The sequence below is a fragment of the Haliotis cracherodii genome, unplaced genomic scaffold, assembly GCF_022045235.1.
Source record: "Haliotis cracherodii isolate W230 unplaced genomic scaffold, xgHalCrac1.p SCAF_11, whole genome shotgun sequence".
Lineage (NCBI taxonomy): Eukaryota > Metazoa > Mollusca > Gastropoda > Lepetellida > Haliotidae > Haliotis > Haliotis cracherodii.
In genome coordinates this window covers 11,991,033-12,055,478 of record NW_027266266.1, presented here as the reverse complement: position 1 = coordinate 12,055,478, position 64,446 = coordinate 11,991,033, and the positions used below count along the sequence as shown (strand labels likewise).

The 64,446-nt window shown below is 41.2% G+C and overlaps 3 protein-coding genes across 3 annotated transcripts; 1 reads left to right on the top strand and 2 right to left on the bottom strand.

The window, feature by feature from the left end:
* Positions 1–6,724: 6,724 nt before the first annotated feature.
* On the bottom strand, positions 6,725–13,012 carry LOC139454841 (protein FAM186A-like). The gene is made up of 2 exons (XM_071236461.1): positions 12,935–13,012; positions 6,725–8,095 (listed from the first exon to the last, which is right to left on the bottom strand). The coding sequence occupies exons 1-2, from the start codon at positions 13,010–13,012 to the stop codon at positions 6,725–6,727; spliced, it is 1,449 nt and encodes a 482-aa protein (XP_071092562.1).
* A 1,670-nt stretch (positions 13,013–14,682) lies between these two features.
* Positions 14,683–32,393, bottom strand: LOC139454839 (protein crumbs-like). The gene is made up of 14 exons (XM_071236460.1): positions 32,361–32,393; positions 32,050–32,083; positions 31,763–31,848; positions 31,190–31,261; positions 30,383–30,524; positions 29,446–29,623; positions 25,234–25,348; positions 24,767–24,941; positions 22,192–22,336; positions 21,621–21,978; positions 19,413–19,944; positions 17,543–17,683; positions 15,547–15,701; positions 14,683–15,058 (listed from the first exon to the last, which is right to left on the bottom strand). The coding sequence occupies exons 1-14, from the start codon at positions 32,391–32,393 to the stop codon at positions 14,873–14,875; spliced, it is 2,352 nt and encodes a 783-aa protein (XP_071092561.1). The 3' UTR covers positions 14,683–14,872.
* Positions 32,394–38,281: 5,888 nt separating this feature from the next.
* On the top strand, positions 38,282–40,282 carry LOC139454838 (iron-regulated protein FrpC-like). The gene has a single exon (XM_071236459.1). The coding sequence runs from the start codon at positions 38,282–38,284 to the stop codon at positions 40,280–40,282; it is 2,001 nt and encodes a 666-aa protein (XP_071092560.1).
* The last annotated feature ends 24,164 nt before the right edge of the window (positions 40,283–64,446 follow it).

The window sequence follows — 64,446 nt, the reverse complement described above, 5'->3', positions numbered from 1 at the left end:
CGCATTATGACAATTTCACTTTTAAGCCTGACAGAACATTTACTTGACCCACTACAGAGCCAGGAGAGGAGTCGAGGATGCTACTCTTACACTGTTAAACAATATATACAAAACGTCTTGAAACATCCAATTCATTTTGTACGAATCTTGTTTCATTACTTCTCCTCTGTAACAAATGTTATATTTGGGATAACACCTTCTCGGTAAAGTATAGATTCTGGTACTTTTGGGGGTTGAGTCCCAACCGGGATTCGAACCCACACTGCCAGAGTGAGGCACCTAATCTCCAAAAAGTCAGCGATCTAACCCACACAGCCACCGAAGCTTCCACAAAATGAAAGTCCGACAACTGGTATTCCAGATCACATACTTTGTGTACCCCTCTGACCAGTGTAAATTGGCACGGCTCCCGTAGCCGAGTGCTTATGCTCATACATGTATTATCGTACATGTCTGTAAATTAATCAATTATTAAATGGATTAAATCTTTTCTTGTAAACAGATCACTGTTTGTGACTGTAAATGGTATAAAATCATCTTTACACCTACGGGTCCCCTCAAGGCTGTGTGCTCTCTCCTGGTTTAAAAAAAAATGAAACACAAATGACTGTATCAGTAATTTTAACAATTGGTTAACCGTAACGAGGGGTGTTCTTAAAAGATTTCCCCTGACCCACTTCCGATGGACCTAGTGGAATGAAACTTGGCATAGGTATTAGTCTTTCTCCACATAGGAACCACCAAGAGTTACACAACTCTCCCATCGATTTATGCAACTATGGAGACCTCGCTTGTAAAAGCCCTCTTTTTGCGTCTCAAACCAGGACTTGACTTCAGAAATCAGTGTTTCATCATCTGTGAAACGTTTTCCCTTCAAAAATGACTTCATGGTTGGAAAGAGGTGGAAGTCAGATGGTGCAAGGTCAGGAGAGTAAGGAGGATGTCGAAGGATTTCATAGCCACTGGACCGCGCTTCTGTCTGAGCAACATGAGAGTTGTGTACTGGAGCATTGTCTTGCAGGAGACGGACACCCTTGGTCAGCATGCCACGCCTCTTAAGATTGATAGCATCCCGCACTTTACGCAGCAGTGAAGCATAATAAGCTCCTGTAATTGTGGTACCCTTTGCCAAGAAATCCATCATCACTACTCCGTGCTGGTCCCAAAGCACCGTGAGCATGACCTTGCCTGCAGAGGGTTGGACACGTGCCTTCTTTGGGGGTGGTGACTCCACATGCTTCCATTGCATCGACTGAACTTTGGTCTCAGGATCATAGTGATGGACCCATGTTTCATCCTGTGTGATAAGTCTGTCAAAAAGGTTTGCCTGGATTTTTTGGCACATGTCCAAAAGATACTTTGAGCAATCGACTCGTTCCTGCTTTTGGAAAGGTGTGAGCAACCTGGAAATCAATTGTGCAACACCTTATGTATGTTCAAATTGTCATGGATGATTTTTTCCACAGACCCTACACTGATCTTGACATCTTGTGCTAACTGGCGAACAGTTATACGTCGGTCTGCCACAATGGCGGTCTCCACATGATGGATAGTGTCCTCATCAATGGCTGAATGGGGGCGACCAGGAATGGCAACTGTTTCCACAGATGTCCGACCACACTTGAACTGGCGATGCCAGTGTTTAACAACGTCATATGATCGGGCATCTTCCCCATAAGTTGCTTTCATTTCATCGAAAGTTTCTTTTGGTGTGCGACCTTTCAAATATAAAAACCTAATCACTGCTCGGTATTCTACTGGCTCCATTGTCACACCCTACTCGATCATAACACCTGTAAAAGTGGTTAGATTAATAGTTCGGTGCTGCAAATTCAGACATAACCCATAAATACATGTATCATTACACATGTGAAATTTCAACCAAATATGATAACCCTAAGTGGTTTAGGGGAAATCTTTAATGAACACCCCTCGTATGTTTGCAGATGGCGCAGCGCTGGCCGGATTCACAAAGCAGTCTTGAATTGATTATCACTCCCAAATTTCAAAGTTTTCCCCAAGATGGAGATCTATTTTCTAACATTAAATGTTAACAATACAGAGGAAATGGTTATAGATTTCTGAGAAACGAAGACCGACATTCTGCTGTTGTTATTGGTAAAGAAAACATTGACTTGGTTGAACAATAAAAGTATATTTGCACCATTATTGATTTGAAACTCACGTGGAATGCCGGGGACACGAGTGGCCCAGTCGTCTAAGGCGCCGCGATTCGCTGTGCAGAGTTGCGTCCCTTGGGCACGTCGGAAATCTATGATTGTGGGTTCGAATCCCGGTTCGCCCCAATTATGTTTCTAGGTTTGTCCGCACCATACCCGTGCTCGTGGGTTTCACCGAGGTGGTAAAAGTCTGAGACCTGCATCACTTTGGGCTTTCCTCCAACATTAAACTGACACGCCGCAATATAACTGGAAAACTGTTAAAAGCGGTGTTAAACCCAACTCACTCACTCACCCACTTGTAATGCTAACACGGAGTATGTTAATAAAAAGGTCCAAAAGCGATTGTATTTCATAATGCATCTTTGGAACATTAAACTTGATAATACAATAGTCTCTCTGTTTTATAGAACATTTATTAATGCATTTTAGTTTTTAATGTCAACTGCTGTTATGGGAGCCGGTTTGTTCAAAACAAATCATAAATGCGTAAAAAATATCAATACAGCAAACAAAATCTCAGGCACCCTTTTTTAACACATCGTCGAAATATATGAGCAGCTAATTGTCAATCCCAATTGCGTTGATCGATGCTCATGATATCAATCACTGGATTGTCTGGTCCAGACTCGATTATTTACACAGACCACCGTGATATAGCCGTAATATTACTGAGTGCGGCGTTAAACAAAACCAAAAAAAACAAAAAGATGTTTGTACTGTGATTATAGCAGTCTTATGTACGTATTTTGTATATTTGTATAACATTGGAACCACATCACGTTCCGGGGTCACGGTGGCCCAGTCGTCTAAGGAGTCGCAATTCACTGTGCAGAAGTGCGCCCCTAACCAGAAAAATAGGATTGTGGGTTCTAATCCCGGTTCGCCCTGTAAATTTTTAGTGGTTTGTAAGCACTATATCCTTTCTTGTGGGTTTTCCAAACTGGTCAACCCCAAAGACCTGCATCACTTCTGGCTCACCTCCCACATCAAGTTGACACACCGTGCTATAGCTGCGGTACTGTTTACAGAGGCGTTGAACCAAATTCACTTACTTCGTGTGTCCCATACCAAATAGGAAATATTCCATTTAAAACGTCAACGTCTGACGAAAGAGAACCCATTGGGTGTAAACGGAAAAAAAGTGATGAAAAAAGTGATGTTTTTTGTTGTCACGGTAGCTACCAGTGGGGCAGGATACGCGAACACCTGGTGTCATTACTATTTGATTCATAAACACAAGCTGATGATATAGTCGCAATCGTACAATCGACTCCTCTTCATGCAAAGATTTCTATTGGATATGGAAAGGGCTTTGTGGCTTTATTTACTGAAAATTAGTGATGGATGAGTGAGTATGGATTTACGCCGCTTTTAGCAATATTCCAGCAATATCACGGCGGGGGACACAAGAAATGGGCGTCACACATTGTACCCATGATAGGAATCGAAGCCCGGTTTTCGGCGTGACGAGCGAACGTTTTTGTTAGCTAGAAGGGTAACCCTGGCCGCTCTACCGATAGCACCTGCCACTCATAGACTAACATATAGTCTCTGAAATGAACATATCATACAGAAAAAAACAGTTGTTCAGTTATCTTAATAAAAATCTAATAAAAAGGGAGCCCAGCGATTCTCTTCATTTTCAGATGCTGCAGTAATCTAGACTTGCCAAACATTATAGACTTGCATGGTCTGTAGTTGATATAAATGTATCAGGGTCTGTAAGACAGACCACTGCCACTCAAACAATTTTCATTAAAAAGTACAGTAAACTACGGTTATAACGAACACTCTTATAACAAACTGACGGATATAACGAATTTATTTTTTGGTCCCGGCCATTGCTGAATATATGCTGTGTATATGCTTATAACGAACTACGGTTATAACGAACTAAAATTAGCAGTCCCTTTGAGTTCGATTAAACCGTAGTTTACTGTAACATGTTCGTTAGTCATCCAACGCCGCACCCAGCGCTGCTCACACCAAATCGCAGCGACATGTAAACAATTGAACGTGGACCAGACAATTCAGTGATCAGTGGTAGTGAGTGAGTGCGTGAGTTTGGTTTTACGCCGCTTTTAGCAATATTCCAGCAATATCATGGCGGGGGACACCAGAAATGGGCTTCACACATTGTACCCATGTCGGGAATCGAACCCGGGTCTTCGGCGTTACGAGCGAACGCTTTAACCACTAGGCTACCCGACCGCCCCGATCAGTGGTAGGTTCAAGTATTACACATGATTCAAAATCCACGATAGAATTTCGGTTTTCTCATGTTGACGCTGGGTTTCTCTGTGTGAATGTGTGGGCGTTGTTCCAAGGATCTACGTTGGCGTATTTCATCAGGAAGTTTGCTGCAATCCTCGGCCACATAACAGGACCTCTGATTAAATACATCTTAGTGTGCCCTGATCACAGAATGGCCACTGACGGAACGGAATCAATGCCGAAAGTGCAGCTAGGGAGCGACTCACTGAGGCAGCATGTTGACTTTGTAACAAGGACGCGTTTAATGATGATTGTATTGGTGAAACACACATCATCTCAACTTTCAGCGAGTCCCAAGCGCTGATAAATATAAGATTCTAATAAATAGGGTAGTTAAGTTATCCTGAATACCTCTTTGCAAGGTTTTCAAGCTTTCAATTCTGTTATTGGTACTACTCTGAAATCAGGGACCGTGTTTCAAACTCTAATGACTGTTGAAGGAAATACGTTGTGATTTTTGTTACAATGTCCTCCACACCGTGAAATGTAGTGTTATTATAGCAGAAACTCTAAACTTTGATTGGAATGAAAGTGTCTTTTGTGCTCTTCAGGTTCAACCAGGCCTGATGGAATCAACTGAAAAAGAAAATTAATGCTTTTCGACCTTATTTCCATATAAGCATCTTTGGTGGCCCACATAGCCAGTTAAAATAGTTTCAGTAACTAAACTTCAAAAAGTAATTATGACTCCAGAGGGTGGCACTGTTAATCCTGCACTAAAGGTTTGACAAATTTATTGTTAGCTGTATCCATAGACAGTGGTAGATACGACACAGCGCCTACCACCTGTATGTCAACATGCTGAGGGTACTTTATATTTATGACCGCCTCCGTGGTCTAGTGGTAGAGAGTCCGCCCCCAGAGCGGGAGGTCTAGGATTCGATCCCGGGCCGCGTCATACCAAAAGACGTTAAAAGATGGTACTTATTCATACCCTGTCTGGCGCTCGGCATTAAGGGGCTAAAACAAAGACTGGTCGGCTCGGAGTCAGTATACTGTGTCTGTTTGGGGTATTCATGTGAAACTGCGGCATGGTATCTCAGTGAGTTAGCAGTATAAATCGGCATCAGTCCGGACTAGTACAAGCAGCCACACACACACACACACACACACACACACACACACACACACACGTGCATACACGTCGCTATATATGTACAATAATCTTGGACTCGACTTTAAACCCAATTTTACCTCACCTCACTTTGTATTTACTCATGGCGGCGCTGGCAACTGTTGCCATACTGCTGAGTGTAGTTAAGGATCATGATGATGAAAATTGAGATGCCGATTTTACTATTGCTGATGAAGAGGACCATGGGAATTCCAATGGCGATAATATGATTAGAAAAACAAATCGACTTCCCGAAACTCAAGTGACATTAAACTCTTTTATCGAACACGACGAGAAGAGTTCGGAAAGAAAACCACTTCCGACTCATTTCAACGACAGAAGGGATACTCTGGGTGCCTTAAAACTGTGATAATTAACGAACTCACGTCACAATAGCGCTCTCAATGATGAAAATATAAAACATCAGATTCCGTTTAGGTCTCATTAGCTGATGAAATTGGATCAAGTGACAAAAAGGAAGGAGTTTTAAAGTGACATGAAATGAAGAGACCAATATGTGATCATTCTTCTGACCGGAATAAAATTTGGGAATAATCAAGTTTCAAAAGAATAGATATTTTTCCCAGTCTTCAAGACAAAAATGCGAAACCATATGTGCCGAACACCAAACTGACTCTTGAAAGAATGTTATTACACCACTAGCCCAGAGCTAAATTAATATAGTTGGTCCAACAGGAAATTACTACGCTGGCAAAAATGATTCCTAATTTTTCTCTCGCTGGTTGCCATAAATGCGGTGCAGATTGCTTGTATGAAGAAACTACTCGCGACACTCGCGGAGATTACTTTGAGGGATTAAAACATGTTTAGATTGAAATCGATAGTTTTCATTTTCCCCATCTTAGCTTGTAAACCTTTCCTTGAATGACACGAAGGAGGAATAGATTGACTCAAAAATTTGATCACTGTCAAATACTATGGAAAGATGCCAAATCTTTTATGCAATAGGCATTATGTATGTGTAATGTAACTATTTTCATACGTCATTGATTGAAGGCTTTCGCATTTGTTTGGCAACGGAGCTGCACAATGGTTGTTGGAGGCACCAACACTATTGTAGTGCTTGGGATGATCGGTTGTATACTACAGTAGGGAGGTACAGGGAATCAGATGGTGTCACCAAAGGAGGGAGTTACTGGGAATCAGATGGTGTCACCACAGTAGGGAGGTACAGGGAATCAGATGGTGTCACCACAGTAGGGAGGTACAGGGAATCAGATGGTGTCACCACAGTAGGGAGGTACTGGGAATCAGGTGGTGTCACCACAGTAGGGAGATACTGGGAATCAGATGGTGTCACCACAGTAGGGAGGTACTGGGAATCAGATGGTGTCACCACAGTAGGGAGGTACTGGGAATCAGGTGGTGTCACCACAGTAGGGAGGTACTGGGAATCAGATGGTGTCACCACAGAAGGGAGGTAATGGGAATCAGGTGGTGTCACCACAGAAGGGAGGTAATGGGAATCAGGTGGTGTCACCACAGTAGGGAGGTACTGGGAATCAGATGGTGTCACCACAGAAGGGAGGTAATGGGAATCAGGTGGTGTCACCACAGTAGGGAGGTACTGGGAATCAGGTGGTGTCACCACAGTAGGGAGGTACTGGGAATCAGATGTTGTCACCACAGTAGGGAGGTACTGGGAATCTGACGGTGTCACCACAGTAGGGAGGTACTGGGAATCAGGTGGTGTCACCACAGTAGGGAGGTACTGGGAATCAGGTGGTGTCACCACAGTAGGGAGATACTGGGGATCAGATGGTGTCACCACAGTGGGGAGGTACTGGGGATCAGATGGTGTCACCACAGTAGGGAGGTACTGGGAATCAGATGGTGTCACCACTGTAGGGAGGTAATGGGAATCAGATGGTGTCACCACAGAAGGGAGGTACTGGGAATCAGATGGTGTCACCACAGTAGGGAGGTACAGGGAATCAGATGGTGTCACCACAGTAGGGAGGTACTGGGAATCAGGTGGTGTCACCACAGTAGGGAGGTACTGGGAATCAGATGTTGTCACCACAGTAGGGAGGTACACGGAATCAGATGGTGTCACCACAGTAGGGAGGTAATGGGAATCAGATGGTGTCACCACAGAAGGGAGGTACTGGGAATCAGATGTTGTCACCACAGTAGGGAGGTACAGGGAATCAGATGGTGTCACCACAGTAGGGAGGTACTGGGAATCAGGTGGTGTCACCACAGTAGGGAGGTACTGGGAATCAGGTGGTGTCACCACAGTAGGGAGATACTGGGGATCAGATGGTGTCACCACAGTGGGGAGGTACTGGGGATCAGGTGGTGTCACCACAGTAGGGAGGTACTGGGAATCAGGTGGTGTCACTACAGTAGGGAGGTACTGGGAATCAGGTGGTGTCACCACAGTAGGGAGGTACACGGAATCAGGTGGTGTCACCACAGTAGGGAGGTACTGGGAATCAGGTGGTGTCACCACAGTAGGGAGGTAATGGGAATCAGATGGTGTCACCACAGTGGGGAGGCACTGGGAATCAGATGGTGGTGAGGAGAATGAGCAACGATGCCCGCCGTTCAGCCGCAGTTCTTCCCATACTCCCAACGAACTCCCTATCCCCTAACTATGCTCTTTCTATTTCTTTTCTTTTACTCTTGTTAACACTGAACGCTGCGATATTCCAGCTATATGACGTCGGACTGTCTTGACCACACAATCCAGTGATTGATATCATGAGCAGAGATCGACGCAGTTGGTATACGATACCATGCATCAACCTAGCCAGCGAGCCTGACCACCCGATCCCGACAGTCGAATCTAACGATAAGCATGGATCGCTGAAGACCTATTCTAACCCGGATCTTCTCCGCAATCTACCACTAATCTACCACTACAATTACAGTTCTAGAAAGTGTCCTTTAGCCGTTTTTTCACGAAGTAGGCTGTCCAAATATTGGTCTTAAATTATATTCTTTGTCTTTAATTGAATGCTGGAAGATTGGTTCACACTCTCACTCTTTCTTTATTGATTTAGCCCACGTTTGCGAAGTCTTCGCCGTTGTTGTGAACTTAAGGGTCACTGTACAGTTCAAGTCCCAGTCAAGGGTCAATACACCTCAATAATGTAAATCTTTATCACAAGGCCAATTTTAGAGTGGTGGATGTAATGAATATTTTACTGGTCTGCTGGGAGGCGACGTCTAACAAAATGGAGCTCTTGGCTATCTATAATCACGGACAAATTTTGTTGCTTTGTGAAATACAAGGTACCCTCCAACACGGAATTGTTCAATAGTATACTACCCAGGAATTGTATACTCTCCAGGACGCTGTTTGAGTTTCCCGACGGAGATTCTGGGGATGATACTGGGTAGAATAGGTCCTCAGCTACCCATGCTAACCGTGAAAGGCGACTACGTTTGTCGTAAAAGGCGACTAACAGGATCGGGTGGTCAGACTCGCTGATATGGTTGATGCATGTCATCGATCCCAATTGTGTGGATCGATGCTCATGATGTCGATAACTGGATTGTCTGGTCCACACTCGATTATTTATCCATATAGCTGGAATATTGCTTAGTGCGGCGCTATACAACAAACAAACAAACAACCATTTTCATTAACAGGGAATACCAAGTCTCTTTTATTCCTGCAACAATTTTGGTTCAGATGTAGCCTGTAAGTATAGGGTGTATTGTTCGTAACACGCCCAAGCTGTTAAGTGTGTACTATACAACTAACGTAGCTAGGTTTAGAATGTTTCAGCCACCCTTGGTAAGTCACATCTTACGACAAACTAAGGAGTGTTTGGGGACAATCATATTCTGGGACCCGTATTGATCTACTGACGTCAGTGGCGACTGTATTAGTGTTGGGTGTTATATCACAGAGTGCCAGCTTGATATGGAAGAAAGCCCGAAGTGATGTACAATGTAGGAAGGAAACCCATGAAAACGAGTATGGTGCTGACAAACCCAGAACCATTAAATGGACGAATCTTGGATTCAAACCCACGCGTTCTGGCACGCCTACGGAACATAACTCTGCACAGGAAATTGTGGCGCTTCAGACGACTAGGCCGCTCGTGCCCAACGATGACTAAGTTATAGTGATTGTCATGAATAAGATGGTAGTTAGAGGGACTCTTTGCAGCATTGATATTGCTTATAAAAGCATGCTGAGCGACATTTACACAGTCATGTGAAATTGAATTACTTCCTGTTAAACTATGTCGCCAAGACGTTGACGTAAGGAGGTGAGGCTCAATCGACGCTGTGAGTACCTGATTGGTAGCAGATGTTTGACGTTTGGCTGAAATATGCGCAGTCGATCGGTATCAATGAAAATGATTCAAACATCAATGCGAATAGAATTGAGGTTCTTTAAGCTTATGTTTGAAAGGTGAAAAGGTGACTCAATGCCACGTCTAATCGAAAACAGTCTCATTTTAGTATTCGCAAGTTATGATTAAAAATCGAACTCCTTCATTGGAGTCTATTCGGAGTGCCAAAATTGATATTTCAGAGGAAAATTTTTCTTGGCGTTCCCGGGACCAGTAAGGACTCAGACACGGTTCATTGACACGGAATCCCCCCCCCCCAACCCCCCCAAAACCCCCCAAAAAACAAACCAAAAATAACAAAAAAAAAAAAAAAAAAAAAAACAACAACAAAAAAAAAACGAGAAAAAAGAACTACTCATGAATTTAAACCGTATTTATGCATTAAAGTTAATGACTGTTAAAAAAGTACAAATTTATATTAATGTTCAGTCTCGGTTAAAAAGTTTCGAGAAGCTAATGTTTAATTAATGCATTTTAAGTTGAAATGTTTACAAATGTACATATTCATAATAATCCATCAATGTTCCATCAGAGAATCCCTCGAATTATGATGGATGTGTTATGTTTTATTGGGTAGGAGTCCATATACTAATGTTCGATCTTCTAAAGCAAGCCCCTTATCTGTAAACACATCCGAATCCTGAGTAGATTCATTGCAACTGTAAACACAGTCAATAACTCTTTAATAGTTTTGATCTTCTTAAGCGTTATCTGTAAACAAGAACAACATCGTAAGTAGACTCACTAGCTATAACGGTAATCGAAGTCAACAACTCCGAATAACTCGTTTATATCATAAAGTGAGTGAGTGAGTTGGGTTTAACGCCGCGTTTAACAGTATTCCAGTTATATCGCGGCGTGTCAGCTTAATGTGGGGGGAAAGCCCGAAGTGATGCAGGTCTCAGACGTTTACCACTTCGGTGAAACCCACGAGCACGGGTATGGTGCTCACAAACCTAGAAACATAATGGGACCGAACCGGGATTCGAACCTACAATCATAGGTTTCTGGTGTGCCCAAGGGATGCAACTCTGCACAGTGAATCGCGGCGCCTTAGACGACTGGACCACCCGTGCCCCCTCATAAAGCGTATTTTCTTCTATTACGGTATGCATCGCTTATATAATAAAACGGTACGCATTCGCGACTCTCACGATTTGGCACTCCCGGTACGAACAGCAGAATCTCTCAATTTATGAGTTCGGCACTCCCGTGACTATCTGAAGTGTTGGTGTGCAAACTGTGAGATACATGAACATTCATACGTGTTAGGTGAATCAAGCAGCGATGTTGCATAATGGTCAGATTATGGAAGTATAGGCATAACTCTCAAAGACAGATGTATCGAATAATAAATAATATTGGTATTTTACCCACTAATCTGTTCAACTATCCCAGACAGAGCTTCCAGTCTAGAAACTCAACACGCCTGTAATTGAACGATTTTGTTGTCGGTAAGGTCTGGACGGTACGTCTCGTGGGACGAGAGACAAGTTACTCTGATGAATTAATGAATCATTGTCTCATGCCATATCAAATTGGAAACCGGATCCCTCAATAGTGTTTATATTGACGATTAAAATCGTACAATGTTTGAGTTAGACGCACACGATTTAAATATCTATGAATATAACATGCAACTGGCAGCCTGATTCGGCGTTTACATTGTCCATGCTCTTCTTCGGTATAACGTTGTCAACTGCAACGTGTCTGGACAATCTCACATTTATCGATATATTCTTCAGTGAGTGAGTGAGTTTGGTTTAACGCCGCTTTGGACAGAGTTCCAGTTTTATCATGGCGTGTCAGCTAAATGTGGGAGGAAAGCCCGACGTGATGCATGTGTCAGAAGTTTACCACTGATGAAACCCACGAGTACAGGTATTGTGCTGACAAACCCAGAAACATAATCGGGCCAACTCCGAAAGCCGTCGTATTCGATATTTCGTCTCAGCCAATCTTGGCCAAATAATGATATATGTCGGGAAGTGTGGTTCACAGGGTACTAAGTATAGAATGTCAACGCCCGAAAGTAATCAGTCTCCGTTGTCTGCCGAAAAAGATTCCACTGAGCGTGAAAGGTGAGGTGAGGTGAAATGGGGTTTAGCGTCGCGTCCAGGATTATTGCCCCTATATAGCGACGTGCATGAACGTGTGTGTGTTATGTCGATTTATAGTGCTAGCTCACTGAGATATTATGACGCAGTTTAACATGAATACCCCACTGAGACACAGTATACTGGCTCCAAGCCGACCAGTCCTTGTTTTATCCCCTAAATGGCGATCGCCAGACAGGGTAAGAACAAGTACAATCTTTTAACGTCTTTTGGTATGACGCGGCTTGGGATCGAACTTGTCAATCTATCATGACAGAAAATCTAGCATCGGCCAATCATACAATTTTCATGAAAAAAGTAAGTGTTTGTGTGTTGCTGGACACCGAACAGTAATACTCATACCATACAACGGCCGCCGGTAAACAGATTCTTGACCAGACAATCTAATTACTTCTTTGGTTTAACCCCCAAATCGATATGTTACCTTGGAATTACTTCCGTTGCTTTCAATGAAAGTAAAACGCACATTGGCGAAATATTTCAATAACGCTATAAAATAGTTGCATTAAGTTTAAATTAGTTAAATTCTGTGTCATGATACTTGAAAGAAATACATTTATGTATTTGCGAAATAAAAACATGAGTTTTAATTAAAGGAACATACAATGTATATACTCTGGCCCATGGGCCCACTCTTCGCCCACGGGCCACACTTCGCCCATGGGCGACAGAGTATAAATATTGAGTTTTTGATCATTTTTTTTCATTTTTTCTTCCTTGGTATGTTCCCATGAAAACAGCGTGTTTATTTTCGTAAATACCTTTGACCGAGACTGGGCTAAGACCGTAGAGTTTCTGGACTATTGGATTTCCAAAATTAAAACGGGACGTGTTCTTACGAAACAGTGGCAGACGACTCAAAGACAAGTTAACAAAAAAATTAAGAAGACGTGCATATTGGCGCATGACCTTGAACTCTCCTGCCCAGAGTTCCTTGCGGTCAACGTAGTACCTCTGCCACAGGTCAGCGAGACTGACACAGTCCATTCAGGACATTAAAATATAGCTCTGAAAAGCATCCATTCTGATTTTGGAAGTCGAAAAGTGAAAAGAGAAAAGTCGGGTCACGTGATATGCAATTAGTTTGTGGCATCGGTGGATCGGGAAGTGCGCTCCTGTATCTGATGTGACCATATTGACGAACATTGGATGACTTGTATCAGACTAGGCGCTTGTGTCAGATCTCTTTACAAGATAATAAGGGTTCGCTTGGCAGTAGAGCTCAGACATAACCAATTAATACTTGATGGAGAAAACATTTACTGGCTACTATGCTTGTCGTAAAGGGCTACTATTCTTGTCGTAAAAGGCTACTTTGCTTGTCGTAAAAGGCTACTATGCTTGCCGTAAAATGCTACTATGCTTGTCGTAAAGGGCTACTATGCTTGTCGTAAAAGGCTACTATGCTTGCCATAAAAGGCTACTATGCTTGTCGTAAAAGGCTACTATGCTTGCCATAAAAGGCTACTATGCTTGCCGTAAAATGCTACTATGCTTGTCGTAAAGGGCTACTATGCTTGCCGTAAAAGGCTACTATGCTTGTCGTAAAAGGCTACTATGCTTGCCATAAAAGGCTACTATGCTTGTCGTAAAAGGTTACTATGCTTGTCGTAAAAGGCTACTATGCTTGTCGTAAAAGGCTACTATGCTTGCCGTAAAAGGCTACTATTCTTGTCGTAAAAGGCTACTATGCTTGCCGTAAAAAGGCTACTATGCTTGTCGTTAAAGGCTACTATGCTTGTCGTAAAAGGCTACTATGCTTGTCGTAAAAGGCTACTATGCTCTTCGTAAAAGGCTACTATGCTTGCCGTAAAAGGCTACTATGCTTGTCGTAAAAGGCTACTATGCTTGTCGTAAAAGGCTACTATGCTTGTCGTAAAAGGCTACTATGCTTGTCGTTAGGCTACTATGCTTGTCGTAAAAGGCTACTATGCTTGTTAGGCTACTATGCTTTTCGTAAAAGGCTACAATGCTTGTCGTAAAAGGCTACTATGCTTGCCGTAAAAGGCTATTATGCTTGTCGTAAAAGGCTACTATTCTTGTCGTAAAAGGCTACATTGCTAACCTTAAAATGCTACTATGCTTGTCGTAAAAGGCTACTATGCTTGCCGTAAAAGGCTACTATGCTTGTCGTAAAAAGCTACCATGCTTGTCGTAAAAGGTTACCATGCTTGTCGTAAAAGGCTACTATGCTTGTCGTAAAAGGCTTCTATGCTTGCCGTAAAAGGCTATTATGCTTGTCGTAAAAGGCTACTATGCTTGTCGTAAAAGGCTACATTGCTAGCCTTAAAAGGCTACTATGCTCTTCGTAAAAGGCTACTATGCTTGCCGTAAAAGGCTACTATGCTTGTCGTAAAAGGCTACTATGATTGCCGTAAAAGGCGACTATGCTTGTCGCAAGAGATTAACGGAATCGGGGATCAGGCTCGCTAACTTGGTTGATGCATGTCATGGTATCCAAATTGCGTGGGTCGATGCTTATGATATCAATCACTGGATCTTCTGGTTAAGACTCGATTATATACAGACCGCCGTCATATAGCTGGAATATTGCTGGAATAGTGCGGCGTTGAACAAAAAACACAAACAAACAATGATAAATATCTCTTGATTTAGCTAACCAGGATCCATGGACTGAGCCCGAAGACGCCCTAGCTTTGATGCTTTTATTCAACATGATGCACAATAAACGTATTCAATGCTCCCAATATGACGCAATCATTGTACATCCAAGTACAATTTAACCTTGATTTGCAAACATAAAGTTACTGGTGCAAAAGGGATATTACAGGAATTTCGACATAACAGGCTATTTCGAGTTCGCCATAACAAGATTTCACTTGAGTTTCAAGGGCAAGAGCCTTGAAGGAGGAAAACGTCGTCAATAGCCATGTCGCTGTAGTAGCCGTTCCCGACGGTGCCCTTGATCTCAATGAGCGCGTTCGTGTTTTGCAGCAGGTTGATACTAACAGGGAACCACTGACCAGACTGGCTTCCTTTTTTCGTGAATAAAGTGGTCCTCTGACCGTTGTACTGAAGAAAAAGTGATATGAAGTATACAGTCTATATATCATTAAGGCTAGACAAGGCTTTCTTTTCGGTTTACGGATTTTAAAAGAAAAAAATAAATATTTAACTTTTAAATATTTAGTTTGATTTCCTCAGAATATTGAGTAGGAAGGATATAAAAATCGAGGTGGGAGTTTTAAAGATAAATGATTGTAGTTTTAATTGTAGTATTTTAATTAATGCATTTTGATTGATAGCGACAGAAAATTTCACTTGAATAGAACATATCAAACAATATCCTTAACTGTTTTAGTGTCCTAAGGAGCCTAGTGGTTAAAGCTTTCACTCGTCACGCCGAAGACCCGGGTTCATTTCCCGACATGGGTACAATGTGTGAAGCTCATTTCTGGTGTCACCTGTCGTGATATTGCTGGAATATTGCTAAAAGCGGCGTAGAACCATACTCACTCACTCACTCACTCTCTCCTAAGGAGCATTAAGTAACATCGAACCTCTTCATAAACCTCTAAGGAGCCCATCGTTCTCCCCTCCATATGTGCGTAGAACTGTAGACACATTTTGCTGGTGACGTCGAAACGTGGGGAGAGGAGAGAAGCAGTATCTCCTTGGGACCTTGGACTCGAAGCTTCAGTGTACATGTAGTATCCTGATAACAGATTGTTGTCAGTTTAAAAATTGACTTCAATTATATGTTTTGCATGAAAATATAAACATGAAAAGGGTAACAACAGGTTAGCATAATTTACTTTGCGTAAATCAATTATTTAGTGTTTACTTTTAAAACTCCATAAACACAAAAAAACATATTGAAATTTCTTCTAAAAAATAAATACGTCAACAATAATAACTTCACAGACTGCTTATTTAATTTAACCATCTATACACAAAAACCTGTAGAAAACAAGAAAACAGCGTAATACATTTTACCCGCCATGGGGCACATTAGAATTGTGTTTGTTCATATAGTAGTGGATACACATGGATAAACGGAGGGAAACTCCAGCACAAATAATTACGGCTTTACTTTTAAACTTTGTAAACTTTGGATGCTTCTGTAAATTGACCTAATTGGAGGGAGCAAAAACATTTTAAACCCCACTTCGAGGAAGTACGCTGGTTCGGGTGCAACATGTATATTGTGTTCTTTTAACAATAATTCAGTTTATATCTAGTACATGTTCGTTTGTCAAGTGCTATACATGTCAATCACGTACATGTAATTATGGTCACGGATCTCAGACAATCCGGGGCGGTCCTAGTGGTCAAAGCGTTCGCTCGTCACGCAGAAGACCCGGGTTCGATTCCCGACATGGGTACAATGTGTGAAGCCCATTTCTGGTGTTCCCCGCCGTGATATTGCTGGAATATTGCTAAAAGCGGCGTAAAACCAAAGTCACTCACTCACTCACTCACTCACTCACTCACACTCAGACAACCCTGCGCAGATCATTTCGTAGAAAATCCAAAATAGCATGACAGTTTAAGCACTCTTTTAATATGGGTATAAAGTTTCATGAAATCTATATGGAGATATATATGATCCAGAAATGAACACTACACCCCATCTGTTTTTTTAAAGTTATGCTCTGATAATGAAAGCAAACTGTATTTGGGTTAAGTCCAATTTGAAACAGCAAAAGGCACCAGTTCAGCATGTGTTAGATACCTGTGCAAAGTTTCATGATAAAATATTTTCGGTTTACGAGCTATTCTCTTTGAGTCGAAGAAAATTTGTTTTAGAAATACCCAAACACAAAAGGTATACAATTACCGAGTTATGATCCGGAATCGAAACTCAACGGACGGAGAGCACTCATTCCGATAACACGCCCCTCTATAACAGTGAGCAATACAAAAGTCCCTCCCATTCTATTGTCAGCGGATCAGAAAGTAGTATTTGTGGCCTATGTGTACTGTTTGCATTCTCTGTCCAATCCCAAGCGATTCAAACCCCATACAGCGAAACGTCGTTGCGTTATGTGTATTAACATTAAGTTAGGATTCACAGAGCATAAACGTAGTCTGGTGATGGCGACAAACAACGCTTCGAATCTTAATATCCAGTTGTTTTCAGATTGTGGTCATTGATAAACATGAAGGTGAGTTGAATTCGTTGTGTGATTATTCCCCGGGCAATATGGTGTGAAGTACCCTCAGTGTGAACAACTTATGATGTTGTCATACCTACTGTGGCCGAAAAAGGCCATATCAATACTGATGTTTGTCTTGAAAGTTTAAAACAGCTTGTTGATATTTCAAGGTAATATTTTGAAATGTCAAAGTATTAAAATAATCGTATAAATGTTGGTTTTGTTGTTGTCAATAAAGGTGGAAACAAAGTATTAAAATGACACGTTGAAAATTAGTTCAAGATACCATGTTTGAAATTCAAGGTATTTCAATTGCAATATATTATTTTGAAAATTCACGATATAATCCGTGTTGAAATAACAACATTATTTGGCCTTAATGGGCTTCCACACTCACCTGATCCCGATGTGTGATCACCCGATGGCCCGGTGCCACTTGAACCCGTCGCTCCTTGAAACCTGGTCCAATCAAAGACATCATTTCTTGACTGGACCCAACCACAGAGACCAGCATCAAAGTTACACGTTACTCCGTTATCTTGAAGATAGAAACATGAGTGAGTGAGTTGGGTTTAACGCCGCTTTTAGCAGTATTACAGTTATATCGCGGCGTGTCAGCTTAATGTGGGAGGAAAGCCCGAAGTGATGCAGGTCTCAGACGTTTACCACTTCGGTGAAACCCACGAGCACGAGTATTGTGGTGACAAACCTAGAAACATAAATGGGGCGAACCGGGAATCGAACCCATAACCTCATAATTTCCTCGGGTGGCCAAGGGACGCAACTCTGCACAGCGAATCGCGGCGCCTAAGACGACCCCCCTCCCCCCCCCCCCCCCCCCCCCCCCCGATAGAAACATGACAGCATTTGGACGGATACATTATGCAAGACCTCAAAGAATTCGAGTAAGTAATAGTTAGTCAAGATTTAGTTTGATTAGGTTATTTTATAGCTTAACGCCGCCCAAGGAATATTATAACTACATGACGGCGGCCTGTAAATTGTCGAGTCTGGACCTGACAATCGTTTGATTGATAGTTGACCAACGATCCACGCCGTCCGGGAACGATGACATGTATTCCATCAAACTTTAAGTCACCAAGTCAGACCACCCGATACATTTGGTCGCCTCATACAACTAGCATAGTTTGCTCGGGAAAAATCTATTCCGGCCATCCTACGGGGTGGTGTGTCATACTATTTACAGAGTATTGTTTTTGCACATGAAATTTGGATTTGACCAAAAACCTATAAACGTTATCCAAACAGTACCGTCTGAAAACAGTCGAATAGGAATTCCTAGTTTGTTTCATATTTATCCACCATCAAAGTTCGATGATATACTTTCTTTTGTCCGGCTACTTACTTCGCTTGATATCTCACTGGGCCAACAATTGAAGTGTTTGATAGTGTGCTGACATATATCTTTGTTTTGTTGTGACATATTTATTATCTTCCCAATGGGAAATAATTTTACAGCTAACAATGACGACGCAATTCGCTTTGGACAGTTGTGTCCCTTTTCGTGCCAGGATCCTAATAAGCTGGGTTAGAATTCAAGATTCGCCTTTGTCAATATCCCTTGTTTGTCTCTGTTGTTGCCAGGAGCCTCGACAAAAGTTATAACCACTGGCATAAGAAAGTAGTGATAACGTTTGAATGTTTTGGGTCAAATCCAATTTCCAAGTGTTTACTTTTCAAAGGGGTTTAACTCGCAATATTGAGGAATAAGGAAATGTATTCGCACAAGCATAGACGTTGTATTTGGCATTTGGATATTTCTTGGCGTGTTTTCGAAATATTGCAAATAAAAGCGGCAAAACCATTTCCACACTCATAAGACTTTTCTGGTCAAAGCAAAAGCCATTGTACGACCCCGTCTATATTATGAACATGTCTGTTTTCATGAATATTGAGGGGCAGTTGGGTAGCCTAGTGGATAAAGCCTTTCCTCGTCACACCGAAGACCCGGGTTCGACATTGGCGTGAAGCCCATTTATGTTGTTCCTCGCCGTGATATTTGCTAGAATAGTGCTAAAAACGGCGAAACACCTCACTCACTCACTCACTCACTCACTCACTCACTCACTCACTCACTCACTCACTCACTCACTCACTCAATCAAATTTATTAACACTGGCATAAGAAAGTAGTGATAACGTTTGAAATGTTTTTGGTCAAATCCAATTTCCAAGTGTTTTCTTTTCAAAGGAGTTTAACTCGCTTCCTCAACCAATCGCTCGCTCGCTCATTATTGTTTTACCTACCATCAAAACATAATCCGTTGTGTGTCCCCGTGCAGACACACTGGAAGCTTGTATTTCCTCGAGGGTGACACTTGCCAATACCGTCACACGTCCCTGGCAGACAGGCTGGGCAATCCATCTTGATGCCATGGAACTCCGCCACACCAAAATTATCCGGTATGATAACATCAGTGTTGAATATGACATCTTCGACACATCCGTCAAAATCGCGTTTGGACACAGTGCCCTGACGCCATGGCGTCACAGGAACCTGACCAATGAAATGCTCTCTAAGTGAACTGGCGGAAGTAGGACCGGTAGAGGATAAGATGCAATCGTCAGTCGTGTTACAGAGAGGGTCCATGAGGGATAGGGTGGTGTTGCCATCGTACACCAGACTGAGGCTGTGCCATTGCGAGTCATCAAGCGGAAGTGACGTCAGAGCTTCCTGGGTGTCATTGTAGCCGAAGGTATCGCCCGACACAAGATACAGTGAGCCATTGACGATCTCAACGCTGACGAATTCGTTTCCAACCCGATTATAGAGCAAAACCTGAAATGACAAATCAACACTTACCAACTGTCATTTGTATATGTCTGTGCTTTGTGTGTGTGTGTGTGTGTGTGTTTGTTTGTGTGTGTGTATGTGTATGTGTGCTTTGTGTGTGCTTTATGTGTGTGCTTTATGTGTGTGTGTGTGTGTGTGTGTGTGTGTGTGTGTGTGTCTCTGTGTGTGTGTGTGTGTTTGTGTGTATACATATGCATGTATTGTATGTGTTTACATATAGTATTGGATTATATGTACCATCACATATTTCTAATTATCGTACTTGAGGATATGATATGTTGGTCAGTATAATTATAATTTGTTAATCAGACATGTGACTGGTCCTAACAAAGTGGACGTGTGTATTGTAGCTGAACGCACACAAATACGCGATATTGAGGAATAAGGAAATGTATTCGCAAAAGCATTAACGTTGTATTTGGCGGTTGGGTAGCCTAGTGGATAAAGCCTTTCCTCGTCACACCGAACACCCGGGTTCGACATGGGCGTGAAGCCCATTTCTGTTGTTCCCCGCCGTGATATTGCTAGAATATTGCTAAAACCGGCGTAAAGCCTTACCAACTCAGTCACTCACTCAGTCACTCACTCACTCACTCACGAACTCGCTCGCGAACTCGCTCGCGAACTCACTCATGAATATTGAATGGATTGAATTGAATGAATAATCATGGTTTCGTGAATCAGTATCAATAGGTTATCGGGTTTCCACGAGAAGGTGGGTGTATCCTGGGTGCACCCATCACAAACAAAAGTCAACAAACACGAGAACACAAATTATGGCTCATGTCAAAATAGGAAATTGCATCGGGCATGACGGTTGAAAAGTTGAAGTCACCCCTCTAGTCATACAGTCTTGTGCATGGTCTGGTTGTCACCCTGAATCATTAAGCACAGATATAAATATTTAAACAGATGAGGCGATTTCACTGGTTATCTCTGTTATGTCTAGCACAGTCGGGTACATCAATGGATCGGAATTGGCTATTTGATCAATATTGAACGATATCATCTCATTGATTAAACTGAAACTTAGGTTTAACGTTTTGGCCAAATTCCCGTATTGGTTATTTTGCCACTCAAAGCAGAAATTCCGATTCATATGCATAAGGAAACAGATCAGAGTGAGTGAGTTGGGTTTAACGCCGCTTTTAACATTATTCCGGTTATATCGAGGCGTGTCAGCTTAATGTGGGAGAAAAGCCCGAAGTGATGCAGGTCTCAGACGTTTACCACTTCGGTGAAACCCACGAGCACGGGTATGGTGCTGACAAACCTAGAAACATATACGGGGCGAACCGGGATTCGAACCCACAATCATAGGTTTCTGGCGTGCCCAAGGGACGCAACTCTGCACAGCGAATCGCGGCGCCTTAGACGACTGGGCCACCCGTGCTCCCGAAACAGATCAGAAAGGAAGGGGTGCAATTGGTGCCAATGGTGATGCCAACTTGTGAAATAATTGTGTTTTGGTAGTTTCTCTGGATTATTGTACCTTCAAGTTGGGAGAAGATTTCAACATCGAAATAACAGGGAATGTAGCGCAGAGTGATGCTGGAAACCAACTCGGTTGTTATTGTCATTTGAAACCGCCGATTCGATGAAATACAGTATCACGTATCTGATAGCTTTCGGTTGCTTCTAAATTGCCAGCACCAACTTACCCCATTAGACTGTCCTGTCCTGAATCTCATCGTGAGGTTGAAGCCAGAAGAGTAGGTCTTCCTGATGAAACTCAAGGGCGACACCGTCATGATTGTGGTCGTGTCACAAACCGTACCAATGAAGCCATGTGCACAGGAACAGGTGTACCCATGGATATTTTTAGCCTCATTCAGAAGAACGGGAACACATGTAGCCTTGTTTTGACAGGCATGAACATTCTCACAACCTCGCAAAAGTACAGAACAATTTTTGCCCCCATGAGTTATTAGCCCCTCTTTGAAGGCTAGACACTCGCAGTGGTAGTCGTCGCCATCTTGAATACATGTGCCGCCATTCTGGCACGGATGATTCAAACACCTGGTAAAGAGAAATATCAACGAATTAGCAGTGTATCAAACGAATTCTTTCCTAATCAGTCAATTATTCTCTTGCGTTGATGTTACATATTTATCTGATAACTTTGACGGCGAATATTTCTGACCTAGTTTTAAAGACGTGTTTCAGAGAACTCCTGTTGTACATTCGGACTGGTTACCTTTTCGCCTTGTCTCTATCATTGTAAATGCTTACTGGTTGGTGAGCTGGTGTTCACAGAGTACACCAGAGTAGCCACTACCGGTACAGTCGCAAGTGTAGGAGTTGATGCCATCCATGCAGGTGCCGTGCTTACATGGCTTCACCCAGCAGTCGTCGTAGTTCGTCTCGCAACGATCACCTGTAACATGTTCCAGTGAGTTAGGACGCGTCTAACAAGGGTGTATTGTCCATGTGTCTATGTGGAGAGTCTCAAAACGATCACCTGTAAAATGTTCCAGTGAGTTAGGACGTGTCTAACAAGAGTGTATTGTCCATGTGTCTATGTGGAGAGTCTCACAACGATCACCTGTAACATGTTCAAATGAGTTAGGACGCGTCTAACATGGGTCTATGTGGAGTGTCTCACAACGATCACCTGTAACATGTTCCAGTGAGTTAGGACGCGCCTAACAAGGGTGTATTGTCCATGTGTCTATTTGGAGATTCCCACAACGTTCACCTGTAACATGTTCCAGTGAGTTAGGACGCGCCTAACAAGGGTGTATTGTCCATGTGTCTATTTGGAGATTCCCACAACGTTCACCTGTAACATGTTCCAATGAGTTAGGACGCGTCTAAAATGGGTGTATTGTCCATGTGTCTATGTGGAGAGTCTCACAACGATCACCTGTAACATGTTCCAATGAGTTAGGACGCGTCTAAAATGGGTGTATTGTCCATGTGTCTATGTGGAGAGTCTCACAACGATCACCTGTAACATGTTCTAGTGAGTCAGGACGCATCTAACAAGAGTGTATTGTCCATGTGTCTATGTGGAGATTCCCACAACGTTCACCTGTAACATGTTCCAGTGAGTTATGAAGCGTCTAAAAAGGGTGTATTGTCCATGTGTCTATGTGGAAAGTCTCAAAACGATCACCTGTAACATGTTCCAGTGAGTTATGAAGCGTCTAACATGGGTGTATTGTCCATGTGTCTATGTGGATTCTCACAATGATCACCTGTAACATGTTCCAGTGAGTTAGGACGCGTCTAAAAAGGGTGTATTGTCCATGTGTCTATGTGGAGAGTCTCACAATGATCACCTGTAACATGTTCCAGTGAGTTAGGACGCGTCTAACAAGAGTGTATTGTCCATGTGTCTATGTGGAGAGTCTCACAACGATCACCTGTAACATGTTCCAATGAGTTAGGACGCGTCTAACATGGGTCTATGTGGAGTGTCTCACAACGATCACCTGTAACATGTTCCAGTGAGTTAGGACGCGTCTAACAAGGGTGTATTGTCCATGTGTCTATGTGGAGAGTCTCACAACGATCACCTGTAACATGTTCCAATGAGTTAGGACGCGTCTAACATGGGTCTACTGTGTCTATGTGGAGAGTCTCACAACGATCACCTGTAACATGTTCCAATGAGTTAGGACGCGTCTAACAAGTGTGTATTGCCCATGTGTCTATGTGGAGTGTCTCACAATGATCACCTGTAACATGTTCCAGTGAGTTAGGACGCGTCTAACAATGGTGTATTGTCCTTGTGTCTATGTGGAGTGTCTCACAACGATCACCTGTAACATGTTCCAGTGAGTTATGAAGCGTCTAACATGGTGTATTGTCCTTGTGTCTATGTGGAGAGTCTCACAACGATCACCTGTAACATGTTCTAGTGAGTCAGGAAGCATCTAACAAGGGTGTATTGTCCATGCGTCTATGTGGAGATTCCCACAACGTTCACCTGTAACATGTTCCAGTGAGTTAGGACACGTCTAACATGGGTGTATTGTCCATGTGTCTATGTGGAGAGTCTCACAATGATCACCTGTAAAATGATTCTATGATTTAGGACGCGTCTAACAAGAGTGTATTGTCCATGTGTCTATGTGGAGAGTCTCACAATGATCACCCGTAACATGTTCCAGTGAGACAGGACGCGTCTAACAAGGGTGTATTGTCCATGTGTCTATGTGGAGAGTCTCACAACGATCACCTGTAACATGTTCCAGTGAGTTAGGACGCGTCTAACATGGGTGTATTGTCCATTGGTCTATGTGGAGTGTCTCACAATGATCACCTGTAACATGTTCCCATGAGTTAGGACGCGTCTAACAAAAGTGTATTGTCCATGTGTCTATGTGGAGAGTCTCACAATGATCACCTGTAAAACGATTTTATGATTTAGGACGCGTCTAACAAAAGTGTATTGTCCATGTGTCTATGTGGAGAGTCTCACAACGATCACCTGTAACATGTTCCAGTGAGTTAGGACGCGTCTAACAAGTGTGTATTCTTCATGTGTCTATGTGGATAGTCTCTGGTAAGTTTATGGTTGCTGATGACCTGTATGCCGCTTTGAATAGAAATTTAGTTGTGCCGCCGCGTGTCCTTTTTAGGGAGGAAAGACCTTTCATCATTTTGTTGGTGCCCCCGGATTTGGTACTGACAAACCAAGAATGATAATGATAATAGGTTTCTGACACTGTCTTCTGCACTACGAATTGCACTTCTTGGGGACCGACCATTTGCTATTCTGGGTTAGGATGCTGTCATTTTATCGAAACCGGCGTGCTTGACCGGTTAGTGTTAAATATAGTAAGAAATGTGTACGTACCCGCTATACCCTCAACGCATTGACAGTGAAAACCCGGGCTTGTTTGACCTGGATTTGACCCAGCATGTGTGTCGACGCACGTGCCTCCATTGAGACACGGGTTGGATACGCATGCGCTGAGTTCTACTTCACAGTTATTTCCGGCGAAGCCAGCAACACACTTACAAGTCCAATTCTGTAGTTGGAAAGAAAATTTGTAAATGCAATAACGACAGAAATACTGACTCATTTCCTTGTTACAGAGATCTGATCAAAGATGGAATCTGATTAAAATTGTGTAATAAAGCAAGCAGTGACTTTAACAGTACAATGCCCTCACGTAAAAAAATATATTTTCAATTAGGAAATTTCAATGTCGTTTGAAACAAACATTGAAGGAGCGTTGATCTAACCTTCGGAGAGGAAACTAATCAACGGTATTTATTCAAAAGTACATTCCTGAAAAGCTAACGATGATGAAAGAATACCTTAAACCCGTCAATACAGGTAGAGCCGTGGAGACAGGGTTGTGATAGGCAGTCGTCGTAGGGCACCTGGCACGTAAAGCCGTCGTAGCCAGTACCAGTGCAGTCACAGACGTAGCTAGAAAGACCATGTCGAAGCAAAGGCATGAGGGTCAACTAAATAGAAGCTAAAATACAGGGAAGGATATTTAGACGTTGTTTGGAAGGGGGACACTCGGGCGTGTGTTTTTTAGAAATGAACTTATGGGGCAAAGGAAACTATACTTCTCCTCTGATTTTATCCTATGTTTGATTTCAAATGAAAATATCTTCTAAGCTAGCGATTTTAGAAGTGAACAGTACTGGCGCTTAGTCAGCACTCAAAGAATACTTTTACATGGTTTTAGTTTTTAAAACATAACTTGATGTAAAATTTGTTAAATTAAAAAAAAATAAAATCAAATCATAATACACAACTACTGTGTAACTTATCTTTAAAAATCACTAAATGTGCTCTTTTTTCCGCACAAATTGACAACATTTCAAATATGGAAGGGGTCATGGTGTTGCCAGTTCATTTCGTAACTCAGTTTTCATTGAACCAAACTAATTTTACACAAAATTACACAGACAAAGATTACGTTTTACAAACTGTTGCGGAAATGAGTGATAGTTAAATGGACAGTTCTTTCAATTTCATATCAATAGACATAAAACCCAAACTCGGCACACTTTCTTTTGCCCCTCAGTTTAGATATGCTACATTCATCCAATGCTGTCTAGAACTTACAAACCAGTAAAATCCTTCTGTAGCCGGACTGTAACCGACTTCATATCAGCGTTATGTCAAGGTGAGGTGAGGTGAGGTGAGGTGAGGTGAGGTGAGGTGAGGTGAGGTAAGGTGAAATGGGGTTTAACGTCGCGTCAAAGATTATTGCACTCATATAGCGACGTGCATGCACGTGTATGTGTGTGTGGCTTTAAAACCCCTTCCTTTTTGTCACTTGATCCAATTTCATCAGCTAATGAGACCTAAACCGTATCTGATGTTTTATATCTTCATCATTGAGAGCGCTATTGTGACGTGGGTTCGTTAATTATCAAAGTTTTAAGGCACCCAGAGTATCCCTTCTGTCGTTGAAATGAGTCGGAAGTGGTTTTCTTTCCGAACTCTTCTCGTCGTGTTCGATAAAAGAGTTTAATGTCACTTGAGTTTCGGGAAGTCGATTTGTTTTTCTAATCATATTATCGCCATTGGAATTCCAATGGTCCTCTTCATCAGCAATAGTGAAATCGGCATCTCAATTTTCATCATCATGATCCTTATCCACACTGAGGAGTATGACAACAGTTGCCAGCGCCGTCATGAGTAAATACAAAGTGAGGTGAGTTGAAATTGGGTTTAACGTCGAGTCCAAGATTATTGTATTTATATAGCGACGTGCATGCACGTGTGTTTGTGTGGCTGCCTGTACTAGTCCGGACTGATGCCGATTTATACTGCTAGCTCATGCCGCAGTTTCACATGGATACCCCACTGAGACACAGCATACTGACTCCGAGCCGACCAGTCCTTGTTTTAGCCCCTTAAATCCGAGCGACAGACAGGGTAACATCAAGTACCATCTTTTAACGTCTTTTGGTATGACGCGCCTGGGGATCGAGTCCTGGAAGTTCCGCTCTCCGGGCGGACTCTCTACCACTAGACCACGGAGGCGGTCATAAGTTTATAGTACCCTCAGCATGCTGACATACAGGCGGTAGGCGTTGTGTCGTATCTACCACTGTCTATGGATACAGCTAACAATAAATTTGTCAAACTTTTAGTGCCGGATTTACAGTGCCACCCTCTGGAGTAATAATTACTTTTTGAAGTTTAGTTACTGAAACTATTTCAACTGGCTATGTGGGCGATCAAAGATGCTTATATGGAAATAAGGTCGAAAAGCATTAAGTTTCTTTTTCAGTTGATTCCGTCAGGCCTGGTTGAATATGAAGAGTACAAAAGACACTTTCATTCCAATCAAAGTTTAGCATTTCTGCTATAATAACACTACATTTCACGGTGTGGAGGACATGGTAACAAAAATCACAACGTATTTCCTTCAACAGTCAACTCTCCGGGCGGACGCTCTACCATTAGACCACGGAGGCGGTCGCGTTTTGTCAAAGAGAGTGTTCAACATATCCTTGTCCTAATGCACAAGTAAGACACGCAGGCGTCTTTTATTTGGTTTTAATATCAATACTATCCCATTAGACAGCGACACTCTCAGGTCTTGTTTCTTGTAAATAAATTTCCGAGATATGCCTGTCTGTGCATCAGCGTATATAACTGTTTAGTACAGCCAACATCCCGACGGGATTGGATGTTACAGTGGAACCGTGTTCGAGAAAACCTGCTCAGAAGCCTGTTGTGTGTCAAACATTGAATATTAAGCTTAACTCTCTAACAAAAAGTTGACACTATCAAGTGGGTGTTGTGTAGTTGTTGTTTTAGAAAAAAAGTAAGACTTAGTGATAATTGTTATTGAACGACGTTGTCAAGATACCCAAGCTTTATCGCGGCAGCCAGTATATTATGGAGTACTAAGCAGTCATGTGGTTCATTTCAAGACCAACGATCCATCTTTTATAATGTCTGGACGCGTTGATACACACCTATATGTTCTAACGAGCTTTTATGACTATTTTGATGTTCAGGGCCGGGTTCTACCAAGCGATCTTAGCTGTACGATAGTCGAAGTCCAACTTATTTGATGTGGCTAAGTAAACAGTCGTAACGATAACATGTTCCCGAGGCAAGGGAGTTAACTGACTATAAAAATCATGTTTCCACCCTTGCCGAACTGGGCTTGAATTTCTGGGCTCGATCGTAGCGCCACCATTGACTATCACGAGTTATGTCCCTCCCATGCCCCTCCTAATGACCAATCAGGTTCCGCCTCTCATAAAAGTTGCATTTGCTTCAAACAAAATGGCGCGCCTTGTCAAGAGGATCTGATCGATAATCAAGATCTATATTGTGATAAAACGGATCTTACATTGCGAAGTGCATCAACTCATGTGTGCACCTTAATTATATATATGAAAGATTTGGAAAATGTCTGTTGATGCCGAGTTGTCGGTGCACATGTTTTGCAAATCCTGCAATCTACCGAAATCTGCATGACCCTTTACTAGCCGGATGGCGATTTTCGTTTCACGATTTTGATTGGACTATTCACAGACTCATAAGTCCATCCGAAATGTAACTTCATGATACCAGCATAGTTCTGCAAGTTTTATAGTCAGTTAACTCTCTTGCTTCGGGTAGATGTAACGATAAGATCACTTTGTTGATCGGGGTCATTGGGATCTGATCTGCTACCGGTTCCCTACGGTGATTTTAGAAAAAAAGATTCTGATTATCTGTTGACGTGAGAGTGATGTCATTCTTATTTACGGTAAACTAGGGTTATAACGAACTCAAAGGGACGACTATTCGTAATAACTGCAGGGCGTTATAAGCATATATACAGGTTTTATACAACAAATGGCCGGGATTAAAAAATAAGTTCGCTATATCGGTCGGTTCGTTATAAGCGTGTTCGTTATAAACGTATTTTACCGTAGTAGAAGAGAAGAAGAAGAAGAACTTTTTTTTGCATGAAGGCCTCGGGCCCATATACAATTACAGTTCACAATATACCAATTGTTCACATATGCAACGGTCAAGTAACGTGACACATGACTTATGTCATAATTGAATTGTACTACTTGTTCTTTTTGCATAACCGTAATATAGGAAACGTGATAAACTGTTTAAGACTGCTTCATTGTTATTACACTTAATAGATTTGAAATGATTCAAGCTAGGATATCGGCAAAGTTTTGCCGGTAAGTATTCCTTTCTGAGATCATTATAACATGAACAAATGAGTAAAAAATGAAATTCATCCTCTATACCATTATTACAAACTGAACATATTCGAAAAGACTTTTCTATCGACAGATATCTGCCTTCATTATTCTTCAATTTTAAAAGACCTGCTCTAAATCTTACAATTATGTTTCTAAATTTTCTTTCATATAAAACTGAAAGATATTTTTCAGGTTCTAAAAGACTTAGTTTTGAACTCTGCATATAAATGATATCTTGAACTAGAGTTTTAGACTGATCTCCAGTTTTGGTAAAACATGTTTATACAAGTATCCTTAAAAAGTCGTAGAAATGACGGTATTATGTATCACTACCTTGTTTTAGTATCCAGACATTTGCCCCCATGCAGACACGGGTCCGAGGCACACAGGTCCGAGATATTGCAGTAAATACCCGTGTACCCGGACGTACACTCACACACGAAACCATCCACCCTCTCTACGCAGGTTCCGCCGTTTGCACAATGGTTCGGGTTGCAATGATCAACGACACCTGCAGAAATATACAACTCATTTCGTTTTAATCACTCATGAGATAAGTTTTTTAAAGTTGATTTTTGAAACGTTCGCTAATTATCTTGAAACAAAGGTTTAAGCCCAGATGAGAACGGTTACTTCGAATATGTTGAAAAAAGATGGTGTTAACTTCAGAAAAAGCGATTGTGCATATTAAAAGTATTTGTAGTTTCATTATCACTAGGTACTTAATTGTATTGGAGTATTGTACAGTGTATTTTAGGTAGTTGGGCTATTGTGTAATGAAGAGTGTTGTGCAAAATGTATTAGATATGCCTTCATTTTCAGTGGACACTTAAGTGTATTAGGGTATTCTGCATTACCACTACCATATTAGGAGCGTGTATTAAGAGTATTGTACAATGCGTATTAGTGAGTGAGTTTGGTTTAACACCGCTTTGGACAGAATTCCAGTTTCATAATGGCGTGTAGGCTTGATGTGTGAGGAAAGCCCAAAGTGATGCGGGTTTCAAACGTTTTGGTGAAATCCACGAGCACGTATATGGTGCTGACATATCTAGAAACATAATTGGTGAGACCCGAGATTTGAAACCACGATCATAGATTTCAGCCGCGCCCAACGGACGCGACTCTGCACAGCGAAATGCGGCACGTTAGACGACTGGGCCACACAATGTATGCTAGATATGTTTGGAATACCACGAGATAGGCCTCTGTGTTGTGTGTATAAAGGGTATTGTACGATGTATGTTTGATACATGTATGTATGCATTACCAATGGGTAGGCTACTGTGTGGGGTTGTCAGTGGCTGAAGGGCACATAGTCCAGCATTGCATTCGTTACTTCCGCAGCATTGAAAACAACCAGAGGATGCACGACGTCCGATGACAGGACCCAAAACATGCGAGCTGCATACCTAGATAATGGACAGTGGTACCAGCCAGCGCTAACGTACATTCAACAGTGATCATCATGATATATCATCATCATCATCATCATCATCGTCGTCATCGTCGTCGTCGTCGTCGTCGTCAACATCATGAGCTGCACGCCTAGATAATGGACAGTGGTACCAGCTAGCGCTAACGTACATTCAACAGTGATCATCATGATATATCATCATCATCATCATCATCATCGTCATCGTCGTCGTCGTAGTCAACATCATGAGCTGCATACCTAGATAATAGACAGTGGTACCAGCTAGCGCTAACGTACATTCAACAGTAATCGTCATGATATATCATCATCATCGTCGTCGTCGTCGTCGTCAACATCATCATCATCATCACCATCATCATCATCATCATCGTTGTCGTCGTCATCGTCGTCGTCATCATCAACATCACGACAATGTGTGTTCAAATAATATTGTTTAAGGTGAAAAAGATCTACACGAGAAACGTGGTTCATACAACATGAATAATAAAACTGAGCATGAACTTATTTAACCGTTTTGCAAACAAAGGCTATTACCCCTATACATTTAGAATGATTCCAGATGTTTCAATCTGTCACTTCAGTTATTTTTTGTTATCCTAATTTGTTGAACCCAACTACATTAATGTTTAAATTGCTCACGTCGGTGTTGTCGCACCCGAGCGTGTAGACGACGTCCCCGTTGAGACTCCTCATTTCCCGCGTGGAACACATCTGATAAACAAACATTTGGAGCTAACGTTAGCTTCAAAAATCAAAATAAATGTGGAATATTTCATTCGTATTTCATGTGCGGACTTAGAATTATGACATAATGCAAACTGAAAGTGTAGCCAAGTGAGTTTGTGGTTGTGTTTTTATGCCACGACGGCTTGCTTCGTGAAAACATGTCTGGTAATAATGCTGAGTTAATAATGCCATGATAGCTTTTCCAACGAGTGGGCACTTAATCAGCCAGGTAACAGCTGCGGGTTGGTTTTTAAACCGCTTGCGACTCGAATCAGTGCTATTCCTAAGCTGGAACCACCGTTGTAAACCGCTGTCTCGTACAAAAATCTAGGAGTCGAGACTTTGTTTATTGATAATGATGTTCACCTGATGCAACCTGCTAAGGAGGGTTGTCAGATCATTACGCAGAGGGGTATCGTCATACGATCTGATTTTAATGAAACAGTTCTTCTTCTCATGTATCATGAATCTCATACATTTCCTTACTTGATTAGCTTTACATGAGCGTATGTTTGTGCAGGAAGCAGGGCTGCGGACATCAACGCAGCTGCGACAATACAGCGACGACGCTGCTGAAAATACAACATAACATAGATTTCTCAATTATTAACCTCTCCGGGAAGACGTTCTATCATCTGGACCACAGAGCCTCATTACACCACGGGGATTAAAACCCACCCCGTGTTCATAACGGATAACAAGCTTAATACGTCGAGAAAACAACGCTTACAGGAACAGTTCTGTTCGGTCGCATAACAATTGAATGTACATACCTTTGTTATGGCCTACACAAAGGATGAGAATGACCTGCAATAAAGGAAATGATTTGATTTTGGAAAAAAATAATTCCAAACCTAACCGCATTGTTATGAGACCTAAAATCTGGTGTACGTCTTATCTGGTATCCCTACTCCATGACCCGTCAATAAAAGTAACGATTCTTGAGGTAATGTACTATCGTAATAAGAATGCTAACACAATCAATGTTCCAGACGTCGATTCAGTGTAGCTACCTTATATAGTATATATATATATATATATATATACTTAGTACGTGTTTATCTAATAAATTTAATAAACTCACCTCAACCGCTGCTATGACAATCCCCGGTGGCATGCCTGAAGGTACACAGGTGTGTGTTTCCTAGCTTATCTTGTCTGACCAAGGAGGGTGATAATGGAAGATCCATTGATTATAAGCATGATCATGACATTTAAAGAATATGCCAATCTGGCACAAGTGCCTTGTTTTCATACTCAAAAGAAGGGATTCAAATAAATGAGTATTAACAAAAAAAAGAAGTAGAGGACAGGAATATTGTTAAACCGTTGACTAAATTCATGAATATTAATAATGTCATTTTGGGGTTTAATTTTGGTTTGAATATTTTGTCAGTGTCATTATTTTCAATTTGAATTTTTAGCTTCGACGAGACCTGGTGTAGACAGTACTTGGCAGGGTGACCTTGTGTAGACAGTACTTGGCTGGGTGACCAGTTGTAGACAGTACTTGATTGGCTGACCCTGTGCAGACAGTACTTGATTGGGTGACTTGGTGTAGACAGTGCGTGATTAGATGACCTGGTGTAGATAGTACTTGATTGGGTGACCTGGTAAAGACAGTACTTGAATTGGTGACCTGGTGTAGACAGTACTTGCTTGGATGACCTGGTATAGATAGTATATGATTGGGTGACCTGGTAAAGACAGTACTTGATTGGGTGACTTTGTGTAGACAGTACTTGATTGGGTGACCTGGTGTATACAGTACGTGATTGGATTACCTGGTGAAGACAGTACTTGTTTGCTGGTGACCTGGTGTAGATAGTACTTGATTGGGTGACCTGGAAGAGACAGTACTTGATTGGGTGACCTGGTAGAGATAGTTCTTGTTTGGATGGTCTGGTGCAGACAGTATGTATTTAGATGACCTGGTGAGGACAGCACTTGTTTGGTTAACCTGGTGTAGACAGTATGTATTGGGATGACCTGGTGTAGACAGTATTTGATCGGGTGACCTGGTGAAGACAATACGTGTTTGGATGACCTGGTGCAGACAGTACGTATTTAGCTGACCTGGCGTGGACAATACTTGACTGGTTGACCTGGTGCAGACAGTATGTATTTGGATGACCTGGTGTAGACAGTACCTGATTGGATGACCTGTTGCAGACAGTATGTATTTGGATGACCTGGTGTAGACAGTACTTGATTGGATGACCTGGTGCAGACAGTATGTATTTGGATGACCTGGTGTAGACAGTATTTGATTGGGTGACCTGGTTTAGACAGTACTTGATTGGGGGACCCGGTAGAGACAGTACGTGATTGGATGACCTGGTGCAGACAGTTCTTGAAAAGGTGCCCTGGTGCAGGCAGTGCTTTAGTAGGTGACATGGTGTGGGCAGAACATGGAAGAGCGGCTTGGAACGGACAGAACATAGATGTGATAGTATATTAACATGTTAAAGCTTCACGGATATTCACTTGGCATTAAATGAATGGGTGGCCAGCTACATGTTTTTCGTGGATGAGTAACTTGCTACAGAGAGTTCCTTGATGGGTGTCCTGGTACGGGCATGCAATGAATAGGTGGCCAGCTACGGGTATTTCGTGGATGAGTAAGCTGCTACAGAGAGTTCTTTGATGGGTGTCCTGCTACGGGCATTCAATGTATAGATGGCCAGCTACGGGTATTTCGTGGATGAACAAGCTGCTACAGAGAGTTCTTTGATGGGTGTCCTGGTACGGACATTCAATGAATAGGTGGCCAGCTACGGGTATTTCGTGGATGAGTAAGCTGCTACAGAGTTCTTTGATGGGTGTCCTGCTACGGGCATTCAATGTATAGATGGCCAGCTACGGGTATTTCGTGGATGAACAAGCTGCTACAGAGAGTTCTTTGATGGGTGTCCTGGTACGGACATTCAATGAATAGGTGGCCAGCTACGGGTATTTCGTGGATGAGTCAGTTGCTACAGAGAGTTCTTTGATGGGTGTCCTGCTACGGGCATCAGTGGATGGGTGACCAGCTATTGGCATTTGTTCATATCATCACTATTTGATAGTGACTCATAAACATCTCCTCACGATGTGGTCGGAATTGTACATTTGACTCTGGTTTATCCAGATATTTCTTATGAAAATGCAAAGGGTTTTGTCGTTTTTATTATTATTGGATGGGCGGCATGTTACGGGCAGTAATTGGATTGGTGAAGTGTGCAATCAGTATGGTGAGTTGGACATAGTACAATAAAATGTAAATGCCTACCATATTACAATCGCGGCATATGAAAAGACTGAAATGGGAGGTTTTACAAACAATTACAATTACAATGATGAATCCATTGGTTCTTGAATCTGTACTGTCATGTCTGTGAAGACCTAGGTAATTACAAAATTTCTCCCAGAATTGTTCCATTCGCTTTTTCCCGTCTTACACAAATCTCTGAGACAGTTGGGCCTCCCTTGTGTCTTCAAGGAGCTGTTCGATGCAATCTGTAAGCGACGCTTGTGTCTGTCCCTGACAACACATCCAGACGTACTCAGGAACACGGCGCTAACCCTTATTTCATCAGTTTTAAAAACAATTATGTCATTTTAATCTTTTATAAGCAGAAATAAATGTAAAATTTAGAAACTGGATACGTGGTGAGATGAAGGTATAATCAATTACATGAAGTTATTGCTGAATTGTGGCAATAACATTACACATTTATATAGATTGCTTTGAGCTGTCAGTAAATATAGACATATCAGGTTCGGAAAAGCAATATGATGAAAAAAGCTAATTCTAAAAATTTCGATTTCGACCTATCGAGTACCCTATAGATGAACGCGAAAAGTTTGACAGAGACAAAACTGAACTTCACAAAAAAAACCACAAAGCAAGTAATGAGTTACTAAACATCATTAGTTTGAAAGGCAATCAATTGTTTATAAAAAAAAAATCGATTTTATAATATTGTCTACATTCAGGTACATGCCTGATGTCGTCCAATGGAGAATACAACAGAGCATTTGTTTTGGATATCCTTGCTATATATTAATTAAAGTTATCCTTCTAGAATAATTTGTTGAATAATTGCCTGTAAGTGAAACAATGTTCAGGAACCTGAATCTTATTGAGCTTCTTCATCATGTCCATGATATTTGCATATTGGAATGTGCCTGGATGTAGTACTGTTTAAGTCGTCACACATTAATGTTTACAGGCAACAAACACTGATGTTTTTCATACAAATTGTGTGATGCTAACAGTAGAGCAGGATATACTTAATCTTTTGCGAATACCTGGTGTCTTCTCTGATTTTCTGTGATCCATTTACATAATTTAATAATTAACTATTGGCGTAAATGCCCAATCTGTTTCGGTGGATAATCGAGATATTTCTGCTACCTGTGCTACCTGTGTGTGACGTAGAGGAAGATCCATCTCCTTGGATGATGTACGTACATGTACAGTTCGCCGGGAATTAGCCTTACATTATTTGGTAATAAGACTGAAGAGTTACAGCAGAAATCATGCGAATAATTAGCTAAACGACCGCAAAAATTCGCTTCGTGTTTAAGGTACTACCGGGAATATCCTCAGAACTAATAACGCCTTTGATGTGGCTAAAAAGTTGAAATAACTGAAAGCCAAATTATTTGAAAACTGTAGATGCAAGCCCTATACTTTTCAAACGATGACAACATGATAGTCCCATAACATTCCTTATTAGCCCAATAAACATTGATTTAGTTGTGCTAAAAATATCCATGGCAACCTTACAGAACTAAGATATCTTGCACTGCAGTGTAATTACTTCACGGTGGCGTTTTTGCAAACAATAACTGTAGGTATTAACTGGACAGTTAAGAGAAATGAATAGCGGGTAATTTGCATTGGACGCATTAATTCTAATGAACCGTTCTAGGACTCAGTGATCGTTGGTTGGAATCCAAGATTTGGCGTGGTTATGATTTAAGCTGCACAATATAGAATGAGTGAGTGTGGTTTTATGCTGTTTTTAGAAATGTTACAGTTATATTCACGAGGGGAACATTAATAATGTTCTTCGCCCATTGCACCAATGTGGGTATCGAACCAGGTCCTTCGCCGTAACGAGTGAATGCTTTCACCACGGAGCTACCCCACCGCTAGGATTAGCTACCAGACCAGTCATGCCAACAGCATATGTGCATAAGGAACATGAGCAGATTCTCATAGTCTTTATTATTGGATGCATATATTAAGCTGATGAAAGAGTCGCCAATCGTCATAATAAAATATCATTCATGTCTCCCTTATTCATAAACTACTAAAACAAAGTCCACAAAGAAAAATCATTTTAAACATAGTTCAGGGGCATTTAATGCAATCAGAAAAAATATAGTCCAGATGATATTCAGATGAACGTTTTTCCTCAGATCGTGTGGATCTAATTTCGTTACCTCACAAAACACACTCCACGTAGTTATCGAGGCCAGAAGAAAGACGCCAATAATCCTGTATTCACTTTTCCCCTTGGCACTTCATTTCGCAAAGAGGGACCAGCATTCCTACATTTCTTCAATCTTTTAAAGATTTAGTTTCGTAGTATTTGCAGGAGGAACTTGCAATATTTGTATATTGATTAATATACATGTACATTAACAGACGATTTTATGAAAATAGACTAGAAAAAGGGGCGATGTATTTCAGAAAAACAACAACATGTGACCGAAGTGTCCTTTGAGATAATCTTGTGGGCGATGTGCTTTTGGATAATGATGTCATATAGGAATTGACATTTTAATTACTCAAGTCTGAGAGGAACTGTCTAAAAAACACACATGGTTGCTGATGCCATGGACATTAGAAGAGACTAGATGCTTCTGGGAGTTTGTCTCTGAAAGTGTTCCTCATTCCTTAATGTGGAAGAAAGTTCGAAGACCTGCAGATGTTTTTCTTTACCGTTGGTTGGTTGGATGGTTGGATGGTTGGATGGTTGGATGGTTGGATGATTGGTTGGTTGGATGGTTGGATGATTGGTTGGTAGGTCGGTCGGGTTGTTTGTTTGTTTGGTTGCTAGGTTGAAACAAAAAGTATTATCCCTATATGATTTGTTAATTATCTTTCTTTCATAAGTGTATGAACAACACATTTTGACACAGATTGTATTCTTCTACTACTACTTCTACGTTCTTGGGCAATTCCTTGGAAATTCCGTAGTGCGAATAAATACAGAAGCGATTTTTCTTATCATTTAGACCCTTAGCATTATCAGAGAGTTTGAATGAATGCCCGGTCAAGAATATCCTCGCTACGACCAATCCTAATGAACAAAATGAAGAAATGCACATCCGAATTGATTGCCTCGATCCAAGCCTAGACTAACAAGTGACAGTCTGCAGCAAACTATGAATTTATCTTAGTATCTATTTGACACATCTTTATAATCACCTTTCAATGATCGACTAATTGATCAATGATGACTAACATTTGGAATCGTTCAGGTTCATGAAAACTTAGAAAATCTTTCCCGTCGCGTTTATTGTGTTGGCCATTTTGACGTCTTGTTCTTGATGTAAATGTATTACAACGCTGTCAAGATGACTGACTTCTTGAGGTAGTTCTTAAGAAACCTTTTTCATCTAATGATCATATTATTTGAATCTATTTGTTGTAACCAAACTACAAAAGATGTTCCTGAAGAGCAATTCATGTAACCCCTCCTTTTGATGAACTATTTCATTCAGCGTTAGTTGGTTGTTGCCTGTGTAAACATGCAGTCACACGTTCTAAATGAAATTGTATAATTCATTTCTCGAGGTATAAAATAGTGATATGAACATACTCCAATGAACTCGCACAATATGAAAGTCAATTCTTATAGCTTAGTGTACATAGCGAGTGTAGCCTGATAACGATGGTATGTCGCCATTTAACCATGGTGTGTAGCCAGGCAAGTATGACGATAGCGTGTCAACCTTTAACGATGATGCGTAGCTCGAAAAAATGACGCTAGTTTAGGGGTATGTATGTATAACGATGGTGTGGATATCTACGTGTATAACGATGGCGTGGATCTCTACGTGTATTACGATGGTATTGATCACTACGTGTATAACGATGGCATTGATCACTACGTGTATTACGATGGCATTGATCACTATGTGTATAACGATGGCATTGATCACTATGTGTATTACGATGGCATTGATCACCACGTGTATGACGATGGTAATGATCACTACGTGTATGACGATGGTAAAGATCACTACGTGTATGACGATGGCATTGATCACTATGTGTATAACGATGGCATTGATCACTACGTGTATGACGATGGTAGTGATCACTACGTGTATAACGATGGCATTGATCACTACGTGTATAACGATGGCATTGATCACTACGTGTATAACGATGGCATTGATCACTACGTGTATGACGATGGTAGTGATCACTACGTGTATAACGATGGCATTTATCACTACGTGTATAACGATGGCATTGATCACTACGTGTATTACGATGGCATTGATCACTACGTGTATAACGATGGCATTGATCACTACGTGTATTACGATGGTATTGATCACTACGTGTATTACGATGGCATTGATCACTACGTGTATTACGATGGCATTGATCACTACGTGTATGACGATGGTAATGATCACTACGTGTATGACGATGGTAAAGATCACTACGTGTATGACGATGGCATTGATCACTATGTGTATAACGATGGCATTGATCGCTACATGTATGACGATGGTATTGATCACTACGTGTATGACGATGGCAAAGATCACTACGTGTATGACGATGGTATTGACCACTACGTGTATGACGACGGTAATGATCACTACGTGTATAACGATGGCATTGATCACTACGTGAAAAACAATGGTGTTGATCTCTACATGTATGACAATGGTGTATGGCTATGCATGTATAACGGAGGTCTGGATCTCCACGTGTATAACGATGGTAAAGATCACTACGTGTATGACGATGGCATTGATCACTACGTGTATGACGATGGTAATGATACCTACGTGTATGACGATGGCATTGACCACTACGTGTATGACGACGGTAATGATCACTACGTGTATAACGATGGCATTGATCACTACGTGTATGACGATGGCAAAGATCACTACGTGTATGACGATGGCATTGACCACTACGTGTATGACGACGGTAATGATCACTACGTTTATAACGATGGCATTGATCACTACGTGTATAACGATGGCATTGATCACTACGTGTATGACGATGGTAAAGATCACTACGTGTATGACGATGGCATTGACCACTACGTGAAAAACAATGGTGTGGATCTCTACATGTATGACAATGGTGTATGGCTATGCATGTATAACGAAGGTCTGGATCTCTACGTGTATAACGATGGTGTGGAGCTCTACGTGTATAACGATGGTGTGGATCTCTACGTGAAAAACGATGGTGTGGATCTCTACGTGTATGACAATGGTGTATGGCTATGCATGTATAACGATGGTGTTGATCTCTACGTGTATAACGATGGTGTGGAGCTCTACGTGTATAACGATGGTGTGGATCTCTACGTGAAAAACGATGGTGTGGATCTCTACATGTATGACAATGGTGTATGGCTATGCATGTATAACGATGGTGTGGATCTCTACGTGTATAACGATGGTGTGGATCTCTGCTTGAAATACGATGGTGTGGATCTCCCCGTGTATAACGATGGTGTGGATCTCTACGTGAAAAACGATGGTGTGGATCTCTACATGTATGACAATGGTGTATGGCTATGCATGTATAACGATGGTGTGGATCTCTACGTTTATAACGATGGTGTGGATCTCTACTTGAAATACGATGGTGTGGATCTCCCCGTGTATAACGATGGTGTGGATCTCTACGTGAAAAACGATGGTGTGGATCTCTACGTGAAAAACGATGGTGTGGATCTCTACGTGTATAACGATGAGTGGATCTCTACGTGTATAACGATGGTGTGGATCTCTACGTGAAAAACGATGGTGTGGATCTCCTCGTGTATAACGATGCTGTGGGTCTCTACGTGAAAAAAGATGGTGTGGATCTCCTCGTGTATAACGATGGTGTGGAGTTATGCATGTATAACGGTGGTCCGGAACTCTACTTGCATAACGGTTGTGTGGATCTCCCCGTGTATAACGATGGTGTGGATCTCCTCGTGTATAACGATGGTGTGGAGTTATGCATGTATAACGGTGGTCCGGAACTCTACTTGCATAACGGTTGTGTGGATCTCGACGTGTATAACCATGGCGTGGTTCTTTCCGTTTGTAACGATCGTATGTTGCGCTATGACGATGGCAAGTAAGTTCAGCGTATATAGTGATAGTGTGTAGTCCTATAAGGGACATCACAATCCACAAATGACAGCTTTATAATGTCACCGTCATGAACATGGCTTTGCGAAGGATGTTTCCGTTCTGTAAAAACCGAATATCACTGTTAAATAGAAATATTTTAAATCTAAAAACTGGTAACAATTTGAAACACGATAGTAATGCATATAGTTAGTCAAATGTGTCTTACCCTAGACACGTGGAGAAAGACATGTTTTATGGTAGACATGCAGGGCAAATTCCAACACATGACGCATGAGTGACAAAACTGATGTCCGATGCAATTATTTTTTTACTTGAACCATATGTTAAAGTGTTTCTTCAGGTGAACAATTGACTTGCCGTTGCAGGTGTTTGTGACGGGTGCCTGGTATCATCACTATTTGATAGTGCCCCACATGCTCATGATACAGGCGGAATCGAAGAATCGACTTTGCTGCTAGTAGAGATCTCTAGTGGCTCTGGAACGTTTTTATTGTCGCTTTTATTGTGGATATATTCCATATAATCAATAACTCCCTTTCCAGTTGAATTCATTTAGTTGACTGTAGATTCGTCTTTTCGGAAATGTACGAGAAATAAAGTTTAGAAAATAAAAATAAATGAACGTGTCACCTGTCGCTGGAATGCCAAAGAAACCAATGAACAAAGGTAATGGTAAATATAAACCTTTGGAACTTCAACGAAATGAGATCGTGATAGGTCAAAGTATCAACAGAAAGATCACAAGTATAAAGAATTTGGCATTGTCTATGATTTCTGATTACGCTTTGTTATATTTCACATGATATGTTTGTATGTTTGGTTGTTTAGGAGATAAATATAACTTGTTTTCAATGTGGAGCAAGATTTCATGTAGTTTGACTGAGCTAAATTGGTTAAAGAACCGAGAGTGAGTCCAGTCTTAGAGTTTATGTTCATTCTACCATGGTAAATTCAAACGCGAACCCTTTCGTGCAGGTAGAGATAGTGTGTGAAGCAACATGGGATGCGTCCAGTATTTCGAGTTGGCTGTCGATTTAAATTAAGGAAACACCGATAATAGCCTTTAAACATAATAATGTTGACAGGTTGCTGTGATAGAAATTGAAGTGAGTGAGTGAGTATGGTTTTACCCCGCTTTTAGCAATATTGCAGCAATATCACAGCGTTGGACACCAAAAATGGGTTTCACACATTGTACCCATGTCGGGAATCGAACCCGGGTCTTCGGCGTGACGAGCGAACGCTTTAACCACTAGACTACCCGACCGCCCCGATAGTCATTGAAAGTATGTAGCACAAACATTCGTAAGCCAATATGATGTATTCTTCTCTACCCCTCGAAATAAAGTAAATAGCAAGCCTTGCAAGGTTCAGTTCTACACGAAACAATTAAAATGGCGCCTCGCCTCTGATTGTTGTACAACATGAAACGCCACGGACGGAAATACAAAGGTACCAAATTTCAACCTCAATGAATGTCTTTCCATGTAATAACATTTCATCGCGGCAGTAAAAGTGAAAGTTTAACATAGATTCTGTTGTTTGTGTGTAACAGTAACTTTTGCTTTTGAGTATATTTATCCGTCATTTATCCGTCATAGCAGCTTTTCTCATCTAGAGTTGGTTATCGTGCTTTGAAACCTCTAAATGTCTTATCAGAATCGTATATTTATGCGGGGGTCAGCAATATTCTAGCTATATCACTGCCGCCAGTAAATTAAAGCTCATTGCACCAGACAAGTCAGTCGTTGATGTTATGATCAATTTCATGTATTCGCCTATTACGATAAGCATACATGTACTTTGGACCTAGATGTATTAAAACCCCGAATCCCCACTTTGATTAAATAGTCAAGTTTTGTATTCATTGTTGTATGCAGATATTTTATAGCTTTGAACCCTTTCATTTTTCTGTTGTAACTATTTTAAAGTGTAAATGGAAGACATAAAGCCTATTTGATACCTTTTTTTCAATATTAAGATCCGAAATAAGACGGTCAAACAAATATTTGATCTTCGTCACTATCCTAGAATCTATATTGTTGATTTGTTCACATTGTTTATATTGCATACTTGTACGACACGTAATGTACATCTTAAAACGTAGTGACGATGAGTGAGTGAGTGAGTGAGTGAGTTTGGTTTAACGCCGCTTTTAACTGTATTCCAGTCATATCACGGCGTGTCAGCTTAATGTGGGAGGAAAGCCCGAAGTGATACAGGTCGTTTACCACTTCGGTGAAACCCACGAGCACGTGTATGGTGCTGATAAACCTAGAAACATAATAGTGACGATGACTGAATGATATGGTGTAGTCATGACGTACTGTGCTAATCGTTAAGAGACCAATTACACGAACGAACGTTGACACTAATTTTTGAAGAATGTAAGACGAAGATTTTAATGGGTCATTTCTCTTTACACATCTTAAATAACATGCATATGACAAAAAAATGTATCATCTGAAAGTAGTATTACGTGCTGGGATGTCAAAGAGAATTTGATACAATATGGTCTTAACTCTTTTTTACATAACCGTCGTTGTCGCCAAAGGCTATCGTATTTAGATGTCCTTTTCAAAGCGTGTAATTCCGTCCTTTCTGATTATGGTGTCATGTCCATACTCTTTCCAGCCTGCTGGCGACATGGGGGGATATTACTGTTACATTTGATTAAATCAGTGTGGCATTAACCATCGTGTCGAGTTTCCATAAAAAAACTAACAACCATAGAGTATATTAGTTTTGTCATAGTTGACGTATTAATAATCTGTTATATGAAAGCCCATGTCATAACTATGTTACACCGAATCATGCATGCTGTTATCCGAAAGTAACTGGTGGTAAATAGTGATAAAATTGTATTGTGCGAATCTTTGGCGAAGTAGTTTTAGAAACGGAAAATGAATACGATTTTTGAGTGAACCGCCCAATTGATCACATAGTGCCAAACGATTTCCAGCCATGTTTTCGGCGATATGGATATACAAGCATGTTCGGAGCGATAATAAATTCCTAGGAAAGATTGGTTGGTTGGTTTGTTGTTAAACGCCGCACTCAGCAATATTCCAGCTATATGATGGCGGTCTGTAAACAATCGAGTTTGGACCAGACAATCCAGTGATTAATACCATGAGCATCGTTCAACGCAATTTTGATACGATGGCTTGCATCATCCAAGTCAGCGAGTATGTCAGTAAATAACGAAGAGAATAAGCCACTAGAGACCACGAATTACCGATTGTCTTCGCCTATTACATGACCTCGGACCTGAACAGTCTTTGTTTTATCCCCTTGATGCAGAGCTCACGGCAATGTAATAACAAGTGACATCTTTTAACGTCTTTTGGTATGAGGCATCCGGGATTCGAACCTACGACCTTCCACTCTCCGGGAAGATGCTGTCTCTATCCACTTGACCACGGAGGCGGTCCTCCATCAATGACCAATGTTCGACAGTTACTGCCAGCTGACTGTATTTGTTTGTTTGTTTGTTGTTTGACACCGCACTCAGCAATATTCCAGCAATATGAAGGCGGTCTGTAAATAATTAAGTATTGACCAGACAATCCAGTGATTGACATCTTGAGCATCGATCCTCGCAATTGGGATACGATGACATGCACCAACAAGTCAGCGAGCCTTACCACCCGATCCCGTTAGTCGCCTCTTACGACAAGCATTGTCGCCTTGCTACATAAACCGTCAACACCCTTTCAATAATCATAAGAAATCTCTGCTAGTCAATTATACGATTCCGACTATGTCATAGGTATGTGTTTATGAGTCCCTACCAAAGAATAAGGATACTAGGTGTTTGCGAAAAGGTGAGCGATAGGTATCCTGCCCCACGGGTGCCACCGACCACAAACACATGCAAAGGCAAGACAATTATTTACCTGAAGAAAACAAGGGAACACTCGAGGTACACGTCAAAATATGGAATTGCATCGGACATAATATTTGTCACAATGAATATATATACAATGTAATATGTTGCGTACATACATGTTTACAAATACTAACGTTTGACTCGAAGTGAATTGTAAGATATCTATGTAAGAAGAAAAAATATCGATAGGACAAACCAGGCACTACTGGAATACAACTTTAGATATCAAGTTTTTTTAATCACGTAGAAAATTTCAAACAGTGTACTGTTTCTTTGCAGGGTTTAATACAATGAACTCATAATTCATCCTGGCATAATATCATTTGTCATAGACAATGATTCATACCAGGTTTAGCAATATTCATGTGTCAGAATTTAGATAGTGTCCTCGAGCCATTTTCGCGAGTTCCTTAACGTGCAAGAGATGGTCTGAAAGATTTTATACCGACATCACTTCATATTCTTCCTGCTAATTATTCAATTATTACAGTGTTTTGTTCTTAAACAAACTCTGCATGCAACTGACGTCATGATCGAATGGTTCACAGCAAGGTTCGGGCTTCCAAACTGAATGATACAATGTTATACAATGTCAGTTTTCTAATCGCGATCAGCAACCTCTAGTCTGGCCCGACGGTATGCGCTAATTGCTTCATTCACCCATGACAGTAATTATACAGCGTAGGACACGTTTGTCGAAGCTGCCAGACTGTGGCGGGGCCATATCGGTAAACTACAGACATAGATTTGTACGTAATGCATGTCTTATGTCACAACTGTAATCCCTATCGATCATCATGAAGCAGGCTTATTTCCATGTAACGGACGATCGCTGTGGTAGTTGTTTAAAAGGCAGCTGGAACGACCGATCGAATTCTGTCACTGCGCGAGTCATATTTGCTAGTACGTCAAGTATATTAACCAAGGATTTCCACGCTGAACGTTTCACGTATATTTCCTCGCTGGCGACTTTGAAGATTTCTTAAACGGAAACAAGAGAGCATGATTTGGTTAACGGACGCTGTGGTAGTTATTAAGCTGTCGCCGACTCTTCCCGTTGTAGGGAACCTGTGGATAAGAATTGAAACATTTTCCAACACACCGTCTCAGCCCCTGCCATTATTGGGACTTTATGAATAATGATAACCAGACTTTGTATATCTTTATATTTCGGTATGGCACATGTTTGAATATATTATACATTGATGTGTAAGTCTGATCGGAGCCGAAGAGGTGATATTAGCACTGTTTGTTGTGTGGTTGTTTGTTGTTTAACGCCGCACTCAGAAATATTCCAGCAATATGACGTCGGCCTGTAAACAATCTGGACCAGACAATCCAGTGATTGACATCATGAGCATCGGTCCACACACTTGGGATACGATAACATGCATCAAGCATGTCAGCGTGTCTGACCACCCGACACCGTTAGGGGTATGGTGCCAGGGATGCATGAATCAAACCTGTCTGTCTCTCACGACTTGAGAGTACATGTATTTATCGCACACTTCCTCCCTACCGAGAAACAGATGTATAACATTACACGTGTTTATACTTTATCCCGCTGCTGTGTTATTGCACATTTACGTATAACGACTGTTATAATCGCATGTTTAATCACTCCAGCCTTTTGTGTCTACATTTCAACATTTTTTAGATATAGTCGAACATGTTCGTTCTTCGAAAATATCAAAGAACGTCAAATGACGCTTGCTCATAAGATGTTTGAGTTCTCTATTTTGACTCGAACCATATGTTCCCGTGTTTTTTTCCAGGTCAACATTGACTTGCCTTTGCTCCGTTTGAGACAGGTACCACAGGTGGGGCAGGACACGCTCACCTTTCTGCGACAGTCTGGTATTGACCATTCATAAACACATACTTATCGTATAATCGTATAATGGACCTCAGCATTTTTCCAGTCTCATTTACCATGTATATGAAATGAGAGTACACGTAACACTTTCATACCAGTAACATATAGCATTGGTGTCTCACATGTGCGCTCGGCATTGAGGGGCTAAAACAAGGACTGGTCGGCTCGGAGTCAGTATACTGTGTCTCAGTGGGATATTCATGTTAAACTGCGGCATGGTATATCAGTGTGCTAGCCCTATAAATTCGGCATCAGTCCGGACTAGTACAAGCAGCCACACACACACGTGCATGCACGTCGCTATATAAGTACAATAATCATGGACGCTACGTTAAGACCCAATTTCACCTCACCTCACATCATGTGAGTGGGTGGCTGTAGAAAGCAGCTAATCAGGGATATAGTACGTGGGCAGAATTTCATCTGGATTAGGACCATCATAAGCTGAGTATTGCTCACCCATGTCACTAGGACCAGCAATCCACTGATATCAGAAGCAGCCAAAGTGGTCATCAATGTAAGTATTATTATAAAGGTGGCCCAATCAGAGAATAACGTAGGATTTAAGAGTAATTACGAAATGATTTTGTGGCACCGAGCCTCGCGAGTGACTTTCAAACATTATTTAGTCAAGGACAGTTTATTTGGCGACTCCGTGTAGGACATGTATCCGAGTATTTTTTAAAAAAAATATTTGGAAAAATGTCGGTTTCCAGATCGGAAGGTCATCAGCTCAGTCCGCCAATTATTGGGAAGACCTCACTCATACCGCCATGACCCTCTGCGATTATTTGAAGCAATGGTTAATATGACGTAACAGTGCAATGAGCGTCAATGCAAGCAACGACAACAATAGAACAGTCAGCATGAAATAGCTAATCAGCATGGAGCAAAGATTTTAATACTCAATGAGAGTGACTGAAATATGTCACATAGTAAATAGTTGCTTTTCGTGGGCTGCCAGATGATCATGGGTTCGAATCCCATATTCGTCCTGATGATGATTATGAATCGCAGTATCGTTCCCGTTTTAGTGGGTTTCATCAAAATCGATATCACGATAGTCTGGCCAGCCAAGGGAAGCAACTATGTACTCTTTCACCCTTGCCCCTTCATATGAATGGAAATGACCCTTTGTTAATAGACAGCAAAATAGAAATAAGGTTTACAGTTGGCTAAATCTTCCGGCTTGAAACACTTTCACCATTAACCGAGGCGTCAACGTCATCACGAGGTCACTAAACAGATGAGTACTGTACATGAATGTTACGTCACATTGGGTTGCCTTGGGGTCTGTCAACAAACCACCCCGAAGGGGCATGATGGCAAACACTCTGCAACATCAGACATTGTGTCCACCTGATCCTCATGAAGAGGCTCTGAAGCTAAGACGTTGGCGCTGGGGGCACATTCTGTCCAGGTATCTCTACCGGATAAATTGTTTGATAGGCATTACGTAGAAGTTGAAGGATGGCAAGATGGACACAATTTTATGGATAACAACTTCTTTAATACTGTGAAAATAGCTATTTCATCCCATCCGCCTACTATGAACTCATCAAACAATAATCACTATTCCTGTTTATTGGCTTCATGTCCCTATTGGCTTCCACCTATGTGTTCTCTGTCCATCATGTCGTGACAGCATCGTCCCTTTGTTGTCAACACCTACCGATGTTATCCCACTCATGTATGCAATTGCTGTTACTGCTAATCCTCTACTGTTAATCCTCCACCTACTATATATATTCTGTACTATGTCCCTCTTTCAGCACCATACCCAGCTCCCTTAGATCTCCTCCCCAACCCCATCGGCATCTATTCCAAATCTCAAATTCCCAAATTATATATAAGCAACCCCTAAAGCCCCCTCTTGGGTTGCACAGACCACCTTCGCCCCTTTCGGAAACACATTAAATGGCCTGGCCGGGCCCGTGTGCGAAATACGCATCAGTCGGAAAGCGCACGTTAAATCTCCAAAGTAAGTAAGTAAGTAAGTAAGTACCCTCATTCAGTCTTGCTTGACAACGGTATAAGGATCAATACCGAAACGTCGCTTTTCACAGTATTATAAATGGTTGTTATCCATAAAATTGTGTCTATCTTATCTCTACCGGGTTAGCAAAGTTGGGGAGTTTAAACTGTTTCTCGTTAACATAAAAGAGACAAATCCATTTTTCATAATCTTAAGAAATCTCCTTCGTACGATTCCGGCCATCTACACGAGAACATAATGAGAACAAGTCCTCAGGATGATTAGACATGGGAACATGACTATTTACAGTAATGGTCTGATGCCTTTCATGACCATCTTAGATATGCCATATGCGTTTAGGTACATACTGGATTTAATTTGAAGTTGAAACCTGAACAGTTGCAGAGCTTAATGAGAGAAATAGCGTCTTGTAACTGGAGCTTAATTAGCCTTGATACTACTTTATCATGTGTCTCTACTTGAAACCTGTGGTTATGTAGAATATTGATTACGTATATTTGTGCCGGTCGATAATGTTCGTCAAGATAACAATGGGAATCAAGCGAATATAACAGATCTTGTTAACATAAACTTGCTTCTTTAAGGACAGAGTTAATACCTGTTAATACAGCGCAGATGTCAATATGCTGGAAGCATTTATTTCCTCGCTAATGAACTTGTAAAGTCGACATAATTGGCTCTGCCATCAATGCTGTTTGGATAACGAAGCCGTACATCTTGATTTGTCACCGCGCCAAACAGAGCTAATAAAATCAAACATATGTGAGCGAGGCCCCCAGCATCTTCTGCTGATCAGTATAACGTAAACACGTAAAAAGGGTTAGAATTTGTATTCAGCAACTTGTCGTAAGAGGCGACTAAAAGGAAACTATGGTCAGGCTCTGGGACGTGCTTGATGGAACTCCGACGGCATGGGTCGATGCTCATGATGTCCATCACAGGAATGTCTGGTCGAGATTAGATTATTTACAAAATATAGCTGTAATGTTGCTGAGTGCCGCGCCAAACAGACAGACACGTTAACATATGAAGTAAGACTCTCAGCTGTATAATGTCACATGTACATGATCCAGCTGGAACATCTGGCTTGCTTGGTAAAGATACTTGCATCTGAAACAAAACGCCGCATTTAAAGATAAAGAAGTTGAAATCCATAGGTCAACCTATCTTCCTCATAACAAGCCAGCTTGTGTCCTCAGAATTACTCAGAAGACTGTGCCATTGCGAAATTCTGAATCTGAATATAGAATCTAAGAAAATAGATGTCTCTTTCCTTTAGTGTTAACTTTGCAAACACCTTTTAACTGTCAATGCTAACTTATGTTTCATAGGGCACGTGGCAAAAAGTGGATTAATGTCGATTAGATTAACATATAAACTTCAAATTCTGTTTTGTTCGTAAACAACATCCATACTGTTTTAGCAAATATCCGTTAGCTTTTGCCAAGAATACACTTTGACGAAATCGAGAATAATGATATATGGATTCTATTCATACGCGAATTCTTACGTTAAATCTATATGAATAGTTAAAGCCCTAGGCAGGGAGAATATTTTTCATCATCCAAATTAAATATTGATCCCTTATGAGCAGAGGAGGTTTTGACAAAGAAAACCCTGGTTATCGAACTGTGACTAAACACGAAGGTGAAGATGACAAAGAGATGTCTTCAGGTTGAATCTTTTAGGAAAGTATCCAGACGCCTTCTAGCATTGGTCTCATTGAATGGCGCATTCTAGTTGTGTTGTTATCGTGTCGTCTTTAAAGACTGGCCTTGAGGACATTGTCCGGATCTGTTAAGGGTAATGATGCGTCTGAAAGGAATTCTAAAAAAAGAACAAATTTCCAAAGAAAATGATTGACAGATATTCGACATATAGAATCCATAAACAGTATTGATGAGCATAATCGATTGCATATTTCATGTTATATCTGACAACTGCAATAGTATTTCTTTGTTTGTTTTCAAAATAACGTGGAAAAAAATTGTGATATTTACTACATGGAAACACACTCGGCTTATAATCTCTACATGACTGTCCTTGCTAATTGTGATTGTCACCCTGTGAGAAATGTGCATACTTGACACAATTTGATGATGAATACACTCTAATAATTTAAACAGCATAACTGTAGGTGTTAGAGTAAGAGGACATATCGGGTATATGGAATATGAAAGAACAGTCAGGAAATATTCGAAAATTGTAATTTCGTGAACACGAGTTAAATCATGAACTGAAATGAAAACCGAAATATTTTTTTCGTACAAGGTATCAATCGGGGTCTTCGTTTTTCACTCGTAATCATTGTCTGAGATTTGAAACGAGGACCATGACGCCTCGTAACAATAGCACCATAGAATTTCGTTTCGTTCCGTCCCTCACTTTTGACATTTCCCAACCTTGCCAGCGGCCAAGCTGCTTCCGGTGACTTCATTTGTCACGACGTCTAATTCGTGCCCCACTAATTATGGAGGGTCTTACTTTTCCAAGTGAAAGAAACCGTCGTCTGGCTGGCGGCACTCATGCTATTTTTGAGGACAGGCATTGAAGCGGCGAAGTCGGAGTTTTTCGTAATATATTTCTGTTACATTCCTGAAATGTCAGCATCATTACCGTCTCATATTGCATTGAGGTGCATATCGTCTGTTTATTGACTTGTATGAGCTATTGGATAGAGAGTGTCTACTTTGATATTACATGAAACACTCAAAGATGTATTTATAATTTATAAATCTAATAAAAAGTGTTCGGCATATGAGTCAAAACGTTCACAAATTTAATATAAAATCTGTCTTAGATCATCGAGCACTGATAGCCAATATCTTAAAGAAAAGAGACCCGAGTATGCACGGGTTAGAATAAATGCTAAACAAGCCATTGCCGTGTGGTATATAGTGCCAATATTGGAGACGTTGTATAGTCTCTGTGACTTGGCTGTTTGTCGTAGTGCTCGAATGGCGTGTAACGTTGCTTCATTACATGTAAGATCAGTATTGCACTTTCTGAGATTGGCTGTTGAAATTGAATTTTTTCATGTTATGCAACTCGATAGAGAGTGTCTACTTTGATATTTCGTTACTCAAAGATATTGTTATAATGATTAAATCCAATAAAAATTATTTGGTATATGAGTCATAACGTTCAAAAATTTAATGAAAATATGCCTTTGATCATCGAGGCACTGCTAGCACACCTCTTCAAGAAGAGAAACCCGAATAGACCAGGTTAGAAAAGATGCCAAACCAACCTTTGCTTTGTGGTATTTAGTGCCAATATTGCAGTGGTTGTATAGTCTCTGTGACGTGGCTGCTTGGGTGTCATAATGCTCGAATGGCGTTTCTTGTTTCATGTTTAGTCATATGAGAGTATAATTCTTTTTGGCCTGGCTGTTTATTTATACGCAATCTTGATAAAACACGGCGTTAAGCAACTTTCTTTCACTCATGCAAAAAATCATGCAAAAACTGTATTAATCATCTAGGCAATTGCACCCTCATACCACAAAGGACAAGCCCATCAAAACACCCTGACAAGTACACCCGGGAGCAACAATCCAAACAAAATAAGGCTATCAAGGCAAATAACATCAGAGGTCACCAAGGCAAATTAACTATATGGTCATAGGCAGATCAACCACAGACTATCAATACAGAATCATCGGAGATCATCAAACCAACTGAACGAGATTATCAAGTCATGTGTTACAAGTATTGCCAAGGCAAATACAGATATACATATACCAAAAATCATGAATACACGTATGATCAGATCCTGAAGGCAAATAAACCTTAGAAAATCAATAAAATAGACCCAGATCTCCAATATCATTATTTCAAAAGCACCAAGGCAAATTGACCCTGATTCTCGAGGTACATATACCAACATCACTTGGGTAAACGGAGTTCATCCAGGCAAAATGACGCAGACCATTACCGTAAATATACCAAGATAACCTACGCAAAAAGGCCAGACTCACCACGAAAAATTGGTACAGTGATCACAAATTCGCACACGGATCATGGAGGTAAATAGCACAATATCCCGAAGGTAAATATACCAACATCACCGAGGCAAATAAAACGAGGTCACCAAGGCAAATTCGCGCACGGATCACCCAGGTAAATAGACCAATATCACCAAGGTAAATATAACGAGGTCACAAAGGCAAATTCGCACACGGATCACTAAGGTAAATAGACCAATATCACCAAGACAAATGTTTTTGGTTTGGTTTGTTGTTTAACGCCGCACTCAGCAATATTCCCGCTTTATGACGACGGTCTGTAAATAATCGAGTTTGGACAAGACAATCCAGTGATTGACATCATGAGCATCGATCCACGTAATTGGGATCGATGACATGCATCAACCAAGTCGACGAGCCTGACCACCCGATCCCGTAAGTCGCATTTTACGACAATCCAAATCATCAAGGCAAAATATACAACTATCACCAAGGCAATTCATCTTGATAATTGCAATACTCTTGCCCCGACACACATAACCTACATTGTATATATCTTGACGGATTGGTGGGGGTGGGGGTTAATATTACGTGGCTTGTACAAATATTTCGAGCAATATCCCGGGCTTTCTTTGTGCTTTTATCAGTCTGTCACCAGGTTTTTACCAGGATATCCACCGCACTCGAGCTCAAGTTATTATTGCTGATCGACGACTACCATGTACGGTCGACTGTCTCTTCAATTTTGACTGTGGTTCGCTGTCACTGTTCGCTCCTCACATGGACCACCCGAGTCTGCTAGCATCTGAGACCGCCACAGTTATACTGCTAAATGTATGCATGTAACCACATTTCCTAAACCACTCAACGATCAAGGTCGAAAGGGTTTCCAAGCGTGTGCATACTTTGTCACCTGGTAGTTTGAGTTGCCAGGGGATATGCCGGTCAATGTGTCTTCGTGGTGTCCGAACATGACCTTATCAGGACTGCGAGCTAGCCTCAGCATGCTATTATACAGCGCCATGGCTTCCGGTGTGACATGTTTGTCCACGGGAGATCCGTACAATGAGGTCCACACAACAGTTGTTGGCCAACAGCCTGAATAAAAGTTTGTAAATTATTGCTAGTTTAGTGCTTGTACGTACGTGTTTCGAGTTTAGTTTAGATGTATGTTGTATATATTAGCTTGGAAAAATTCTTCCGACAAAAGTAGAACTGAGGCACCGACCTTTAATCTTGTGGAGGAGGCAGGTACTGGAGTACTTGTTATTTTCTGGAACTGCTTCAAGACATAAATGTTTTTCTCTCTTTGCCGAACAAATATTTTCACTACACATATTTTTCAGGACATCAAGCATGTCCAGCAAACAATTCATTTAAAACATTTCTTTCAGTAGTTTATGTTACAATTTTTAAAAGAATTACTTGTGCCTCTAGTGTGTAATCTTTACAGTCCCCAAATTTATCACACAACATGCATTACTAAGCATTAAAAGATTAACCATCGGCTGTTAGGCTCTAACCGTTACATAGTGACCGAAGTTGATACTTTTCTTTTCAAAAGTTGATACTAGATAAGTATAAGGTAAAGTATGTATTACTTTACTTGACGTTTACAGATACTCACTTTGGACACGCAAATTTATATAAAACAGTATTCTTGTAAAAAATTACCTGGAGATGTGGTTTTCAATTGCAACGTAAAGACTGATGCCAATTTAGATCTGTCCCAATTTGTTGTATGATAGTGACAACGCTGGAAGATCAAGACACTGATGAAGCTTTGCATTTTGGTCGTAGCCTCTTTGACCTCGTAGTCAACTCCATAACTAAATCTATGACTAACCAACCATGTAGTGATGAAACAAGAACAGATTGTATGAACACACAATATACAACCATAGTTTTGATACCGATTGGCCTACATCATTTCGCTAACACCCCAATTCGCCTTCACTGAAACAGAAGACGAGATGGTAGGGTGTTGCACACCCCAGTTGGCTGTTCCAGAGTACAGAAAGAACACAACATATGTTGCTTTTCAGGTGTTGTATCAGGTTTGTTCTGAGTAATATCAACACGTTCCAGAAGTAGATACTAAAGGAAATAAAGAAAACTAAATCGGTTACTCAGAACATATATACTACTCAAAAGAAGTTAAGGAACACCCACAATTGGAATGCTGTCTGATGCACTTCCCACCAGCCATGACAGATTAACCATAGCCATATGAAGAAAATGGGTGTTCTTTAACTTCTTTTGAGTAGTATATATTTTAAAATTCCTGTCAAATTACACGAGCCGACGCTTTGACCACCATGTAACTTCACCGACCTGTTCAGGTAAGAAGTGAGAACTGGCGATTTAAGGAGATTAACGAAACTGAAAGGTTACAGAGAAGAGGTCCATGTAATAAATCATGTTCAAGCTGAAAGTAGAGATGAAAGGCTATTCATTGCCAGACGTGAGATTCGTGTTTTTTTCTTCCACCGCACATAGACGATTGTCGACAGGATAAGCTGATGTATACAAGATGCCCGATTCCCTGCTCGCATCTGGAACCATTGTGGCATTGTGGTCCATAACAATCTAAGGCATTACTTAGAAGTTGAAGGATGACAAGATAGACACAATTTTATGGATAACAATTCTTTAATACTGTGAAAATAGCTATTTCGTCCCATCCGCCTACTATGAACTCATCAAACAATAATCACTTATCCTGTTTATTGGCTTCATGTCCCTATTGGCTTCCACCTATGTGTTCTCTGTCCATCATGTCGTGACAGCATCATCCCTTTGTTGTCAACACCTACCGATGTTATCATGGGCGTCTGAAAAATAAAATAGCCAAAGTTCACGATAGGCCGAGCATGTCAGCGTTGCCTCATTAATGACAAACAACAACACATTATTTCAAACTTTTTATTTCATAGTTACCTCGAAGGCTATATTGCCTCAGTTTCTATGCGTGATGAACATATTGTGAATACCTTAAATCACTTCGCAGATGACGCCAAAACGTCTCTGGATTGAAAGGTATCGCCAACGTGAAAAGAAATACGATATCGTTAGCATTCGTTTGTATATCGTTAGCATTCGTTTGTATATGATGTGAATCTCGCAAAAATGAACAGTTCTGTATTCATAAAGAATATTACCATTCTTCAACAAACGATACACGTAAAAAATACACTGATATTAATTGTTACTGCTGGTATTGATATTTTATACCCACATACTATAACAATTTTTATGATGTACTTCAGTGTGAAACACTGTGTTTCCTGAAGTTGAGAAAAGTGATATTGTCATTGTTTTTTTGTTGTTATAAACTCTAAATGTCTCATTTACCTCGTTTCGCAAAGTGCCATTTTCATTACTTGACCAGCGTGTATTCTTTGGCTTCCAACAGCGGTCTCCTAGTTTTCAAGAATATTTTTTTGTTACAGTTGATTTTGTATATAATCATATCGAAATGTATGATAAAGAATTTTGTGACCATAAATATTTGTTTACTTTTGTATAATTTTTTTAAGAATTTGCAAACACGAAACTACTTTTTAAGTCGCAAATACAAGGGGTGGTGAATCGTCCCTGTGACTTAGGTAGGGCGAATGCACGTTTCAAGGTTTTACATTTGTAATGAAATCATTTATTTTACCGGAAGAAAACTACACAAAAAGTATACAGTAAATAAGAAACTACGCCACTCGTGAAAATATCTCCTTTCCTTCCCGACACTCGATGCGAGAAACATGATATTTCGCTCGACACGTGAACAACCACTATTTATGCTTACAACGTGTCAGTGAAACAAGTTTCTGCAAGAATAGCATTGGCATCAATAAAATTATACCGACAAAGCACTTAAAACTAATTAAATAATCATATTGATGTGAACATTTAAAACATATATGGCGCACTGCTCAGCAAGAGCTCTGTATTTTCCTTTACGACAAACTAGATCTTTGGCATCATGGGATGTGAGTGGCTGATGTTTTCTAACGTTTCATACCGTTCATTTGAATTTTATGAGCTGCCAACTTTCCGAACAGTTTTCTTATGGTATATGTAATTCCATTGGGCGTAACAGACAAAAGAGCGTTGACAATTATATTTATGGATTACTGAAGACCAGTGATGATACAAGGTGTTTGGGGTAGCACCCGTCACTCATACAATCTGCAGAAAACATAAGTGTTTTTCTTTGTTGAACGCAATAACATGTGATCCAAAAGTGGCTTCCACTGGAGATATCGCTTGGGTGAGATCAAGCAATCTCTCCAAAGAGTTACAGCTTGAGTGATATTGCATCATAATGCTTTGCAGACTATTGCGACGTTATCTGTTACCGCATAGAAATGACTCTAGCCGTATCATGCCGCAGTTTAACATGAATATCCCACTCAGACACAGCATACTGACAGCCGACCAGTCCTTGTTTTAGCCCCTACATGCCGGGCGCCAGACAGGGTAACAACAAGTACCATCTTTTAACGTCTGTTGGTATGACGCGGCTGGGGATCGAACCACGGAGCTTCCGCTCCCCGGGCGGACGCTCTACCACTAGACCACGGAGGCGGTCTTACTGAAGTCCAGTGATGATACAAGGTGTTTGGGGTAGCACCCGTCACTCATACAATCTGCAAAAAACGTAAGTTTTTTGTTGAACGCAATAACATGTGATCCAAAAGTGGCTTCCACTGGAGATATCGCTTGCGTGAGATCAAGCAATCTCTCCAAAGAGATACAGCTTGAGTGATATTGCATCAAAATGCTTTGCAAATTACGGCGACGTTATCTGTTACCGCATAGAAATGACTCTAGCCGTACTATTTACACTCCAGACAAGAGTTACTGCTATATACAAACTGAAATAGTCTGAGGTGAGGTGAGGTGAGGTGAGGTGAGGTGAGGTGAAATTGGGTTTAACGTCGCGTCCAAGATTATTGCACTTATATAACGACGTGCATGCACGTGTGTGTGTGTGTGTGGCTGCTTGTACTAGTCCGGACTGATGACGATTTATAGTGCTAGCTCACTGAGATACCATGCCGCAGTATAACATGAATATCCCACTCAGACACAGCATACTGACAGCCGACCAGTCCTTGTTTTAGCCCCTAAATGGCGGGCGCCAGACAGGGTAACAACAAGTACCATCTTTTAACGTCTTTTGGAATTACGCGACCGGGGATCGAACCCCGGACCTTCCGCTCTCCGGGCGGGCGCTCTACCACTAGACCACGGAGGCGGTCTTACTGAAGTCCAGTGATGATACAAGGTGTTTGGGGTAGCACCCGTCACTCATACAATCTGCAAAAAACGTAAGTTTTCTTGTTGAACGCAATAACATGTGATCCAAAAGTGGCTTCCACTGGAGATATCGCTTGCGTGAGATCAAGCAATCTCTCCAAAGAGATACAGCTTGAGTGATATTGCATCACAATGCTTTGCAGATTATGGCGACGTTATCTGTTACCGCATAGAAATGACTCTAGCCGTACTATTTACACTCCAGACAAGAGTTACTGCTGTTTACAAACTGAAATAGTTGGAGGTGAGGTGAGGTGATATTGGGTTTAACGTCGCGTCCAAGATTATTGCACTTATATAGCGACGTGCATGTACGTGTGGGTGTTTGCGTGGCTGCTTGTACTAGTCCGGACTGATGACGATTTATAGTGCTAGCTCACTGAGATACCATGCCGCAGTTTAACATGAATATCCCACTCAGACACAGCATACTGACAGCCGACCAGTCCTTGTTTTAGCCCCTAAATGGCGGGCGCCAGACAGGGTAACAACAAGTACCATCTTTTAACGTCTGTTGGTATGACGCGGCTGGGGATCGAATCCCGGACCTTCCGCTCTCCGGGCGGACACTCTACCACTAGACCACGGAGGCGGTCTGAAATAGTTGGAAGCCTGATTTTGGCTGATGAATAGAATCTCACCGCCGTGACTTCGGATACTTTGGTTAACTCGGATATTTGTAACTTTTATCAACTTGTCTTTGGATTGTTGGCACTCAAGCAAAGAAAACCAGATGGTCGCTCCGGAAACAGTATACGTGCCATCATTACTTTATATGTTTAATATAATAACCGAAAACTGATATACGCGAAAATGGGAAACTCAAAAACCAGTGTGGTCATGGTAACCATGCTTATACTTCAGTTTATTGGCTGATTGATTGGGACGACATCGTGATGCGCGACTTCGCTCATAACATCAACTTCTGGTTTGTCTCATTTAGACTCATTCATTTACTGAGCACCGTATTGTAGCTGGATATTACTGTTTGATTCACAAAGACAGGGTTATGATATAGTCGGAATCAGACAGTGGACAATATGCAGGCAACAAAAATAGCATTACCAACGTTAACAATATTACGTAATAGCTACCCTGACTATATGTCTTCTCGATACAACATCTCTTCCCAACAGGGCACTAATATACATCGGTTTGTTTACGAATATTCAAAACAAAATTGGACTATTAAGTCCAATTCTCTAAAAGCCACCATGCCAAATCAAATAAGAGATATTGAAATAAAAGCACCTCATACCATTGCACGTTTGACAGCATATAATTTGTCGTACGAAGGATGTAGAGCATTGAATTTAGCACACGTTTAGACACACTTAAACAAGGCTGGGAACAGTTTTACCAGTGACATCTATATTCCTTCCAACGTCAAGCGCACGTTTGTTTTTCACAACTGACATTCTCTAGTTAGTCCCAGTTTATTAGTCTGAAAATAGAAGTTTGATCTCAGGGCCAACTTACCCCTTTGCCCATAAGTTACCAAATACGTTTACGACGGGGGCAAAGTGTTTTTTAATGATCGTCATTGTTTCTGTCTCGTCGGTGATCTGATTACTTCAGAAAAAATAAAAATGCCTACGGCGAAAACAGATCGGTGATGCTCCAAACTGAGAACGGATCCCTGTAGGCTCGTGAGCTTACTTTCGTCCCTGTTGGGAAATGTTAGCTAATGTGGTCCCGCGACTTTGCAGACACGCCGCTTGGCACCAATTGGTAATAGAGTGACGTACGAGACTTTCCGCCCCACTTGGGGCTATTATTATATGCAATCATCGATGACATCGGTATGGGAGGTTGCTCTGTTGCGACTCTATGGAATTGTTTATTGCAAATGTGGGGATGTAAATGCTTTTCTTGCTTTTGTATGTTTTGAGCTCCAGTGCGTGAATCTACACCACCGTAGATATGTCATGGAAAATTGGATACAGATAAGAATATGCTATTAATCATTTATTTGTTTGCACTTGTACTTTCGTAACAGACAGATGTTAGTTTCAATTGAATGAAGTTAACTAATTAAAGTTTGACACACAGAGAATCAGTGAATTCTTTTGAATGCCGGTTTGAACAATATTTAATTAAAATCACAACGCCTAAGCTTGATTTGGAAGCAAAGCCTGATGTGTGACGCTGACCACATTTAATCATGTATCAGATCGTTTAGATTATATTGTGTATTATATAGATCAGCTGCAGGGTGACAGAACGAAGGAGACAAAGAGACAAATAAACTGACGTCCAAAATAAACTTTACTAGAGTTTTAAATCACTCTTGCTCAAAAACAACAAAACATACATGCATGAAGTAAAGTGTATTGAGAAGATCAATATATCAACATAATCAAGACTGAAAATGACAATCATACCGCGACCGAGAATGACGTCAGAGCCCCCAAAGTTGGGTGTGGTACAAAACTCGAGCTTTCAGAATCATGGACAATAGGCAGAGTACATAAACAAACGCTCACGTTCAGTAACAAGTCATAAGTAGCGTGTGTGACCACCAAATGTCTCAATACACGCAAAAACTCTTCGACGCACAGAAAAAGTCAGTCGTCTGATGAGGTCACGTGGGATTTGACGCCATTCTTCTTGGAGGGCCAAGATCAGTTCTTGCCGGTTGGCTGGAGAGTGTGGTCGTTGTCGAACACGACGATCCATCAAGTCCAAGAGGTGTTCTATGGGGGACATGTCGGGTGAGCGTGCAGGCCACGGCACGGCGTTGACGTTGTTGGCTGCGAGGAAGTTAGTGAAAATTCTGGCTGTATGGGCTCTAGCGTTGTCATGCTGATAAATGACACCACGTGGCTGCTGTTGGAGAAATGGTAGGACAACTGGACGAAGAATGTTATCCATGTAACGCTGAGCTGTCAAGTTTCCGTCAACGATAACCAGCGGTGTCCTCTCCTGCCCACAGATCCCTCCCCACACCATGACACTTCCTCAACCATATGGTACGACCTGCACGCAACACGGCGCCGTTTGTTCACCCCTTCGGCGGTAAACACGTAGTCTTCCATCAGCTCTAAACATACAGAATCGACTTTCGTCAGTGAAGACAACCCTCTGCCAGTCACGTCGTTGCCAACGTCGTACAGTCCGGGCCCATCTCAATCGCAGACGACGATGTTGCGCTTCAATAGCTGTACTCTGTATGGTCTAAAAGCCCTGATTCCATGAGCCCTGAGTCTCCTAGGCACTGTCTGTCGACTATCTCTGTGACCTAAGGCATTTGTCGCCGATGACGTCACTGTCAGGAAGCGATTTCGGTGGTGCAAGGTACGCAAGTACCGGTCATCATGGGGCGTGGTCACCCTGGGTCTGCCTGTTCTTGGCCTGAAAGCGGTCCGCCCTGTCTGTCTGTAACGTTGCATCAAGTTGGTAACAGCAACACGGGAGCAACCGAAGGTTCGTGCAATATGGGCGTGGTAGGCTCCCATCTGTAACATACCCAAGGCTCGTTCCAATGTTCGACTGTGAGTTGTGGCATTTCTTTTGTGTTTTTTTTATCACTGTGGATGTCTGACTTGCCGTTGCAATCATTTTATACCCTAACCCGCAAGTGCATTTGCAGTTGTTCGTGGTGCACGTGTTTTTCACTTTTTCGTGTCTTATCTCGCAAACAGGTAACAGACGATTAACTTTTTCTGCATACACTATTGTTGTATTTAGGTTATGTGTTTTAGATAGACTTCATCGAAAAAACGCAGCAGAACAAGGATCAAATTGACGAGAATCTGAACTTCCAAGTGGAGGTGAATTTGAAATTCCAAATCTAAGACAATCTTTCTATAACTCCACACCAGCCTCAGATTTCTATGAACATTTCTATGCAGATATTATGACGATGTTAAATGTGTGAGTTTTGAACAGCATTTCAGTTATACACGGTGTGATGGGTGAAAAACTCGCCTTTGAGATTTACTACTTTGGCGAAATCCTCGAGTATTGGTATGATATGGACACAGTGTCTTATTTTAAATATTCACGTTTATGTGACAAGGTTCTCAGTCGACCCCAAGAACAAGCATGTCAAAGTGTATTTGAAAATAAACATTAAAGCAGGTCACGAGGGTGTATTGTCATTGAACCAACTATGTATATTACATGCATTGTCCATGAAGTTCTCTACGAATATACAGCAATGCTTTCTTCGTCCACTATAGTTATCCTGTTGAATAGCTTTCAACTTAAACTAATGACACAAGAAAAGACCGGGTTAAAACATCAATGTGTCCACAAACATGATCCTACCGCCATGAAGGACAAGGTCCAGCAAGTTAAGAGTAAAAGTGTCTGGTCTCTGTTATTGCCTAAGGTTCAACAGCTCGCACCGTCGTTGCCCAGAGACATGTTTGAACTACAACCCCTGCAGATTACGACATATATATTGTAAGAATAGAAGAGTCCAGCTGATGACAGTATGATATTTACAGTGGAAAGGGCACGACCAGGAATATGTGTATGGAATTACCATTTAAAGGTTATGTGCTGGAAATATAAACAGGAAAACAGCTAATGTACTACATTAACTTCATTTAATTCAAATTATATGTTTCTTTCATATTTGATAACGAATTAAAAAAGTCAACGCTGGAGAATAATCAGTCCATTCTGAAAAGTATTTGAATGGATCACTGTAATCAGTGATGACGTGAGGTGTTTGTGACAATGTCCTGCTTCACCGATAGCGACGACCACTCCACTCTAAGGCGCGGCTTTGCAGTGTTGCGTCCCTTGAGCGCGCCAAAAACCTGTGATTGTGGGTTCGAATCCCGGCTCGCCCCGATTATGTTTCTAGATTTGTCAGCACCATACCCGTGCTCGTGGGTCTCACCGAAGTGGTAAACGTCTGAGACCTGCATCACTTCGGGCTTTCCTCCCACATTAAGCTGACACGCCGCGATATAACTGGAATACTGTTAATAGCGGCGTTAAACCAAACTCACACACACACACACACACACACACACACTGGGCTATACTCCCTCTTTATAAAGATATAAATGTAAAACTTCAAGAGAATAACCAGCCTCGATGATCTGCAGACACAGATTTCATTGGATGCTAAAGACAAAATAGAGACGGTCTAACGTGTCGCTTTAAGTTCCCATCAAGTTCCCGGTTCAATGAGTGTTTTGTCAACTTGTGACATACAGAAACGTTTTTACCACCGAATGTCTGAAACGAGCACATCTTTTGTGCTCGTTCCTTGATTCCTTGCTTCGATTCGTTCCTTGATCCATGGGTTATTGTATAAAACGCGGTGACTATAGATATAGTTACATATCTATAATTTCAGAGGTTCAGGTCAATTTGTCAAAACCTAAAGCAAATGCCATCTGTAGTTTACAGAGAAAACAATATGTGAAAAGCTGGACTTCCTCAATACATCAATTTAAGATTTGGGGTAAGACATTTAGGCAAAACGTAGGCATCCCACGGGGCACCATTTAAGGTCTACTTCTTGTTGATCTGTTTCTTTATGCATATGAATCTGAATTCCTGTACGGATTGGTAACGTCAAAACAAGTTATTTTGGACAAGAAGTTTAACTTAAGCTTCAGGTATATCGATGATCAATCACCATCAAATAGCCAATTCCCTTCCACTGATTCACCAACATGAACTAGAAGTAAAGGAGAACAGTGAGAAGACTTCTGTTTCATATTTAGATCTATGCAAAATTATCAAGTGTAACAAACACTCTCCACAAATATGTATGACAAGAGGGATGACTTCAACTTTCCAAGAACCAACTTTCCCTTTATGTCAAGCAATATTCAGCAGCTTCATCACAACGTTTGAGGTACAGTCGAGCATGCTCTTTCTACCAAGATTTCAAAGAACGTCATGCAACTTGCTCAGAATTTGTTTAAGATTACAACATTCAAGGCGGAAGTAAATCTTTCAAAAAGTTTTGTGGTAGACATGTATAGGACATTTCCAAATTTGACGCATCAGTGACAAAATATGATGCTCTGTTGTGACTTGTACCATACGTTACCTTGTTTTTTCAGGTGATCAACTGACTTGCCTGTGCATGTGTTTGTGATGGGTGCCACCGATGGGACAGGATACGATCATTTTTCTTGGAATGCCTGGTATCATCACTATCTGATAGTGATTCATAAATGCATGCTGTGATATAAGTCGGAATTGTATAATGGACCAAAGCAGAGATTTCTAATGCTCATGGAACAGGTTTTGTTGCTTCTATTTCTATACATGAAATGTGATGCAGTGTCTACACAACATTTACTTTCATTTCAAAAGTGATATCAGAGTGAAAACTCATGGTAATTAGTCCCGGTGAAATAAGTCGCTGTTGGAGATCTTTACCGTCCTTAAATAACTCAAGTAACCTACATATATGTACTGAGCTTTCAAAAGTGGTTTTCAAAAGGTTTCATAGTAGACACGTGGATATCATTTCCACTTTTGAGGCATCAGTGACAAAATCCAACGCAATTCGCTATTTTGACCATATGTGCCAGTATTTTTCAGGTGATCAACTGACTTGCCGATGCACGTGTTTGTGACAGGTGGTACTGGTGGGGCCGGATATGCCCATCTTTCCGCGAACACCTAGTACCAATATAGCTGATTCATGCTCAACAAAGTCATCTTATGATTATGCAAAATCTATGTCGTTTTGATTGGATACTTTCAGATGCATCGTGATTGTTAGTGTTTCTATCAGACTGTCTGTCTTATTTTTCGTGTATAAGAAATGCGTATACGAATT

Bases quoted from the DNA above. Each gene is read 5' to 3' on its own strand.
- LOC139454841 (XM_071236461.1), bottom strand. From the start codon at position 13,012: ATGGACTGTGTCAGTCTCGCTGACCTGTGGCAGAGGTACTACGTTGAC. The intron at 8,096-12,934 runs GTCATGCGCCAA...TCTGATTCCCAG, and splicing joins TCTGGGCAGGAGAGTTCAAG to TGCCTCCCCACTGTGGTGAC.
- LOC139454838 (XM_071236459.1), top strand. From the start codon at position 38,282: ATGTATAACGATGGTGTGGATATCTACGTGTATAACGATGGCGTGGAT.
- LOC139454839 (XM_071236460.1), bottom strand. From the start codon at position 32,393: ATGCCACCGGGGATTGTCATAGCAGCGGTTGAG. The intron at 31,849-32,049 runs GTATGTACATTC...TTGTATTTTCAG, and splicing joins TTGTGTAGGCCATAACAAAG to CAGCGTCGTCGCTGTATTGT. The intron at 19,945-21,620 runs GTAAGTTGGTGC...TTGTCATTTCAG, and splicing joins GGACAGGACAGTCTAATGGG to GTTTTGCTCTATAATCGGGT.